This window comes from Emys orbicularis, chromosome 1 (genome assembly GCF_028017835.1).
Source record: "Emys orbicularis isolate rEmyOrb1 chromosome 1, rEmyOrb1.hap1, whole genome shotgun sequence".
NCBI classification, from domain to species: Eukaryota; Metazoa; Chordata; order Testudines; family Emydidae; genus Emys; species Emys orbicularis.
In genome coordinates, this window is record NC_088683.1 from 90,468,803 (window position 1) to 90,540,891 (window position 72,089).

The 72,089-nt window shown below is 44.5% G+C and overlaps 1 protein-coding gene across 1 annotated transcript; it reads left to right on the forward strand.

The window, feature by feature from the left end:
* The first annotated feature begins 2,605 nt into the window (after positions 1-2,605).
* SLC17A8 (solute carrier family 17 member 8) lies at positions 2,606-50,357 on the forward strand. The gene is made up of 12 exons (XM_065414664.1): positions 2,606-2,706; positions 14,558-14,810; positions 20,536-20,654; positions 34,430-34,544; positions 35,106-35,193; positions 40,635-40,721; positions 41,502-41,641; positions 43,988-44,137; positions 45,168-45,300; positions 47,064-47,174; positions 48,632-48,759; positions 50,019-50,357. Exons 1-12 carry the CDS (start codon positions 2,606-2,608, stop codon positions 50,355-50,357), a joined length of 1,764 nt encoding a protein of 587 aa, XP_065270736.1.
* Positions 50,358-72,089: the final 21,732 nt, after the last annotated feature.

The following is a 72,089-nucleotide window of genomic DNA, read 5'->3' on the forward strand; positions in this document are numbered from 1 at the left end:
TGAAAACTGACCATTTATTCCTACTCTTTGTTTCCTATCTTTTAACCAGTTACTGATCCATGAGAGAACCTTCCCTTTTATCCCATGACAGCTTACTTTGCTTAAGAGCCTTTGATGAGGCACCTTGTTAATGGTTTTCTGAAAGTCCAAGTACACTATGTCAACTGGATCACCCTTGTCCATATGTTTGTTGACACTCTCAAAGAATTCTAATAGATTGGTGAAGCATGATTTCCCTTTACAAACAAGGTACAAAGTATGTATACAGCAATGCGGTGTTTCATTATTATTCTCATGCCCAATATTTTTAAGGGGATCCCACCATCCTGAAATCTAATCAATTTTATAAAATGAGTTAAAAGTAATTTCAGTATTAAACCTGATCCTGAATCCCAGTGACAAATTTTGTGGTTTTACAAAGATTCTTGAAAAATGTCTGCAGAAAAAAGTTGAAATTTGGAAGGACCTGCATGGATTTATGCCATGAATTTTAGCTATGGTGGATGTTCATTTGCTGTGTGGTTCTACCTGTAGTTTGTCAATTCAGGGGCTGATTTGCTGCATCCCCTACAGCATAAGAATTTGGAATGTGCTGGGGGCTGGCTGACTACTAGGCCCCTCCTGTATTGCATGTTTGCTGGGGGCTGATTAACTGCATGCTATTCTGAGCCTGGGGTTTCCTGTCATTGCCCTAGAAGCAGGAAAAGAATTATTTAAAGGGCAGAAGGAGACTATAACCAGGAATAGTGAAGCAGTTAGTTCTGCAACAAAAAAGCCTTTCAGCCAACAATCTCTTCTTCCCGAGGCTTTATTTTTTTTAGGTAAAAGATGTCTAATTGATGGCAAAGGAAGCAAATACCTTATATGAATATGAAGGTTAAAAAAGCTCATCTCAAATTACTGACTGGCCTTTTAACAACTGAGTGAGACTCTGTCTTCCAAGAGGCATCTTCTCCACCAACTACGAGAGCAGCTTTTGAGGCATTCCATGACTTGCCTCAGAGATTATGGGTCTTTAGTCATTATTTGGCACCTAGAGGCTTTAACGGAGATCAGGTTCCCATTGTGCTAGTCATTGTACAAAGAGAGAGAGGGGGGGGAGTTCCTGCTCCAAAAAGCTTACCGTCTAAATAGACAAGACAGACGTAGGACAGGAGGGGAAACGGAGGTACAGAGAAGTGAGGTGACTTGCTTAAGGTCATATAGCAGGTCCATGACACAGCTGGGAATTGAAGTTGAACCTGGGTCTCCTGAGTCCCAGCCCATTGCCCTGTCCATTTGACAACACTGCCTTTTGTGCTACTCTTTACACCTGGGCAAGATCTAATCTGGAAGTTGATTCTCTGTCTGCTGATCATCTGATGCGGCATCGACCATCAGTCACAGAGGCTGCTCATTTTACTTTATATCTCAAGGGAGCAGGGGAATCTTGGAAAGTATAAATCCACCTATTTTCCTATTGATTGTGAATTCAAAACCAGGAGTGTTTAGTGTCCCCCCCCTACCCCACCATCACCAGGAAAGCAAAACATGCAGCATCCCAACACCAACTAAAAAGGGGCAACATTCTTGCCTTTGTTTCCACAACCAAAGCTTGACAACTGAGGCATTGCCAAAAGCCAGGCTGTCTCAGGTCACCCCAGCTCAATGCCTGTAGCACGGAGGCATTAGGGGTTTGCCAGGTAGTTGCATTTTTACAAGAGCTTTTGTTTAAAGTCTGAACTCGATGCTAGAAAAGACATGTTGTCATAGCAAAGCCATGCTAAGTGGGACAGGGTCATCTCCCTCACCCTCTTTGTGTTAAAATAAAAACAACAAATTAACCCAATTTACAGCCAATCTTTTATGGCCTGTTCAAAGAGCAGCACTTTAGAACTCTTCTGCATCTGCCTGCCTGAGGCCCTAGTGATATCAATAATAAATGACATGTCTTGGGAAGACATTTCTGAGTCCAGATCAGGCAGGTGCATGTGGGCAGGGGGCTCATATGGACAGGGGGATAAACAGTGACTGGGAACTGTAGCCTGTAATTCCCATCCTGCATCAGAGAGAACTTGTAAATATTTAATAAACTTTGCTTCTTCCCTTTGCTTTGGATGAGATCCTATTAATAAACTTGAGTGGCTTGAGGACAGGTTTTGTGTCCGTTACTATAGCATCACCTTGCATAGGATCTCAGCATGAGAGAGGCAGCGAGAGGAGGGAGGGAGAATGAGACTGAGCAAGTCAGCGTGAGGTGCAGGCAACAGCACCAGGTCCAGGAATACGAACCTCAGCATCTCCAGCTCCTCCAGCTGCAGCCCTTTGGACTAGCCGCCTTCTTGCCAGGTGCCAGCCCCTATAGCACATACACAGTGGAGCTGCAGCAATTGTGCTGCTGAGCCCTTACTTCTTAGATTTCATACTGGAGCTCTGCCTGCCTGACTTTCTTGTTCTGGAGGATCTGCATTGAATTTTCCCTTCTGGGCTACTTTCTAGAGCAACTGGTTGTTGTCCCAGAGATCATCAAGGTGACTAACAGGGACCCCCAAGTCTGAAAACGGCAAATATGACTGCAGCAGTGAATAACTGTTAACCGAAAGGATTTATTTATAAGACCGACAAGATGCCTTTTGAAGGGTTTAGTTCACTGAAAGACAGATTTTTGAAACCAGGGAAGGAAGACGTGAAGACCACTGTTAGTGACTCTCTGGGGAATCTGCAAAGGTAAAATCTGATGGAAATGTCCAAGAAAGATTCATATTTTGTTCTAGTTAAAGAAATTTTAGGGTTATGTTTATTAAAAGGAAAGATGTGAAGAAAAATCTGTTAATAAAAATAGGAGTTAAGGTCGCAGAAAAAAATAGCTGAGCACACATGAGAAGATACAAAAGTTAGCACATAAAATAACGTTACAGCATTGACTCTATATAGACTATAAAGTATGTTATGCTGAACAAGAGTTGAAAGTAAATTATGAAACATTACTCTAGTGTTATGTAGAGCATAAAAAAGGACCACAGTTAAACACAGTTTTAAATATTTAACGGAAGTGATTTCTACTTTTGGCTTGCATGAGAAATGATGATCATTTTGCAAATTACGACATGCAAACTTTATGGATAGATGTTTAAAAAGATTTAGGGTAAAATTTTCAAAAATGCCCAATTGACTTAGAAGCCTAGTGACTTTCAATGAGATTTAGGCTCCTAAATTGCTTAATTACGTCTGAAAATTTTACCCTGGATCAATAACAGAAAAGCCATCCAGTGAAAATCGTGTGTGTGTGTATTTTAGCTAGGGCAAACAGGAGTTTGAAAGAGAGAAAAGAGAATCCGGGGTTTATTAGGGGCAGGAAAAAAAGTTCACCATTTTCACCTTGATTTGGAAGTTTAAAATAAAACAAAAGCTTGAACATTTTTACTTTTGAATAATAATTTTAAAAAAACTATACACACAAAGGAATCAAATTGATAAGTAAAGGAGAAACATGGATATTAGTACAAAATAGTAATATTATCAGTAAAGGCCTCTATCCTGCAAACCTTTATACACATGCTAACTTTAAAGACATGGATAGTTCCATTGACTTCATTATTATGCATAAAATATATAAATAAAAGTGCCAATAACTTCAATGGTGCTACTCACATGCTTAATGTTAATCACATGCTTAAATGTTTGCAAGATCAGGCCACTGTTTGCAATTTAATTTATTTTTAATTTATTTTATTCTATTGGATTTGTATGTGCTTTTACATACAAAGATCAAATGTCTGCTTTTTCTGTTGGGAGTGCTGGTCCAGGTATAATTCTTGGTGCATCTGTGCGTGTCTTCTATTCAGAGAAACGGGGGGGGGGGGGGGAATGAATTCATTTATATATTACACTGTGGTACATATATGCAGAAGAGTGGGAGAGAATGCTTTTTTTTTTTTTTTTAAAGGAGTCACTAATATGAATTCATATATCTCTTGCTATCGTGAGGACTTCTACACCTTGTAAACCCATTGAAGCATACTCAGAGTATTTATTCCCTGCATAGTTTCTCCTTAACTTTTCTCCATTTACAATCTTTTATACAAAGCCAGGCATTTGCTTTTTGACTTGCAAAGTATATAAACAGCGCGCGCACACACACACACACACACACACACACACACACACACACACACACACAGACAGTATGGCTGTACAACTAAATCACAAGTCATTTTGCTGTGAATCCTGCTGGTCCATATGAACAAATGTACTTATGGCTTATAGTCTAACGTTCAGGTGGCATATCCATGTGGCTTGTTGGCAGTACATTTGGTTGCCATGTGGAAAACTCACACAAGCTTTGAATTGTCTTTGTTACCCAAATGTTGCTGAACTCTAACAAGAGATGGCAAACTGGTTCAAATACCCATCAGTAAGAACTGGTCTCAAGCTTTGCCCAAAACCTGTAGTGAGCCAAACCAAGCCATATTTGACAGAGAGAAAAATCTGTTAAACTTTTTCTTTTTAAAGGGTGCCACAGGACCCTCTGTTTCTTGTTAAATGTTCATGTGCTTCTGCCCTTCCCAATTTTAATGCCAAGGGAGAAAGAGGAAATAGAGAAATACAATGCAAGGCTATTCTCACCATGTCTACAACCAGGCCCAAACCAAGAAGCACTGAAAGTTTAATGACAAAGTCTATTCTTGGGATATCTGGAGCCCAAACTAGTTTGTTTATGTTTGAAAAAATTCTGTAAACTATTAAAACATGTAGCTGTTTAGCTTGAAGTTCACCCACTGCTACTTAAAACACAAACTAAAAATATGAACTTTGCTTTTATTATGGTAATTGTGCTGGGCCAAATTCAGCCATGACTTTGTTCCCCATCCAACCACACTGATTTCAACAGTATGTAAATCAGCAGAGAATATTATACATTTTTGAATATTTGGTTGATGACTGATTACAGGTTGCTATTTAGCAACCTGTAAAGAAAATTACGGGCATTGGAAAATATGATGGGTTAAAGGTGTGATATTTTTTTTTAATATAATTGTATAAATGGTATTCTTCTACTTTTCATTCAAATATTTTAAAATGATCCTTGCAATTTAAGATCCATTGACACAAATAATTTCCTCCTGTGTGATCTTATGGAAGCTCAAGTTGCTGTTGGCTTGTTGTCAGATGGACTAACTTTGCTAGAGGTTTTAGAAATTGCTTTAACCCTTCCAAATTAGGATGAGTGTAAAGTGCAATAATAGCACATTCTTGATTAGCCTAATATAATGGGGCACCTGAAATTCATTCAGCTGACTCTGGATTTGGATTAGTGGGGCCAGGAGTCTGCAGGTTTTTCTACATTTCACAGGAAAACAGGCTTTCTCCTGCAAAGCTTCTAAACTCTGCAGATGTATGCGCTTAAGGACTTCAGTGTATTAAATTTTCCATGTAGAAAACTTTATACACTACAGCACAATTTCAGGCCTTATCTACGATGAGGATCTCAGCGATCTTTGACCAGCCACTGGTGTAGCTGCACCCCTAGTTTAGACAACCAAATCTGCTATAGTGCCACTCAGTGTAGTTTACCCCTGCTTGAAATAGGGGTAAGCTGCTGTGGTGCAAATCACAGTTTGCATAGGGTTTGCCTGTCTACACTAAGGTTTTTGCACTGGTGCTGTTATGCCAAGAGTTGGCCATCAATGACTAGAACCTGGGCAAATCCCAAGTGATTGAACAAGACCTCAGAAGTTGTGTTCACCTTTGGATAAATGAGGGTTTTAGTTGATTGATATTTGAATGCTTGAGGTTACACTGAATCTGCTAATTCTTGCTGCCATGATGAAACTGATGAGTGTGTTGAGGATGGTTAATGATGTTAAAGAGGAAGATGTGAGATTTGAATGTTGTGTAATTGTCTCATGTTGCTACAGCCCCCTTGTATTATGTAAAGGTTATTCTGAAATGTATCAATCTGATCTAATTTATTGTAGGTATTTATAATTTTCCCGTCACTATAGCATCTCTGCAATTTTAAATAATTAAAAAATGAAACTGTTTAAATTCTGCTCCCTCCTTTTATGTGATTGCCTATCTTTGCCAAATGTGGTTTAGTTTCTACACCAAAATAAATAAATACAGCGGGGTGAAGGTGCACTTGCTCTAAAAATTATTTTTTTCTTAGTAGTTTTGGGACTTGTTAAAAGTTCATTCAAGCTGTTTAATCAAGTTTTAAGTATGACAAATCTAGAGACTTTGTTCAAGATGAAAGAAAATGACTAGAGAAAGCAGCAAAGGATAAATGAGTACAGTGTCTATGAACACTAAATATTGGAGCTATACTGGCGTTCTGTTTTGAATAGATTTTCAAATATTTAGTGTATGAACTTTAAGATTGGGATACATATATCCTTAAAATTCCCAGGTGGTTTGTGTCCAAAAGTTTAGATGACCATCTACAGGGTAGATGAATGTGTAATAAATCTGAAAGTCTGTGGATAATGCCCCTGAGAAGTACGTACACACACACACACACACACACACACACACACACACACACACACACACACACACTCACTCTACAGGGAACATTTCTGAACATCTGAAAATAATCCTTCATAAATTATGAAAATCAGTCTTTAAGAAGGCTTGTAGGAAAACCCAAGAGACTTTTGTATAGTAAGTCTGACCTATCCTGGCAAATGCATCCCAGCATGCAGCATTAAGCCCTCCTCTGGCTTGGACCCACGTGTAGACCCAGTCGAGAGGAGTGGAAACTTCCCACTGGAAAGGAGATGTGGAGTGTTCTTTGCTTGCTCCTCTCCCCGTATGGGACTACCCACCTATATGGAAGAAGTGAGTGAAGCCTAAGGCCCAAGGCTCTGCATGGGGGGAGGTAGGGCAGAAGACAAAGCAAGATAAGACTGAAGGGGTGAAAGCTTGGCAGTCCCTCAAGAAGAAACATGATCAGATTCAAAGATGAATAATTTACAATGCACAACTGGGAATAGCCTTAAAATCCAGGGGCTGTGGAGAGAGAGAGAGAGAGGTCATGCATGCCAGGTGGCCATAAATGTGTTTTAAACAAAGCCCTATTTTAAATTATTGTTGTAACCACCATTTTGTTTCTGAATTTTAGGAAGTACCAGTGTAAAAAGGGCTAGCAAGTGTGCGAGGCCATGCCTTGTGGAAATATACCCATCCATGCTTGATGTCCAAATGTTCATTCTCATATTTTATTTTTCAGAACTTAATACCAAAAAGAAAAAAAATAATGTGAAGGGCAAAGAAATGGAGTGATATATGGGATGATCATGGACAGTATGAGCACAGGTGGAACAACGTCCTACAGCACACTCTTCAAATTAAACTAAACAAAATAAGGCATTGCATGTATTCTGAAGCATCTTGCAATATGCCTCAGGTGTAAGGCATACACATATTTTTAAATTGGGCTACTGTGCTATAAGGGAGTTCTGAATATTCGACCTATATCATCTAAGGGCCCAGTCGGGCTCTCATTAAAGTCCATAGTAAAAGTGGAAGCAATACTGGGCCCAAGGTCCTAGTTTTCCTGGTTCACTAAGCACTACTTTTAACACCAAGTCTCAGGTCAGAGGAATGTTTTCATGTGCATTGTCAGTCAGCTGAAAATATATAGATGTGAACAGATGTTTCAGCTTTGCACAATAATCTCATCTAGGCCAGCTGCCCAAAATGCTGCTGTTACTTAAAATCTTACCTCTTCCAAGAAAGTAGAGCGAGAGGCAGGCAAAAGAAAATTAAAGAACAGTTCTTTGAAATATTTACTTTATTGATCAATAACTTCTGACTTAGATTGTCAAAGGAAGATAATTACATACTTTGGCTTACTAATTACATATTTTGCTGTGATGTAAAAGTAGTTATTAGTAAGTCAGTCTTAATTTAACCTTTTCGCTTTCTATGGTTGTTTGCTTTTGGCATTTCACTCAGCTTGGACAATGAAACCAGACTAATCAATTTCACTTTTACATACAATTCCCCCAAAGGAAAAAAGTAATTAAAACCAGTTGCTTAAGGGGCAAACCAATCCACACAAACCCTTAAAAGCAAGAAACTGTCCATTGAATGTGTCCTCCTAGAATATATATTAATTTGCACACATTACTTTCACTGACAAACTCTGATCCTTTGTCTAGAAGTCCTAAACAACTCTAACATTTACACAGCCTACATTCTTTGTGATAGCACTATAAAACAAATTTTTAACTCCAACCTTATCAAGATCTCTTAGAAATCCATGCAATGGTGGACATTATGATGTGGGGAAGTCTGAGGCTGGAGTTAAAATTTTGTGTTACAGTGAGAACATGAGACATACAGTGTGTGATGATGCATCATTGCAAAGGGTAGAGACTTCAGAGTTTTTAAATGAAATCTCATGTTTGAAAGGATATGGTAAAATCAATAGGAAACCGCTAAATCTATTATTTTTGGATTATGGATTTGCAGTCTTTTGCGTGGGACACTCCCTGCTGGTTAGGGAGGGATGGTAGCTTAAAGTTACAGTGGTCAGGAGGATGTTATGCTTAAGACTTTACAGCTCTCCCAGGATGCTTCATCTAGCTACAGGTAGATCAGCTGGAGACAGCTCACCTGCATGTGCTCCGGCAAGATTTCTCTGTATCTGATTTCAGTGTGGTAAAGGAATAGAATCAATCAGTACTGTTAAAGCTATGGTGCTGTTAAAGCTTTGGCAGGACTGAAGGCTCAAAAGGGGCCTTGAATTTCTTCCAAGATTTAAATATGTGTTGTCTCTAGAACAGCTTCTCTGCCACACACCCAGCTAAGAGACGCTATGGAGGTTCCACCGACAGACAGCTATATTTGAATGCTGAGTGTTGAAAAAGCAACTTCATATTGTTTACATAAGTGACAAAACCATTTCTTTTACATGAGCCCCAAAAAATCAGGAAACAAACTCATAATTTAAATACAAAATATGTAAGATCTGCTATGGCTTTGTTCAGGAATCTCAACTTTTTAAAACTCTGAATTCTACTCTTGTGTCTATTGAAAGCAGCGTGTGTGTGTGTGGGGGGGGGGGAACGCCTACTTCTGATGAGCAAGTTTAGAAATGAGTATTTAAAAAAATGTAGCAGTTAAGTTGAAGTTGCCTTGTGCCAGCAGGATGGCCCTCAGCACAGTTTTGTGTGTGAAATTATTTCTGTTTTAATTGTATCCCATAATTACAGAGGTTATTTGGACTGTGAGTAAACATTTCTGACAAGCCCCTAAAGGCTACGGAATGGTGTAAATTAGCCATTTCATAAGCAAGCAGACCAACATCACTGTGACATCTTATCTGAGAATTATGTGAATATCAAATACTTTTTTTTACTGTTTTATATGAACGAACATCAGCCAAAGGTGAGTGTGGCTATACAGCAGGAGATGTTAACAAGGGCAAATAGAAGAGTGATGTACTGCAAATATGCTACAGGCTGGTACCTGGAAGAAGGAAATAACTAGCTCTTATCAGAAAGAGTTAAACCATTTCATAACCTTGCAAAGCAGTTCAGTCTTCCTCTGAGTTTATAAGTAATTCTGCTTATCATTTCACAGTGGTAAAATCCTTCAATAGTAACTCCTCAGCAGATGCAAAGAGAGTCATATTCTGAGTCTCATTTCAGAGCCGATTTCCAGGTGACAAAATAACATAAAATGAAAGGCTTTGTAATGCAAGTGCTGTCTAAGGGCTCAAGGCTTCATTGGATTAAGCACATGCTTAAGTGTATGAGTTGGCTATTGACTTCAATGTGGATATTCATATGTTCAAAGTTAATTATGCATTTAAGTGTTTTGATGGATTGAGGCCTAAGGCCCAAATCCACCATTTTAAAGCAACGAATAAAAAGTTAATGTTGGGAAAGGAAAAATTGAGCTTATGTACAGAGAGTGCACTTAAAGTTCATTCTCCTCTTAATGTTACTAGCAGTTCTACCAGCGATATTCTTATAGATTGGGCATGATGAATATGAGATGCATGACTACAGAAAAATGAACTTGCTGTTGAAAAGACAAGTACTAGACTGTTATGCAAGTTGGTTTTGCAATTTTTTAGTTTGGCTAAAAATGAAAATTCTTGCTTAGCTAGATTTTAAGATTCAATTTTGCTATGTATAGTTTTATGTTGGGTGAATAGCAAGAAGTGCGGAGCTCTGATGAATCCCCCAAAGTAAAGATGCTTTTCCAAAACTTATTCACACCTCTTCGGTCTGCAAACTTTGGTTGGAAATCTCACACTAACAGTATTTTTTTTTTTCAATATTTCTAAAAATTCCTGCTTCTGGTTGGATTGGAAAGCAACGTCCTATATAACAGCATTGTCTAAATGTAAGAGATTTGACGCACTTATGCTAGGGTCAGGAGTATTATCTGAAATAGGAGAGTGCTTTGAAAGGAATAATGCTAACAATAGTTAATGTAAATACAATCATGAGCCAAATGAGGTTTGGTTTTAAAGATGTTTCTTTTATCAATAGTTTAAGCTGAACAGAAAATGCTCTCTTGTCTTAATGATTTCTGATAGGTGGGTGGCTTAGGGTAGTGCTTCCCAGCAATGGAGGACAGGCCGCCTTGGGGAAGAGAGGAAGGCTTAGTCATGGGGCTCAGGATGTAGGAGAAGAGCAAAGGAAGTGGAGAAAGCTGAATAACCCCAAATCAGCTCCAACTCTCATTGCAAATGTGCTCACGTGATGATAGTTGAAGCAGCAGTTGGCTCCTTGAAAGTCACTCAGCTTCCTTCCCTACTTCCACAATGACCCCTAAAGCAACCAGCCACAGGAACAGTTTGCATGTAGAGAACTAGTCTCTCACTGGCCCAAGGGAGCACATAGAGTCTGGCCCCATGCAGCCTCCAACCCAGATAGCATGTTGCCTTCTAGTGAATGGGGATCCAGAAGGGAGAGACAAAGCAACCGAGCAGAAGAAGAGTAATTAGAATGCACATGCACACAACACACACACAAATGTAAAAGATGCAAAGGAAAAAGAAAGGACTAAAGGCCAGGACACAGAAAATGAGATTGCAGGAATGGTGCCAGGGCATAGTGTGAGGAAGCACAGCAGAGGGAGGCACATCTGCCAATCATTCCAGCACAATGGGGGCTCCTCCAGGAGAAGGCTGGGAACCACTGGGTTTAAGGAGATTTTTAAGTGGGCTGTAGAAGTGGACCTGTCACCACTCGCAAACTGGGTCAAATCCAACCCAGGACAGTAAATTGTTACTATTTAGTGGTGATTTATTGCCCAATGTAAATTAAATTTCAATCTGGTTGCAGTGGACAGGTGTGTACATCACAAAATTTATCGCCACAACAGGCAATCTCAGCGGAGAGGCTAGGTCCAGGAGATTAAATTATTTTCTTACCCTTCAAAGCACGCTCAAGGCATGATATAGGAACAGTGTGGGGAAGTTTGCACTGTCACTGCAGCCACTGGATCTTTTGTGTGGATAAACAGAGGGCTTGGGATCTCCAGGCTGCCAGTTTGACACTTTTCACCAGCACTGAGTTCACAGGAAGTGGGGAAAAATATCCCCCACAAGTTACTATTCTTTTCTAATACTTACATTCAGAGGTGAAAGTAAGCCGGTACGGGCCAGTATGGCGTACTGGTAAGAAAGTGGCTGCCGGAACGGGCTGGTATACAGCTGATGTTAGCGCTTTAAGCACCATACCAGCAGGGTCGCTGACGGGGGTGGGGTGGTGGTGCAAAAGGGGTAGCTGCCCCAGGGCCTGGTGATTTAAAAGGGCCTGGGGCTCCCGACTGCGGCCAGAGCCCTGGGCCCTTTAAATCGCTGCCGGAGCCCCTGGCAGCACGGGCTGGGCAGCGCTGAAGGGCTGGCTGGGGGAGTCTGGCCCCAACTGAGGCCACGCCCATTCCGGGGGCCCAGAGTCGCGCCCCCACCTTGCCCAGGACTCCGGCTGCCCTGCGTACTGGTAAGTCCTTAAAGTTACTTTAACCCCTGCTTACATTACTGAAGAACCCAGAGCCTCCATCAAGACAGGGGCCTCGTGGTGTTAAGTGGTGTAAGCTGGCGCAGTCATTGCCCAGAAGAACTAATACTTCTGATAGCTATGAATTCATTAAGAAGAGATGATTGCACTAAATAAAGCGCAGTTGCTTTTATCTGAACAAATAGGGGGATAAGAATTTATTAGAGCAGTGTCTCTCAACTGTTTGGTCATGACCCTCAAGGGGTCGGGAGGTGTTGATAATTGATTGCAAAGAAAATCTTGCTTCCCCACTCCCTGCACATCCTTACCCTTCAAGTTCTAGTATTCCATCAACCTCTCAACACACACACACACACACACACACAAATAAATTATATAGGCTTATTGTTAGTATTGATACACTTTTTACTCTTACTTTTATAATACATGCAAGGACGTCATGAACATTTTTGATATTGAATAAGGGGTTGCCCATCTGAAAACGCTGAGAGATACTGTATTAGAGCAATCTGAGAGTGCCCAGAAAGGTGGTTAAGAGATGTTATAACATTTTTGTATTAGACAAATTGTGTTCCACTTGTATTGGGATGTTTTTGTAAATGGTGTCCAGATATTTGTATAATAGTGTAACCTGAATACTCTGCATGCCTTCCTTCAAAAACAATTTTTATTTGAAACTGAAACAGGCCCAGAGATCTGAATACCTCTCTGTCATTCTGTTTGTGAGTGCCAGTCTCAGGGATGACTGTCAGAAAACAGGGCAGACACCCGAAGCGGGTGGTGTGTTCTATAATGAGTAGGGCCCTACCAAATTCACGGCAATGAAAAATGCATCACGGACTGTGAAATCTGGTCTCCCGCCATGAAATCTGGTCTTTTGTGTGCTTTTACCCTATACTATACAGATTTCACAGAGGAGACCAGCGTTTGTCAAATTGGGGGTCCTAACCCAAAAGGGAGTTGCAGGGGGGGTCACAAGGTTATTTTAGGGGGTCAGGTATTGCCACCCTTCTGCACTGCCTTCAGATCTAGGCAGCTGGAGACCAGTGGCTGTTGGCCAGGTGCCAGTCCCTAAAGGCAGTGCCCCGCCAGCAGCAGCAGCACAGAAGTAAGGGTGGCAATACCATACTAGGCCACCCTTACTTCTGCGCTGCTGCCTTCAGAGCTGGGCGGCCGAAGAGTGGCAGTTGCTGACTGAGGGCCCAGCTCTGCAGGCAGCAGCGCAGAAGTAAGGGTGGCAATACCCATGGGCGGCTGGGGTGGCTTTGCCTTTCCAAACAGCCCAGCATGGCCCTGCCCACCCGCCTCCCTGAGTGAGCCACCTCCTGCTTGCCCTTCCCCCTGCCCCAGCCCAGACAGGCTGCTCCTCTACAGGGAAGCCTGCTGAGGCCATTTTGCCCGGTACTCGGGGTTGGAGGGGGGGCTGGAGGCACTGGGGCCGTGAAGGGGGGCCCACATGCCCTGCGCTTTGGGAGCTGGGGGGGCCCACGCGCTACCCACCCTGTGCTCAGCAGGCCAGGGGGTGGGGCCGCACAATGCCTGCCTGCCTGCCCTGCGCTCTGGGGTGGGGGGAGCCATGTGCCACCCGCTGGCCCTGCTCTCAGGGGCCACGCCACTGGCCCACCTGCTTGGGGGCCGGGGGCAGGCCACACATCACCCACCTGCCCTGTGCTCTGGGGCTGGGGCGGGGGGGTCACGCACTACCCACCTGCCCTGTTCTCAGTGGCTGCACTGCTGGCCCGGCGCTCTGGGGCTGGGGGGGTGGGGGTGCTGGTGGCCATGGGAAGGGGGAGGCTCCTGTGGGGGAAGGAGGGCGAGTCCTCGGGTTGGGGGGCGGGGCTGGCTGGGGGCTAGCCTCCCCCACCTGGCAGTTCACCAGCCACCCATGGCAATACCATACCATGCCATCCTTACTTCTCCACTGCTGCTGGCTGCGGCTCTGCCTTCAGAGCTGAGCTCCCAGCCTGCAGCTGCTGCTATCCAACTGCCCAGCTCTGAAGGCAGTGCCACTGCCAGCAGCAGCACAGAAGTAAGGGTAGCAGTACCGCAACCCCCCCTACAATAACCTCGCGACCACCCCCACCACTCCTTTTTGGGTCAGGACCCCTACAATTACACCACCATCTGTATAATGCGACTAATAATACCCTCCTTTTGTATCACACTTTGAGATCTACAGATAAAAAGAGCTTTGTGTGTGCTTCCGGTATAATTTAGAACATTTGGTAGTTATGGTTAGCAATGTGTTTTATTTTCCTTTGTGGAGTTTGTCATTTCTGATAACCTCAACACAGCTTCCATATTTGTGCTTGCTAACAGCATTTGCATGAGCATCTGGCCAGTTAGATGTCCAACTACCTGATGTGGGTCTTTGGACTTGGAAGGTTGCACATGCAAAAATTTCAGGCAGCTTTTGAAGATATAGCCCTTTAAACGTATAACTGATTTTTAATTCACTGCATTATAGCAAGAGTTAAATCTCTTATAAGGACATAGCTGTAGTGGCCGATTAGACTGTGTTGCTGCCATGCACATATGAAAGAGTTTTACTGACAGAATAATATATTTTCCTTTTCTCCATGTCCTTTTAGAAAAATTGATGGATCCAACACAGAAGAAGACCACATTGAATTGACTGAAGAGGGAAGGCCTGTGCTGGCAACCACTCACAAACCTCCCCTATGTGACTGCTATTGCTGTGGACTACCCAAGCGCTACATCATTGCCATAATGAGTGGTCTGGGCTTTTGCATTTCTTTTGGAATTAGGTGCAATCTGGGTGTTGCCATAGTGGAAATGGTTAACAACAGCACCGTCTATGTGAATGGAAAACCAGAGCTTCAGGTAAAGAAGCATCTATTGGTCTTCGTTCTTATCTGGCCCCCATCACCGCACCATCCAAGTATCTCACAAATACTAACCTTCACAACACCACAGTGAGGTAGGGAAGTGCTATTGCAGATGGGAAAATGGAGACACAGAGAGACTAACCCAAGATCACACAGGAAGTCTGTGGCAGAGACATAAATTGAATTTGGCTCTTGCGTGTCTCAGTCCAATATCTTAACCACAAGCTGGGCCTACTTATAGAAACCTACATCTTTTACACAATGCCATGGGCATACACTGGTCCAAAGAAGGTGCTGAGCACCCTCTACTTATAATGGCTTCCCCCAAAACTGCCTTTGAGTCCCACAGGTGGTCCCCTGTGGGTCAGGGTTAGGTCCCTCTGGGTCAGGGTTGAGCGCAGCATATAGACAAGGTTGCCTTGCTGTGGCCTGTACAATGCTTGTTCTGAGTCCAGTGGGCTGTTTCTGAGTTCCAAACTGCTTACTTTAACATTAGATTAAGCCAAGAAATTGACATGCTAAGATTTTTAGCTTTTCCATGCAAGGTACAATTGACATTTTTTGGGTTGTTTTGCCTTTAGCCAGAAGTATTTCATGCCTCATGTTTTATTTAGGCTTGGACATTTTTACTGTTTAATACCCAATTTATTGGTTCTCTTATGGCCCAGGGTATATTGTCAGATAAATGCATGGGGATTCCTGTGCATTGCCATGGGAAGGGGGCTGGTGGAGGTAGAGAAGACAAATCTAATAGCATTGCTTCTAAACTTCTCCCCACCATGCTTTAAAAAAACATTGTTTTTGGAGCAGTCCCTCCCAAAACGAAGGGTGTTCTGCAGCCAGGTCTGGCAAGTGGGAAGCAACAGAGAAGGGAAGTTGAGTGTGCAAAAGCTAGTAACTCTTGGGGGACAGGGAGCTACTTGTATACAAGGAGCAGCAGCCCAGCCCAGCCTATCGATTTTTTTCCTCGTCATTCCTTTTGCAGAAAGATCCCCAAATGATAAGATGCTAAATGGGGAAGAAACATGAGGGTTATCATGATCAGAACAGTATCCTGGCTCTGATAGCAGCCAATATCCGAAATGTCCGAGGAAGGTATAAGAACCTCCATAATAAACAGTTATCAAGAGTATAGCTAAGGGGGAAGGTCTTTCCTAATCCTCAGTCGTAATTAGTTGTTTTATGTTCTGGAGCGAAAGGTTGATATGCCCTGTACATTTATCCTAGCTAGTGTAACTCCGGATGATCCTATTATGCATATAGGGCCAAAGTTTTAAAAAACAGGTGCCTAAAGGATAGGCTCCTAAATCCTAATTTTTGAAAATCAGGTCATTGATGAATTCAGTGCTGAGAACCTAGCAAAGAGGATCGATAGGCAGACATGCCAAACCCTGTGGGGAAAAAAAAATGCAGAAATCGGGCTTGTTTTTGGTTTAATTGGCTTGTGAGTTGCTTGTTGCTTCTTTTTTTGATCGGCTCCTGGCAAGCAGGGTCAAGGGTCAAGCTGGGGCAACAGAGGGAGAGAGTCAGGGGTGCACGGTGGGCCCATAACAGTCCCAGACTGCGTGCCGGCGGGATCAGGGCCGGCTCCAGGCACCAGCCTACCAAGCATGTGCTTGGGGCGGCACCTGGAGGGGGGCGGCGCTCGGGGAGAGCGGGGCCGAGGCCGGGCTCACCGCCCTCCCCCTGGCACTCCGGCCGGCCGCGGAGAGTGGGGTCGCGGCCGGGCTCGCCGCCCTCCTCCCGGCGCTCCGGCCGGTCGGGGAGAGCGGGGCCCCGGCCGGGCTCGCCGCCCTCCCCCCGGCGCTCCGGCCGGTCGGGGAGAGCGGGGCCCCGGCCGGGCTCGGCGCCCTCCCCTGCCGCGCTCCCCGCCGGGGGGCGGCGGGAGGCTTTTTTGCCTGGGGCGGCAAAAAAGGCAGAGCCGGCCTTGGGTGGGATCTAGTCATATAGAGTGTTGGGGCTGTTAGGGATTGGCTTGTTTTGGCCTTGTTTTGAAATGGGATTAGCTTGATTTTTGGTTTATTGTGAAAGTCGAGGTGCTTATTTACCACGTGAAAGTTGGCAACTGTGGCAATAGGGTACTTTTGAGAATCAGGCCACTGCCTCAGTTTGGTTTTAGGGGCCTAACTTTACAAAAATTAATTAAAAAAAAAATTTGGTCAGCAATGTCTGATTTATTTTTTTAAATCCTACAATTATTCTTTACTTTTGATGTCTTCCATCATTCCATCAGTGGCTGGGTCTTTAACTTAACTGCAGTGAGGGAAAAAATAGATTGTTGTCATCAAGTACCCCAGGATCAAAATTGCTGGTCCCACAACCAGAGTGACTGATGTGAGGTCTTAAAGGAGTGTCTTTATTTAAGTAGAGAAATAATCCTTTCTCAGGTTGTTCTGTTGCTTTTATCGGAGAAATAGTGAAGTCCAGTAGTCAGGGTTTGATTCTGCTCCATTAACATCAATGAGAGTTTTTCAAGTCCTTAGAGCAGGGGTCGGCAACGTTCGGCACGCGGCTCGCCAGGGTAAGCACCCTGGCGGGCCGGGCCAGTTTATTTACCTGCTGACGCGGCAGGTTCGGCCGATCACGGCCCCCACTCGCCGTAGTTCGCCGTCCCGGGCCAATGGGGGCAGTGGGAAGCGGCGCGGGCCAAGGGATGTGCTGGCCGCGGCTTCCCGCCGCCCCCATTGGCCCGGGACGGCGAACCGCGGCCAGTGGGGGCCACGATCGGCCAAACCTGCCACGTCAGCAGGTAAATAAACTGGCCCGGCCCGCCAGGGTGCTTACCCTGGCGAGCCGCGTGCCGAACGTTGCCGACCCCTGCCTTAGAGCATGTGACTGGTACCTTAGGGCCAGATTTTTAAAGGTGCAGATAGATGCCTAGTGGGATTTGTCGGGGGGAGGGATAGCTCAGTGGTTTGAGCATTGGCCTGTTAAACCCAGGGTTGTGAGTTCAATCCTTGAGGGGGCCACTTAGGGATCGGGGGCAAAAATCAGTACTTGGTCCTGCTAGTGAAGGCAGGGGGCTGGACTCGGTGACCTTTCAAGGTCCCTTCCAGTTCTAGGAGACAGGATATCTCCATAAATTTTTTTTTTTTTTTTAATTTTCAAAACTACGTAGCCGCCCAACTTCCATTCATTTCAATTTGAATTAAGCATCTAGATGCTTTGAAAAATCTCACTAGGCACCTAAATTCCCGTAAAAAAATTGCCATAAGACTTTTGGGTCCCATGCCTGGCTCTGCTACTGGCTCCCAGTGTGAACTTGACTGTGTTACTTATCTTTTCTGTGTCTTTTGACTGATTTCTAAAATGGGGATAATAACCTATTTCACAGGAGTATTAAGCTTTAACTTACATTTTTAATGTGCTTTTTGCTCCTTGTACAAAGGCCATTTACTATGGAAGTGCAAAGCATCATATTACTCCCAGACATAGCAGGGCAACATAGTCTTACCTGCCTGCCTATGGATAGCCTTTGTTTTGCCATTGTACACACTTTTCCAAGTCATCAGCTCAGGTCTAATGGGACTTTCTTGCTGCTACCAAACAGTTTGTTATTAGAGTTGCTTGAAAAAAGTCAAAATCTTCATGAATTTTTTTTTCAAAAATTTCACCAGTTTTTAGAAATTTAAAAAGGGCCCAGAGTATTTTTCAAGACTAAAAAATGCTGATCAGTTCTACTTGTGATCACAGGGACTTTCCCACCCCTATGGCTCTAAAGACAAGACGTTTCTTTCTTATGGTTCTAAGTGGAAGATGGTAGCTGGATAAACCCTTCCCATCATGCTGTGGCTCCACAAACTTTCCTGTTCTTCTCCCTCCTTCTCCTCCCATCTGCTAAACAAACTGATCAGACTCTGCAAGCACCAAATGAGCCCCGCAAAAGTGGATGGAAAGCCTACTACTTCTTCCCCACTGGTAGTCACCATTGGCCAGTCCCTGAGCCTGGGGCTGCCTGCTGGCCCTGTGCTTATTCTGTCTAATTCCTGATTTCTAGGATCCATCCAGCCTATGCTGCTTCTCCCAATGAGGCAGGACTTGGTAAGAAGCAGAATATATCTTCTACACAGGCCAGGGGAGAGCAGGAGTGCCCAGATGAGAAGAGGCTGGTTGAGATGGGACTGCCCGTGCCCACAAGTCTTGATTTACTCCTTACTCTGCTCTGGGCATAAATCCTTCCATCTTCTCGACAAGGTGCCCCTTATAGGTCTTTCAAACACCAAGACACTGGTTAGTCCTTTTTGCTCTCAGGACTGACCATTATTTTAAGCTTTAAACTAGAAATCATTAATAGAAAATGGGGACATTCTGCAAAGTTAATTAATGCACTTGAAAAAATAACCATAAAAAATACCCCAGCCCACTAGCATGATCTCATCTGAGTTTTGTATTGATGGGTGAGAGCAATGTTTTCAGCTCTTTGTTAGAGTGACTGGCTAATTAAAGTGTCTGATCAAAATGAGAAACTGTTTTGCATTTTGTTTGTTTGAAAAAAATCTAACCGGGCGAACTGAGTCTGCCTTGTAGCATGTAGAAAGGCACAAACATAAACCAAAATGTCACTGCTAAGGACTTTCTTTAGTTTCCATTTTTTGGGTAGTGTTTTAGTGAGGCTTCCTGATTCCCAATATAAATGACGGTGCTGTCTTCGAAAGATTCATTTGAAGGCTAATTACCCCTCCTCTCTGTTTCCATACTATCAGGATGACCGTGAAACAGAATGGCACACTTCTCCTATGCCCAGCAATAGAAGGTTGATCCAAACAAAGGTTGTCACACAGGCTCATTTAAGCATGCTTACAAAGAACGGTAACAGCCTCTTGCAGGGAGAGCTTTGAGAGGCAGACTGAAAATATCTCCTAATTCAATTACATTAAATAGGGACAGATGCACATAGTCCAGGCATGTGTCTGTTCATCAGACATTTGTAGGCTATGGATCATCTGTGAGCGTCTGTGGTGATTGCACTAGTACCCTAATTTAAAACTAATATAATTCTTATCACATTTAATCTAATATAAAATACCTAGCTAGCTAATTTTATCCAGGTTTGTTTTAAGGAGCCATCTCTCCCCACTAGCCAGCAGAGTGTCTCCTCTTTGGGTGTTTCATCCCCATCTTCCCCCTTCCCTCCCTCCCTACACACACACACACCACTGAACACAGGTGGTTCATGCTAGGAATCTAAGGGCTCAACAATAAAAACACTGCAATCAAATTAAAAAGAACCAAAGGGTCCAAATATGCATCCCACCCAAAACAAAGGATGTGGCACAGGGCAAACGTGATAACTGCCAGGGACCTAACTCACCAGATGAAAGAGATCAGTTCCCTGTTAATGCAAAGAAAAGGAATAAAAGGGGATTGCTATTAGGGCCTCAAAAATCGTTAAGGCAGATCAGTACCGGGAGGTAGTTGCACAAAGACTTGACTGAGGAAGGCCCGTCCTTGGCTTTATCCTGGTTGAACCCCAGAATCAAAACTTGACTGCTAAAGGGATTATCTCAAATGTGTTTTGAGGTGCTATTTAATGAGCTAATTGTCATACCCCTGCTGTAACGGGTTGAGAAGAAGTCTGTACACGTCCAGTGTATGGTATCCATAGTACTATGGGAAGTGTGGCTCAAATGGTGACTTTTAAACAACTTCCAAACAGGATTTATCCTGCAATCAAGATGTTAAATATTCACCTTATCGTTAAAATGCTGTTTCATTTGCAGAAAGCTCAGTTCAGCTGGGATCCAGAGACAGTAGGACTTATACATGGCTCATTTTTCTGGGGTTACATTGTGACACAAATTCCAGGAGGGTTTATCTCAAACAAACTAGCTGCTAACAGGTAAGATAAAATGATCACTGTTACATCATTTAACATAACATTTTATTGTGATAAATGTATTTCAGGGATATTATGGGTGGAAATCAATATGTGGTATTTATGTCTATTACCGAGTGGTGCTACTCCCTCTGTAGCTAAAATTGGAGCTAGCTTCCCAGTCTAAGCTTGATTTCCAACTCTGTTCTAATAGGTTACTACATTGCACTCATCACCATAGTACCTGAGTGCATTCCAATAGCAAATTACGTGAGGTGACTAACATCTATCACATGTTGTTTGTTCTCTCGTCCTCTCCCCAGGGGACAGAAATATGTGCAATGGAGTGTCTTGTTTTGGTAGGGTTTTTTGTTGGGGGTGGGTGGGTTTGCAGGTGTTTAATATACATATCACTTTGTATTTGTGTTAGAGTAGGAAAGGTCAAAGAAATGCACTCCTAATATAACCCAAACCACTTAGTCTATCTGAAATTTTTGTGTATCATGTCATCCCAGAAAATGTTTTCTGAAAAGTTTTGGGCAAATCACACAAGGGGATTTAAACATGTCCCTGTCATTTGCTTTTCAAAGATTTTCCTAATGCTATTTTGGCTCAACTTATCCCTGAAATAGATTCACACAGAAACTTCAGCTTTTTCTCTTCAAGGGTCCCTAATGTATAGAGATGCCGTTCACAGGTTTTGAAGAGGTGCATATTGGAATTGTGGAGCTATTTAAAGATGCTATCCTGAAAGCGCGCACACACACAAAAATACAGATAGACCTTCACTTACATACCTGTATTATGGGCTGAGCTAGTAGTAACATCTATGGCTAAGGCTGCCTAGCACTTTGCATTAAAACCTCTGTTTTCAGTTTCTTGTAACTTCATCAGACTTTACGAATTTGTGCAGCCATTTTTCAAGCTTGCTGATTTTTAATAAAATTTAAGTTAAAAAACCCCACTCAGTTGTTTTCAGAATGAACTTAATGAAAAATAGCTAGTTTTGTTAAAGTAAAAAGTATCTTCAAACATTTCTTTGAAGTGTTTCCAGGATTTGAAGCATGAACATAGGTGATGGATGGATAAGGTTGTCTCAAATTGTCTGGTGGTTTTCAGGGTGGCACTATCTCTAATATTGTTAACCAGGTTTTTTAAACTATATATATATATATATATATATATATATATATATATATAAGAAAAGGGGTGGGGGGAGGGGCGGGAATGGTGCAGGGCTCCAACCCCTCTCCAAAGATTGCCTCTTCCAAAATGTACTCTGAGCTTAGTTTGCATCATTCCTTCTACAAAGTTAGCATCCTCTACTCTTGATTCCTCCACCAGACAAAATTGCCTGAGCTCAGTGTTTATCTTATCTACCCAGTCCACAAACCAGCTAGCCTGACCATAGTTGTATCACCAGTCTTTTGATCTCTCTGAGCTACCCACAGAATGGACCAACTCAAACTTCCACAAACCTACCAATATTTTACTGAGTAAAGCTGAAGAAATCTTTTTTTTTTTTTTTTTAAGTCTGAGAAATAGCACTCTTGGTGGGAAGATGAATCTGTGAGACCTTACAGCTGATTTAAAATACATGTATCCATTTCTACAATCCAAATATGCTGCAAATTACACACAATCTAATGGAAATGTGAATTCAATACAGTGCATTCTTTCTATAGTGAAATTTATAGTGTATCAAATGTCCCTATTTTAAATAACAAAGTTATTGCTTGTAATATTAAAAAACAACAACAACAAACACCATCAAAAACACTTTTGTGACATTTTGGTAGCGGTTTCCATGTACTTGTATTGAAAAAGTACAGAATATGTCCATATCAGCTGGTATATGTAATTCTGTGACTCATAATTTATGGTCTCAATATGCCTGTTTGAACTCTAATAACCAAACTCAACCAATTCAGCAGAGAAATTGGTGCTGGGATGGGAACCTTAAATGGGTGTATTACTTTCCGTACCTCACAGGCAAGAAGTCAGTTAGGTTTTATACAGTAAGTGGCAAGCTACTGTTACAGTTTCTAGCATTAATTATACTACTTGTTTACCATGTTCACTTTGCATCAGAGCCTCCATATCCTGTTTCTAAGTCGCAGAATAGATTCTCAGAGAAACAGATACAGATGTAACAATTTTCTCCAGCTTTTATTGACTTTTTAAAAATTGCAATACGTTGTACTTTGCTCTTTGGTCAAATAAATTTTTGGTTCTGTTTCCTCTATTTTCTTGTAAACAACAAAATCATAGGTGATTGTGACCTAACTGCATTTATTATATCCATCCCTAGACACATATCATGCTATTGATGCACACAGTGTAATACTTCTGTGGCCACATGACTTTCATAGTTGTCATCTCTGCAGTATACTGTGGCCTTAAGGACTTGACTTTGATAAGTATGTTTAGAACTCAGGTTCTTGAGACAGACTAGGTCCCTGAAAATTCCCTAAAAGAGAATTTCTATTTGCAGTTGTAGTATTAAGGTTTATTTCTAGAGGTACTCCAAACTCCCTTGTTTTCACTTGTGTTCATGGAACCATTTTCTCCAGATTCAGTCCCGGTGGGTTCACCACCATCCCAAGTTTCTCTTTAAGGGTACATCTACACTTACCGGAGGGTCCGGCGGCAGGCAATCGATGTTCTGGGATCGATCCCGGAAGTGCTCGCCATCGACGCCGGTACTCCAGCTCGGCGAGAGGAGTACGCAGCATCGACGGGGGAGTTATTAATATAGCTGAATTTGCGTACCTTAGTCCGAAGTGGGGGGTTAGTGGGGACCAGGCCTTAGAAGAGGAAGGATGGCCTTGTTGAGGGATAGCTCAGTGGTTTGAGCATTGGCTTGCTAAACCCAGGGTTGTGAGTTCAATCCTTGAGGGGGCCATTTAGGGATCTGGGGCAAAAAATTGGTCCTGCTAGTGAAGGCAGGGGACTGGACTTGACCTTTCAAGGTCCCTTCCAGTTCTATGAGATAGGTATATCTCCATATATTATTATTATTATTAAGGACCTGGACAGTACGTAGGAGGTCTGGGCTCAATTCCTGACTCTGCTACAGACTCTCTTTGTGAACTTGGGGAGGTTGTTTGATCTCCCTGTGCCCCTTCTATAAATGGTGGTAGTATTTATTTCTTTTCCCCTTTCCTTTGTTGATCCTGTCTGCTTACACTCCAAGCTCTTTGGGACAAGGACTGTCTCACCACATGTTTGTACTGAGTGTAGCACCATGGAACCTCAAACTCAGCTGAACTCTCTAAGCCCTACTATAATACAAATAATTTATAATAATAATTTCAATTCTCAGTGCAAAGCTCAGCTGAAAACACACTGGGTAACCTGGTTTTGCTCTGGAAGTGATTCAAAACCACCCAAACCCACAAATTTCCCTTCAATTTGATGTGAAATCATAAATTACCCAACGTTTCCACAGATCCACATTGACTTGAAAAGTTCATCAACCATTTAATGACAGTGTCCCCTTAACTTACTGCTCACCATTAAAAAATATGTCTGACTACTGTAAAGTACCATTTTAACTTGTCCATTGTTATTTGCTAATAAAGAGACACTGAACCTGAGGCGCATCCTGATATTGGCTTTCAGGAATAAAACACCATTGGTCAGCAGAGTCCATCATTTAAGAACTCTGTTCTGATTTCACAGTGGCAGCTTGCCAGGGACCTGAATGGTGAGGAGAAAAGAATACATGAATGAATTAGAAACACTGGGCTATTTTTAGCCAAGGAAGAGACCAGTTTATCTTAGATACAACGTACTGCACTGCTGGCAAGATGATGGCTGTTTTTGCAAACATTCCTCACCCTCATAAATAGTAGCAAAACCCTAGCTAATTCTAGCTCAGCCACTCTTATTTATATCTTTGGCATACAAAGAAATTATATGTAATGAAACAATACAGAATGTGAATTCAGTTATTAGAACTGTGCAAGTGGAAAATAAATCCTACTCTTTCCCTGTGGATCATTCTTTCCCTCGCTTTTTTACCTACATTCCTATGGAATGCACTCAGGGGTGAAAGTAACTTAAAGGACTTACCAGTACTCCAGAGTCCTTAGGAGGGGGTGGGGCCTCAACCAGAAGAGGCATGGCCTCCACCGGAAGAGGCAGGGCCTTTAAATCCCCCGGCACTTTAAATCAGGATTTAAAGGGCCCGGGGCTGTGGCGGTGGTAGCAGCAGCTGGGAGCCCCGGGCCCTCTAAATCACCCCCGGAGCTCCCAGCTGCAGAGGCGGCTGGGAGCCCCGGGGGTGATTTAAAGGGCCCCGGGGCTCCAGCTGCCGCTACCGTAGTGGAGCCCCGGGCCCTTTAAATCACCATCGGAGGAGGCCCCAGCCTCTGGCAGAGCTTTAAAGGGCCAGGGGCTCTGCTGCAGTAGCGGTAGCCGGGAGCCCCCGGCCTTTTAAATCACTGCCAGAGCTCCGCCGCCGCTACCCCAGGGCTCCAGCAGCGGGGCTCGGGTGGTGATTTAAAGGGCCCCGGAGGGTAGCGGCAGTGGGAGCCCTGAGCCCTTTAAATCGCCACCCGAGCCGTGCTGCTGGAGCCCCGGGGTAGCAGCGGCAGCCGTGGGCTCTGGCGGTGATTTAAAGGGCCCGGGGCACCGGCTGCTGCTACCACTCTGGGTCCTTTAAACCATCCCTGGAGCCCTGCTGCCGGAGCCCTGGGGAGGCTGCAGCAGGGCTCCGGCAGCTATTTTAAGGGGTGGGGCGGTAGCGGCTGCTGCAGCCCAGGACCCTTTAAATCACTGATGGAGCCCCGCTGCTGCTACCCCAGGGCTCTGGCAGCAGGGCACTGGCGGCAATTGCCGCCAAGGGAAGCCGATCCGTCCCGTTCAGTATGCTGTACTGGGGCATACCGGCTTACTTTCACCTCTGAATGCACTGTAATTCCCTGAAGTGTGAGGACTCCTACAGCATTATAATAAAGAATACATTTCTCTTGATGGCAACGCGTGGCCAGTGTAGCCAACCCCTCACCTCCTTTGGTGATAACGGATGTAGCACAACTAAATATTCACTCAGCTTTGAAAATGGCCCTTTAAATGTCCCTGGGTGACCATTTGCTTCCACTGCCATTTTTTGGCATTGTGATTCTTGGAACACTTTTCATATTGACTCTGTTCATTTTATTGTCACTGTGCCCTCCCACCCCATTTGTCTGTTGTGTCCCTCAGCTGAGTCCTGCTTGTCACAGGAGCTGTCAAAGGCCGAGACTGTCTTCTTTGCTGATGTATAACACTCAGCACCCAAAGGGACCTTGGGTTTGTAGGCACTACTGTGATTGTGGAGAATGAGGGAGCGATGTGTTTTTTAGTTTTATGAATACCAGGTGCACTGCAATTTACCTGTTATCAGGCCAGACTACAAGGAGCTAAATCAAAGGAGTCTGTTTGGAGACAAACAGGAAACAAAACAATGGCAAAGATAAGGTACAGTCCAGGTAATAACAAAGATCCTTGAGGAAACAATGGGGAAGTTAATTGGGCAATACCCCCTGTGTAGTTACAGCTAGGCTGGCAAGGTTTATTTGCCCAGACTTGAACCTAGGACCAGAGGGGATGCTAAAACCTTAATGATGCTGGTCTGGCAAAGAAGAAGGGGGGGGAGGGAGTTGAGTGCCCTGGGACAGCAACTGACAGAGACACAGAGAGGGAGAAATGGCAGCAAGCGGGTTGCCTTTCTTGGACAGAGGGGGCAGAGGGGTCGGGGCTGGGCTGAGGGGAACTTACAAAAGCTGGCAAGGAAACAATAGAGTGTAGGTAAGACCCCAGTCAGATAAGCCAGCCTTTTTTTTTTTTTTTTTTAATCCTTTTGCTTTGTGTGCTCTGTTCATTTGGGTGAATACATAAAGCTTTGTTTTGAAGAAGTTGTTTTTGAGCCACTTTAATCAGCTGCTGTCACAGGGTGAAAAGAGCTGACAGATGCCAAAGACAGTTAGACCTGTCAGATTAACATGGTTGGTAAAGGGGGGGGGGGGTTGCTCCCCAGAGATCCAGTCTGAGAGTGGTAGAACTTGTGGTTCTACCCAGAGAGGGGTGAAGGCATGCTCGGTATAAATCTAGCTCTGGCATGAGGGGGAGGGACTAGAGGACCTCTTGAGATCCCTTCCAGCCCCACATTTCTGTGATTCTAAGCTAGCAGCCTGGGGGACTGCTTTAATGTCTGCCAACTGGCTATGGTCCCTGTGCATCAGGGCCAAATATGTGCATGAGTGGATGGTGTCACAGGGACCTGATGCTTCAACTTTGCACCAGGTGAGAGCTCCCCCAGACTAGGATAATTCTCAGTGAGCTGGATCTGGTTGATTTGAGACTCTGGCAGTGCAATGGGGACAGAACCCAGCCAAGAATCTGGCTCATTAAATTTAAAAAGGTGGTTTGCAAATGTCCTCTTACTACTGTAGACGTCTTATCAGGGATCACTACTGTGACATGATCATTAAGCTGGGTCTTGGTGATATGAAGTTTAATAATTTTCAGAGACATTGGATTAGTGAACCTAGGAGATGCATAGCATATGTAATGCAATCCACAGAACTGATTTGTTGTATAGAAATGAAATTCATAGATTTTTGTCAACAAGGTATGAAAATATAAGAAATACAGTAAGTTTTACTTAATTCTTCTATTAATAATACTAACTAAATAAAGATTCCCATTTTTTGTCAGGCACCTTCTTTCCACCTTATTATTCCCACTGTCTATTTTTTCTATTTTCTTCCCTGTGGCACTGTAGGTCCAGTTTTTAAATGAATTCTTTAAGAGGGCATCCAAATGCCATATATGAGGACTCAGACAGGCAAGTAGGTGCTTCATCTATGTGTAAGGGGACTGTTGCCCCCTTACTAACATTCAGTGGGGGTGTTTTGATTGGCTTGCTCCCAGTACTAAAAGGGGAAGGGTCGATGGCAAATTAGGAGCCTGAGACTGACAGTCCCCAGGAACAATGGGGAGAGGCCAATGCTCCAGATCAGCCTGATTGACAGGGCGGGCAGGCTAATCAGAGGGTCAGGAGGCGAGGGAGGTCCCGTCCTCCATGTGAGCTGGAATTGCCTGGGTCAGACAGAGTGGGGCCGAGCAAAGGAGAAAGCAGGGGCCCAAGCTGAGCTGGAGAGCAGAACCGTGCCAGATCCAGAGGGGCCAGAGGCGCAGCCACAGAGCCAGAGACAAAGCCCAGGGAGAGCAGATCCTGAGCTGGGAGCAGAGCTGCAGCCCCAAAGCCAGAGCACAGCCAGGAGAGAGCAGGGGCCTGAGCTAAGTTGCTGGGAGCAGAGCTGCAGCCCCAAAGCAGAGTTACAGAAGCAGCCTGCAGAGCAGATCTGCCCTGGGAGGAGAGCTGCAGCAACCAGAGCCAGAGAGGCCAGAGAAGCAGCCCAGGGAGCTGGAGGCAGAGCAGCAGCAGCAGCCGTGCTGAGGCAGAGTGGAGCTGGAGCTGGGGCTGGAGCAGTCCGGAGCTGGGTGCGGTGAGCAGCTGGGGAGAGTGAGGGGGACCCTGGCAGTGGGCCCAGCGCAGGGAGATACCTCAGCCAAGAGGCCTTGCAGGCCAGACTTGGAGGGGGATCGTAACCCTGACAGGGCGGGGGCGACGCTGGGAAGAAGGGTCCTGCCACCTAGAGCCTGAGAGCGTGTGGCCACCGCCAGAGCAAGTGTCCAACCCACAGCGTCCCTGCAGCACAGCCAGGGCCTGAGAAGGAGGCCCGGGACCTACAAGGAACAGACTGTGAACTGCCCTGACGTTCCAGAGACACTGCTTGTAATATTCCCTGCCTCAGAGCAGGGTGATGTGTTTCCTTTAACCTTTTCCATTTTTCCTTATTCTTTTTTAAAAGTAATTGTTAATTAAATAACTTGTATTTGCTTTAAATTGTATAAAATGATCAGTGGGTCAGGGAGGTGCCCAGTGCAAAGAGAGTACCCCGGAGTGGGGACACCCTAGCCCCTGTCCTAGGTGACCACAGCAGGGTTGGGGGTCAAGCCCCCCAGGAATCCTGGGCCCAGCCTTGTCGGGGTTTACGAGGACTCTGCCAGACAGGAGAGTGGAAGGGGAGTCCTCAAGGGCAGGGAGGCCTCTGGGTAAAGGAAGTGGGAGCGAGGACTCAGATCCTTTCGCTACCCCACTTCACCGGGGTAGTGCAGAAGCCAGGAAAGTTCCCCACAATAGCGGGACCATTCCCCCGCTTACATAATTGGCGTCACGAACAGGATCCTATCCACAGGGTCCATCCCATTGGTTTTCTGGTTAAGTTCTAGTAGCACGGTCCGGGCCTGGTTGAGCACCCTACCATGGCTGGAATTGAAGAACTACGAACCCAGTTTGCTGAACTTCAGCGCAGATTATCAGACCAAGCGGAGGCATTACAGCAAGCTAGAACTGAACAGAGAGAAGCCTTATCGCTGGCCAAGGCAGTAATAGACCAACAGACAGCAGAAGCTAAGAAACCCCCTACTATTTATGTCCACGGGAGCGGAAGGTCACGGAGTTTGGTGGCTTCCCGACTAGACCAGGAGACATTACAGTAGAGGAGTGGGTCAAGTCTGTGAAGGCGGCTCTGCGTGTGCTAAGAGTACCTGAAGAAGATCATGTGGACTTCATAGAGGAGCACCTCAAGGGCCAGGCCAAGGCCACAGTAAAGTTCATGGCAGTGGCAGACAAGAAAGATGTGAAAAAGGTATTTGAACTCCTCCTAGAAGTGTATGGAGACAAGGTACCTATTGGAACCCGACTAAAGGAGTTTTTTGAGAGAAAGCAGGAGCCTGGTGAAACTGTCCGGGCCTACGCATATGACCTCCAGGAGAGAATGAGCAAAGTGGAGCGGCGAGACCCTCAGCGAGTTCCAGACCCAGATACGGTTCTGAAAGAGCAGTTGGTGCTGGGGCTCCGTGATGACTCCCTCCGACGTGAAATGAAAAGGAGGTTTAAAGAAGAGCCCAGTAAGAAGTTCCATGAACTCATGCAGGCTGCCATTATGTGGTCAGAAGAAGAGGAAGTTCCTGTGGCAGAGGCGGCCAAGCCTAACCCCCATACACGAAGTGGGGGCCTAGTGAATGCAGCTGCTGGGAAAAAGGCCCTGCCCCAAACAGAGCTAACATTGGAAAGCTTAAGTGAAGCTGTCCAAAAACTGGCGGTCCAACAGGGGGAGATGCTGAAAGTGATGACCGAGTTGATGAAAGAAAAAAATCCCATTAGTATGCCAAAGTATCCAAGGGCACCGGGATCCCGAAGAGCCCCACTGAAGGACGAGCTGGGAAGATACATTTGTTATACTTGCGAAAGGCCAGGACATACTAGCCGAGATTGTACACTGAGAAGGAGACTGGAGTCCCAGGCGCCTGAAATTCAAGAGGCACCGGGAGCAAGCAGCCAACCATCAGAAGGCCAAGTGGGGACTGAAGGGTTTCTACGGCTGTCCCTAGGAAAAGGGCAGTGTGTCAGCAGCGAGGAAAAGGACCCTGATGATGTTAGTATATTCAGTGACTTCTGTGGCCGAGCTTTCGGGGACTGCTTGACAGTGGATATAACCATAGCAGGGGTGAAGACCAGATGTTTGTTAGATACTGGCTCAGAAGTCACCACCATTACTGAGTCGCATTTTCAAAAATATCTGAAGGACAAGGACCTGACCATGCACAGCACACGGTTTGTACGTCTAACAGCTGTTAATGGACTGGCAATCCCAGTGGTGGGGTGCCTTGAAGCAGACATAGAGTATATGGGCCAGACACTGCCAGGAAAATGCATCTTCATCCTGAAAGACAAAGCCTCAAAAGGGAGCCATATAGGAGAAGGAGTCCCAGGGATTCTAGGGATGAACATCATTAGTGAGCTGAAGGAGCTACTCTTACCAGGAAAAGGGACCAGGAGGATGAACTGTCACGAGCACGCTACGAAGAATGCTGTGCTGAGTAAAGTACTGGCTCGAGCGGAGAGGCAGAGTCTTTCTCTGGGCCCCACAAGGCATATGGGAAATGTTAAAGTGGGCAGAAAACGGAAGACCATTATTCCTCCTTGGAGAGGGAAGATCCTTGACGAACACAGCTGTGTACCAGGAAATGAGCTGCAGGTGACGAGGGAGAAGGGAGGACGAGTTACCTTTCTTCAAGAAAGATGTGATGGGAGACTGCCAGTTCCAGTTCAAGCGGCACGCCAAGGGCTGATTCCTGCACATGTGGCTAACATAAGGGCGTTGCCAGAGAAGCATCAAGAAGTCTTTTCTAAGGATGAGGTGACCAATTATGATGACCAGGTCAAAGGTCACCATGACAGGCTGAAGACAGCCTGGAAAGTTGCTCTCAGTACAACTAAAGACACAGCCCAAAGTAGGAAAAGGACTTATGATAGCAAGTCCAGTGGGGCTCTCATCAGATCTAGTGACTGTGTACCAGTTCGTAGCCATAGAGGCCGGAGATGTAATAAAATACAGGACAAATGGAAGCCAAATCCCCACACTGTGGTCACCCACAACAATCCCGAACTGCCAGTGTACGCTAACCAGCCTGAACGAGGAGGTCCTGAGAGAGTAGTACATAGGGACCAGTTGAAACATTGCACTCTTAGTCCAGACAGGGACCATAGGAGGCGTAGATCAGTACACCCCGAGGAGGCTGAAACCAATTGGGAAATGGTTCTAGTCCCACAAACCGAATACAGAGGGGGACAGAGTGGGGCAAACCCAAACCCTAACGAGAATGGCCAGATCCTTCAAACTGACCCAGTATTACCTGAGGATAGGGAAATAGAAAATATGGGTAACGAACCACCAGTCTTAAGAAGGTCGCAGAGGGCTAATAAGGGTGTACTTCCTGTTAGACTTAGAGATAATTATGTTATTGGTTCTATGTAGTGTTTTAATGAATATTGTTATGTATGGTATTAAGAAGTAGATGTGGAATGTTAAATATGTTAAATGTTCTTTTGATAATTGTTAATGGGTTGTTGATATAAAATGATGTGGGTATATGTTGTTACTATGGGGCCCGGATGTACCGGTGTGAATATTGTGGATGTGGCAGTATTTTAGCAAGGGGGAATGTGAGGGGACTGTTGCCCCCTTACTAACATTCAGTGGGGGTGTTTTGATTGGCTTGCTCCCAGTACTAAAAGGGGAAGGGTCGATGGCAAATTAGGAGCCTGAGACTGACAGTCCCCAGGAACAATGGGGAGAGGCCAATGCTCCAGATCAGCCTGATTGACAGGGCGGGCAGGCTAATCAGAGGGTCAGGAGGCGAGGGAGGTCCCGTCCTCCATGTGAGCTGGAATTGCCTGGGTCAGACAGAGTGGGGCCGAGCAAAGGAGAAAGCAGGGGCCCAAGCTGAGCTGGAGAGCAGAACCGTGCCAGATCCAGAGGGGCCAGAGGCGCAGCCACAGAGCCAGAGACAAAGCCCAGGGAGAGCAGATCCTGAGCTGGGAGCAGAGCTGCAGCCCCAAAGCCAGAGCACAGCCAGGAGAGAGCAGGGGCCTGAGCTAAGTTGCTGGGAGCAGAGCTGCAGCCCCAAAGCCAGAGCATAGCCAGGAAAGAGCAGGGGCCTGAGCTAAGTTGCTGGGAGCAGAGCTGCAGCCCCAAAGCAGAGTTACAGAAGCAGCCTGCAGAGCAGACCTGTCCTGGGGGCAGAGCTGCAGCAACCAGAGCCAGAGGGGCCAGAGAAGCAGCCCAGGGAGCTGGAGGCAGAGCAGCAGCAGCAGCCGTGCTGAGGCAGAGTGGAGCTGGAGCTGGGGCTGGAGCAGTCCGGAGCTGGGTGCGGTGAGCAGCTGGGGAGAGTGAGGGGGACCCTGGCAGTGGGCCCAGCGCAGGGAGATACCTCAGCCAAGAGGCCTTGCAGGCCAGACTTGGAGGGGGATCGTAACCCTGACAGGGCGGGGGCGACGCTGGGAAGAAGGGTCCTGCCACCTAGAGCCTGAGAGCGTGTGGCCACCGCCAGAGCAAGTGTCCAACCCACAGCATCTCTGCAGCACAGCCAGGGCCTGAGAAGGAGGCCCGGGACCTACAAGGAACAGACTGTGAACTGCCCTGACGTTCCAGAGACACTGCTTGTGATATTCCCTGCCTCAGAGCAGGGTGATGTGTTTCCTTTAACCTTTTCCATTTTTCCTTATTCTTTTTTAAAAGTAATTGTTAATTAAATAACTTGTATTTGCTTTAAATTGTATAAAATGATCAGTGGGTCAGGGAGGTGCCCAGTGCAAAGAGAGTACCCCGGAGTGGGGACACCCTAGCCCCTGTCCTAGGTGACCACAGCAGGGTTGGGGGTCAAGCCCCCCAGGAATCCTGGGCCCAGCCTTGTCGGGGTTTACGAGGACTCTGCCAGACAGGAGAGTGGAAGGGGAGTCCTCAAGGGCAGGGAGGCCTCTGGGTAAAGGAAGTGGGAGCGAGGACTCTGATCCTTTCGCTACCCCACTTCACCGGGGTAGTGCAGAAGCCAGGAAAGTTCCCCACAATAGCGGGACCATTCCCCCGCTTACATATGCCATGGCCCTGGAGTGGCAAGAAGTGCTTAATTTGTGCCAGGGCTCAGCCCCGGCACCTCTGGGCTTGGCAGTTCAGAGCCCCGGCACCTCTGGGCTCGGCAGTTCAGAGCCCTGGCACCTCTAGGCTTGCTGCATCAGTTCTAAAAGTAAAACAATTGCTTGAGCATTGGCATCTAATTGATTCAACCACGGCACCTCTTTCATTATAAGTTAAGCATTGCTGGCAAGCATCCAGTTTATGCCAAGTAGAAAATGATTGTCATATGATTTAGTTTCAGACACTTTTTCTGTCACTTCTATTGTTACTGTTTTTATGGTGCAGTAAGTGTTGCACTGCTCTCTATTTACACTCACAAAACTCCAGGCTCCCCTGCCTGAAAGGATTCACAGTCAGACTCAGGTGTACTAGGTAAACCTGAATTGGAAAGTTGGGTTGTCCTGTCCTTCAACTCCAACTATGTTGGGCACCCAAGAATGTTGCCTCTATCTGTAGTCATGCCACAGACCTTTCTGCTACTCTTTTCTTTGCATCTGAAATCGAATATAGAGGTTGGGTGACTGCAGCCAACATAAATCATTTTCCGAACTCAACTAGCCCTATGTGAATTCAGATTCTTGAAAAATTTGAACATAGCAGTGCCCTGCCTTATTAAGAATTCAAGAGTAGGGATTCTTAATTTTTTTTGTAGGGTGCATCATATCTTACTGAAGATACTGCCTTTTAGACACCTCCCCTCCCAGTTACATAAAACCTTTATGGCAATTGCTGATATGGAAAAGTAATATTAGGAAAGTAGTATCTTTTAAACTGTTTTCTAATGCAGATTAGCTGCTGGAAACTAGCAGAACCAGCAACATGGCTCAGGAAAGCACTTGAGCCAGTGCTTCACATTAAGCAGCAGGTGCTTAGATTCCCTTGAATTCAATAGGATTTAAGCATGGGCTTAAGCACTTTCCTAAACAGAGATGCTTTCCTGAATCAGGACTCATGGAGCCAATCAGTTCACCATGAACCTCCAGAAAGTGCTCCAAGGACCCCAGTTTGAGAAGAAGAAGAAAAAACCAGTAGACTTTTCTGTACCAATTTTTGAGCAAACACTTGTTTTAGGGAGAGGACTCATCCCAGGGATAGATTCAGCTCTGGTGTCTGTAGCTGCAACTCTGTTGACTTCATATTCAGGATTGACTTTGGCTCATTGTGCAAGTCCTTTGCAGGTGAAATGGCACAAAGTATGGGCCAGTGTCTTTTCTGCCCAGTGAACAGTAATTATATCCACTTTTATGCTGTTTCTTTCCACAGGGTATTTGGAGCAGCTATTTTCCTAACATCTACACTGAATATGTTCATCCCGTCTGCTGCAAGAGTACATTATGGCTGTGTTATGTTTGTAAGAATTTTGCAAGGTCTCGTAGAGGTAGGAGCACTCAGCATTTTGGCCTGATTATATTTCACTCATTTTGGGGGGTTCAGTTTTATAATGTCAGAAAATGATTCGCTCAAGTTTTCTAAATAATCCACATTGCTTCTTATTGTTCATTTTTATCCAGTGATGTTAGTTTGTTTTACTCCTGCCGAGTATTACTACTGGGAAAAGCCCCATCTTTATAACATTTATTTATGCTTTTTTAAGATGATTACATTTTAATTATACCCATTTACATATTTCAATTAGTCTAAACTATAAAGTCAAAAGACCAGGATTACGGAATGGAAAGTAGATCTACCACATTTGAATACTATAATTCACTGCATGCACTATATATGTAAACATTTCCACCAGAGCATTTTACCACTTAAATTCTTGTTCAAAGCCATTCACAATCTTCATAAGCAACCAGCGAAGTTCTTCATAGCTCTCCTCAACCTCTCCCGTATCCTCTTAATATTGAAGAGCAATTATACCAGTTGAAAATAACAGCAACTGTATACAGTAAAAGCAAAATTATGTGATGTGTGTGTATGAAATATTTGCTAGGGCGTGACCTATCCAGCGTGCCATGGGATGTGGAGCAAATGGGCTCCCCCACTGGAGAGAAGCAGGCTGGCAACCACATCTTTCTGTGGTAAGTTTAGTGATTTCTAGATTTTCTGTGTTTCTGATTTATTGGTGTTTCCATTTAGAAATGCTTTATTGTATTTATTCATATTGGTTTGCAAGTGAAATATGATCCCCCTCATTAGAAGGGGTGAGGATAGTGATGGAGAGGAGAGAGGACCAAGATGATGTAGAACTGGTGGGTCGGTGGGTGGGGAGAGAATGCTGCAGAGACGCTGGGACAGAGAGGTGAAGAGGAGAGTGAAAGCAATGAAGGTAAAAGTGGACAGTGGGGGGGAAAAAACAAGGAAGAAAATGGAGACATGATAAAGAGAGAAAGTTCAACAAAAAATTTGAAAGGATAGAAAAATCAGAGAAAAAAATAGTCTGCTAGCAAATGCAGGCATTGAGGGACTAGGGGACCGTAGTATTAAATACAGGATGAAAAGAGGGAGACTAGGAAAAGCAAAGAAGCGCAAAAAAAGGGAGATTTTTTAAAAAAGAATGTACAGGAATTTTGCTGTATACATGTTTAATCTACAATTTAATGGATGGGAAAACCCTGGCAAACTCCCTCAGACCCCCAACCACTTTGGATGCTATGGATCACCCCCATTTTATTTTTGAAAAGGGAACTGGTAAACATCACATATCCACAGGATTGGTGCTATGGTCCCAGCTTTGGAACAGTCTCTGGGAGGATCCCTTCAATATGTTAGGCCCCCCTAGGAGTCTCACTTTTCCTCTAGGGTAAGCCACACGGCTTCACTGCCTCCTTAGACTGGACCTCTGGGCCTTCAGCTCTGCTGCTTCACACTGTGAGCTCTATTCGACCAGTGCCAATGAGACAGACCCCTGAGGGAGACTTGTACAATCTTAGGGAGCAATGCACCTCTGCAAGCATCTGCAGTGACACTCAGCCAGCGTTGTCAAACAGTAGGGTCTATTAGTCAATTGGAACGCAGCATAGAAAGTCCTTGGATAGCACAGGGAAATGAAGTTTAAAGCACAGTCCATTCTGGGTAGCCAGAGCCCAGCCAAGCTGCAGTGAACCCTATTGTTCAAGCTCTGTCACCCCGTCCATCTGATCTCCTTTGTCAGACTCCCAGGTGTGTGCTCCCAACTGCTTCCCCCAGCCATCTCTTCCCTCCCTCCCCCCCACATAGTCCCTTGTTCCCAAGCTGGGGAGATGAGAGGCAAGGGACGTCCATATCTCTCTGCGTCATTGGTTGCTTGGTGTCCATGTTCAGGCAAGTGGATTTGCCACTTTCTTTTCAAGAGCTCCATTGACATAGGACCTAAGAGCTCAGACAGCTAGGCACCATTTGCACCAGTGTCTTAGCCTGCCATGAGAGCACACAGTCTCTTTGCACCCACTCTGTAACAATGCTGCATGTAGGAGAAACTGAGGCACACATGGGCTTCCTAAAAATGTTTAAAAATTCCCCACTTTGTCACATCAAATCTTTGCATTCAGTTTAGTTAATCCTGCAGGAGTAACTGTGACATAGACTAGATATGAAACTCCAGTCTGAATAGTCACCAGTGAAAAGTATTTGCTAATGAGTTATTCCAAGAAACTAGTAGAGTGAGGTGTTCTCTGCATGTCTGACAATAGTTTGTACTTAGGTCAAAAGTGTTCATTAACAAAGTATGAACTAATGTCAAACAAACAGTGAAGACCTGAGTCTGCTCCTTCCTCAGAATAATTCATTAGCAACACTTCTCACCTATGGCAGAGTTAATCCAGGAAGACCTCAGAGCCAACTGGCAGCCAGCCCACCGTACGATAACTCATATCAGGCCGGACACTCATTCCCCCCAACACACTGTTGTCATAATATGTATCTAAAAGGTGTCATGTAACGCATCATATGTAAGGTTACGATTTTGTCATGGAGATTGCGGAAGTCATGGAAACCATGACTTTCAAAGACCTCCGTGACTTCAGCCCATGGTGGCTGGGAGATGCAGGGTCCCGCTGCAACCCACGGCAGCCGGTGGGGTCCCCACTCAGCTCCCAGCTGCTGTGGGTGGTGGGGTGACCCTGGAGTTCCCAGCCACCGTGGGGGACTCCAAGCCACCATGATGGGGACACCACAACTCCTATCTGTGGGGGGACCCTGGAGCTCTGGGCTACCGCAGGCACCATGGGGCTCTGAGCCACCACCAGGGAACCCCGCAGCTCCTGGCCAGCCCCCACAGCTGCCCAGCAGCTCCCCCTTTTGTCATGGATATTTTTAGTAAAACTCAGGGGATAGGTCACGGGCTTCAGTGAATTTTTCTTTATTGCCCATGACCTGCCTGTGACTTTTACTAAAAATATCTGTGACAAAATCTTAGCCTTAATCATACATAAACTGGTGACACACTGGTCCCGAATATCATCTGTGATGTGTGTACAGGTTGTGTACAAAGAATGGTGTGTGTGTGCTGGAAATACGTTCTTAAAATGTATTTGGGAGGCAGAGCAAAAACCCAGCTTGCCCTAGACAAGCTTGGTTACAGGCAGAGGACCATGAAAGTAAATGTACATATAGGGTAAACAAAGCTGTCAAGCAGCAACTTTGAGAGCACACTGGGGGACAGAGTCTGCACCCCAGGAATCCGTCCTGGCTCTTGAGGCAGAGACAATGGCCTTTGGGTAATACAAGGGGAGCAACCAGGCTTTTAGTGATCTACCATTTAGGGAGCAGCACCTTTTGATTCTCTCAGCACTGGGTGCCTTGGCCTGGAGTTGCTGGTAACCTGATGTGAGTAACAAAACTGCTTAGGTGAAGATTATAACTTGCGAGGATTATGTTTTTTAGTCACTAGAAATCCAGTTTTGTTTTGTTTGTAACCATACCTGTCTCTTCTGTTCTTGCTTAGTGTCACTTAAATCTCTGGTCTTTGTTAATAAACTTATTCTTGTTTTATTACAAAACAATCTCAGTGCTTTGTATTACAGTGAAGTGCAAGATTCCAGCGAATCTACCAGGCAGGTGTGTGCTCTGTGTCTTTGGAGGCAGCGACCCTAATAATTTCTGTGAGGGTCCAGTAAGAGGGACTGGACACTGAAAGGAGACATCTCTGGGGAACCAGGTTTTGCTGATTGCAAGGCAAGATTTAGACTGGCAGAGATTTGAAGACTTTGCTGGTGAGGCAGACAGGCTGGTGTGTCAGGGAGCTGACCCACATTTTAGCAGCAGCAGCAAAGCTCTCACTCTCGCTAAGGCAGAGGGGTAACCCAGTGGTTCACAGTTCTAGGTATCCTGACCAGAACATATCAGATACCCACTTATCAGTGCTAAGTGTGACAAAGTTCCTCCTCTATCTTGGTGGGTCCTGCGCTTATTGGCAGATTTTCTTGCCTCAGAGATCCACCATGTGGGTTGGGGAACAGCCCAGAGACCTTCCCCTCTGGAAGAACCCACAGTCCAGGTCAATTGGGAGGTTTAGGGGGAACCCGGGCCCGCCCTCTACTCCGGGTTCCAGCCCAGGGCCCTGTGGACTGCAGCTGTCTATAGTGCCTCCTGTAACAGCTGCATGACAGCTACAACTCCCTGGGCTACTTCCCCATGGCCTCCTCCAAACACCTTCCTTATTCTCACCACAGGACCTTCCTCCTGGTGTCTGATAACGCTTGTGCTCCTCAGTCCTCCAGCAGCACACCCTCTCACTCTCAGCTCCTTGCGCCTCTTGCTCCCAGCTCCTCACACTCGCACCACAAACTGAAGTGAGCTCCTTTTTAAAAACCCACGTGCCCTGATTAGCCTGCCTTAATTGATTCTAGCAGCTTCTTCTTAATTGGCTCCAGGTGTCCTAATTAGCCTGCCTGAACTGGTTCTAGCAGGTTCCTGATTACTCTAGTGCAGCCCCTGCTCTGGTCACTCAGGGAACAGAAAACTACTCATCCAGTGACCAGTATATTTGCCCTCTACCAGACTCCTGTACCCCACTGGTCTGGGTCTGTCACATAAGCTAGAGTTTCATCATTAGTCTCTCTGAATGTCTGACAATAAGTTCTCATTGGAAATTCCTTTTTCAGACACTTAAATGCTCATGTTCTTTTCCACATCCCTAACCAATACATCACACACCTCTTCTGGTCTGGAACTCAGACTTCTTAACCTGTTGCCAGGTTGAAAATTGACTTTATTTCTACTGTTTCTTCATACTATTGGTATAGTCCAGTGGTTCTCAAACTTTAGCAACCTGAGGACCCCCATTTTGATTTACAATTTTTCAGGGATCCCCAAGTCCCGCGCTCAGCCCTTGCCCTGCCCTCTTCCCTGAGGCCCCGTCCCTGCTCACTCCATCCCCGCTCCCTTCATCGCTTTGTCTCCCCCACCCTCACTCACTTTCACCAGGCTGGGCAGGGAGTTTGGGTGCGGGAGGGGTGAGGGCTCTGGGAGGGAGTTTGGGTGCAGGGTGCAGACTCTGGGCTCTGACAGGGAGATTGGGTGCAGGAGGGGGTAAGGAGTGTGGGAGGGGGTGCAGCTTTGGGATGGAGTTTGGGTGCGGGAGGGGGTGAGGGAGGGGTGCGGCTCTGGGAGGGAGTTTGGGTGCGGGAGGGGGTGAGGGGTGCAGGATATGGGAGGGAGGGAGTTTGGGTGCACATCTCTCTGGCAGCGGCTCCTAGGTGGAGGGCCAGGGGGATCTCTGCACGCTGCCCCTGCCTACAGGCACTGCCCCTGCATGCAGGCACCACCCCTGCAGCTCCCATTGGCTGCAATTCCCAGCCAATGGGAGCTGCAGAGTCGGCACTTGGGGTGGGGACAGTGCGCGGAGACAGTGTGCGGAGATCCCCTGCCCCCCCCCGGTCATCAGGGCCGCTTCTGGGAGCGGCACGGGGCCAGGAGAGGTAGGAAGCCTGCCTTAGCCCCACTGCGCCGCCGGACTTTTAGCATGCAGAAGGTGCTGGGAGGGAGGAGATGGGGAGGAGTTGATCAGCGGGGCTCGCGGACCCCCTGGGGGTTCCTTGGGGACCTCCAGGGGTCCATGGACCCCAGTTTGAGAAACGCAGCTATAGTCAACATATTGTTGAACATACTGATGGCAGGTCTAGATGAACAATCCACTGTTGCTAGCATTGGTGGAGTTTCACAGGTGCTAGCATAACGATGGGAGAATATATTTAAATTCTCAGTCTAGAATTGTGGCTGCTCAGTGCTTCTGAAAATCAGGCTATTAACTTCTCTGTAGTGCAATTCATCCATATGCATAATGCAGATAATACAGCTTACCTATCTCAACATATGCTGCTGCATGATAAAGGTACCACTTGGACTTTGTGATGTTGGTCTTAAGTGCACACTGTAGTTGCTGGGTGCTGACTTGAAGTGGTTTCCATCATATACAGGGTTTACAGTTTGGTACACAATTTATTCCAGCCTCCCTGTGTAGTTGTTCTAATACCTATAGGAAATGAGTTGGAGGAATTAGGTAACATAGCTGACATGTTTTCTCAATCCTTTTGATCTTCAGGTTCTTACGCTGGGGCAGTGGTTGCCATGCCCTTGGCAGGGATATTGGTACAGTATATAGGATGGCCATCAGTCTTTTATATTTATGGTGAGTTGTTTAATGTAAAATGGCACACAGTTGGATCAGCATTGTTAGACAGTGTACTGATCAAAATTTTAAAAGTAGTACTGATCAAAATTGTTCAGTCTTATTGTCAGCTTTCTATGAAGTATTAAAAGATACTATGGTAACATATTGTAAAATGCTTTTAAACTGTAATGATTTCAACATATAGTGCAGGGCTACATACTGGCGAGTCCTTGTGAAAGCCCACTTAACTACCCAACGATGCCCCAAGCATGCTGATACATCCCTGAAGTTGCCTCTTATTTGTGCCTAAACACTTACCCATTCCCTAAACAGTAGGGCTCCAAAAGCCACACACAGCGGGGACGCTCACCCATGCATGTTTATTTGTCTGTTTCAGAGGTGGGATAATTCACTTTGATCCTTTTGCACGGTGTGTGCTGCAAGGTTTGCCAATCAGGATCTGCTTACTATGTCTTTACATAGCCCGTAACAATTTTTTTTTTGGATTAACCATGATTCCCTCCCTCCCCCACATCGCATGCAGATATGTGCTTCTGCCTTCCCCCCACCTCCCCAAGCACATAAGTGCAGTGTGCTGAATAGGTGCTCAGATACCACTGTGACGGGCACAGTATAAATACACAGCTATAATTTTTCCATGTGAATTTGTGCAGACTTCCTGACGGACTTTGATTTGATTTGGTCCTCAGATAAATAATTGAAACATTAGGCATTACGGATACTTTACCATTACCCAATGGCATTTGAAACCAATCTGTTTTCCTTCCACCTCTCCAGGAATGTTTGGAATTTTTTGGTACATGTTCTGGCTGTTTCATGCCTATGAGAGCCCTGCTGCACATCCAACAATAACCAGTGAAGAAAGGACATACATAGAAACAAGTATAGGAGAAGGAGCCAGCCTAGTTAGTGCAAGTGCAAGTGTAAGTATAATTTCATGATCATAGACAGAAAATACCTAGGTTTTGGTGGCCATTGTCATTTATGGCAAACAAACATATTAAGACTTTGCATTATATCAGTGTGTGGATAGCGATACAGTGTAGAACTTCAGCGTACATAAGGGCAGCTTTTCTTTTCTTAAAGACTACAGAATCCAGCCCATGCATAAAAATATAAAAATCTAATCAATATACACAACTCATTGTCCTTTCAGCTCCAGGTTTCTACTCCTGTCTAAACTTAAGGGGCCAGATTCTGATCTCGCTTATGAGTAATCCAACTGAGTTCAGAAAAAATGAAGTCAATTTTGCTACCTAGATCAGAAGCTGCCTACAACTCGTGTCAGTGGAAGTTCTGTATGCACAGTCAGGGTTCTCTGACACTCTTGGTCTTAAAACAGCCTAAGTTTTTTGTTTCCCCCCCCCCCTCCAACTCCCCAGACCTTTTCTTAGCTTTGTTACCAGTAACATACTGGAAACCTAATCCCAAGATATATTTTCCAATCAAATTTGTCTTCCTCCATTTATATAACTTGGTTTTGCTATTGTTTGTAAAAACAAAAGCTGTTTCTTGATAACCTATTCCTTCCTGGCTTGCATTCTTCAACATTCTGTAACAAAATAACCCAAATCCTCTTTTGATTATGGATGATTTGGCTAACAATCGTGGTGATTGGATAATGTGTCAAATTCTACCCTTGGATGCACACCTGATGCATTCATTGAAATCAATCAGACCTTGGCTGGAGACACACATGCACATCCAAGGTCACCATTGCACCCTTAATATTAATTGGATCAACATAAATACATCCATGTGGAGTTCATACCACACTGTGTACATAATAGATCCATTTTAAAGAGAAGGAAAAAAATATATCCACATTACCATCATTACAAATAGTTTCTTTTAGGAGTTCTATTGTAAATAAGTGTGGTTCTGAAGTAATTTTCTTCCTTCCGTACAGATTACTGAAGCATAAATGGAAACTCAAAGTGAGAAGAGTGAATTGCATAAATTCCATTTGATCCCAAGGACTTTAGTTCAAGTCCCAATTTAGACTAAAACTGATATCTGCCTGGTCACTTAGTTACTGCATATTTACAATATGGAATTTATCAGATTGAATCACACCACAAGACAGTGAGGAACATATTAAGGCTTTCCCGCAATTTACTTTATAATTCTTCTTACCCACTGTACCACTGTTGCTCTACACCAGTGGTTTTCAAACTTTTTTTTCTGGCGACCCAGCTGAAGAAAATTGTTGATGCCCATGACCCAGCGGAGCTGGGGATGAGGGGTTTGGGGTGTGGGAGGGGCTCAGGGCTGGTGCAGAGGGTTGGGGTGTGGAGGAGAGGGCTGTGGCTGGTAATGCGGGGTTCAGGGTGTGGGAAGGGGCTCTGGGCTGGGGCAGGGGGTTGGGGTGTGGGAAGGGGTCAGGACTCTGGGTCCAGGCTCTGGGATGGGCCTGGGGATGAGAGGGTTGGGGTGCAGGAGGCGGCTCTGGGTTTGGGGGGGGTTCAGGGCTGGGGCAGGGGCTTGGAGTGTGCGAGAGGGTCAGAACTCTTGGCGGGAGGTGCAGGCTCTGGGGTAGGGCTGGGGATGAGGGGTTTGGGGTGCAGGAAAGGGCTCGGTTTGGGAGGGCTCAGGGCTGGGGCAGGGGATTGGGGCACAGGGTTGGGGTGTGGGGTTAACTCGGGCGTCTGCCGGTCAGCGGCGCAGTGGGGGTGCTAAAGCAGGCTTTCTGCCTGTCCTGGCACCGTGGACCGTGCTGGGCCCCGGAAGTGGCCAGCAACAGGTCCAGCTCCTAGGCGGAGGCATGCATGTGGCTCTCAACTGCAGGCCCCCCCCCCCCCAGCTCCCATTGGCCAGGAACTGGCCCCCCCACCTAGGAGCCGGACCTGCTGCTGGCCGCTTCTGGGGCACAGCACAGTGTCAGAAAAGGTAGGGACTAGCCTGCCATAGCCGGGCAACACCGCCGATAGGACTTTTAATGGCCCGGTCGGCGGTACTGACCAGAGCCAGCACGCCCCAGTGCCTTACATTCCGTGACCCAGTACTGGGTCGCGACCTGCAGTTTGAAAACCACTGTTCTACACAGTATCTCAAAAGTCCTAACCCTTCAAAGAAAGAAGCTCTTTCTTGCTCCCAGCCACAAACCTAGGAGCTGATTCTCCACTAGCTTAGACCATTGTAAGTCAGGAGAAGCTGTTCTGAAATCAGTAAAGTTGCACTGGGGGATACAACCAATATGAAAGGAAAATTTGTCTCTGCCTTGCTTTTACCTATACAAAAAGTCTTCAATTTGTCTGTTCTAGAAATTTAGTACCCCGTGGAAGAAGTTTTTCACTTCAATGCCAGTGTATGCAATCATCGTGGCAAACTTTTGTAGAAGCTGGACCTTCTATTTGCTGCTTATAAGTCAGCCTGCTTACTTTGAAGAGGTCTTTGGCTTTGCAATAAGTAAGGTACGTTTCTTAATTCCAGCTCTTGCACTTTGGACCTGGTCCTGCAAGGTGCTGAGCGGCCTCAACTCCCTCCAAAGCCAGTTACAACTGATAATATCAATGTTTATTTTTAAGCTTTTTTTTCTTATTTTTATCTTTTTAAATTTTCACAGTTGTGGGAAATTATGGGTGGGGGGTCAGACAATAATTATTGAATGACAGCAGACATTGAGATTGAAAAAGTTAAAGCGTTTATAACCATTAAAACACCAATTGTCAACCTCACATGTCAAAATATACAAAGTAAATATCCTTAAATCAAACCCTAATAAGTTCTCAAGTAGCATTTTTCTTTCTCTGCCTAGCCGTAAATTTCAATTATTATAGATGGAATTATTTTTGTTGGTTGCTGTGTATATGGTGAAAACAACGTTTACTGACATTTACCAGTAAAAATCTAATCCTTCTAAGCCTATTTATAACAAGTGCAGGGGTAAGTGGAATTTTAAATTTCTTCTAATTAACTCCTTGGCAAGAGTAACTATAAGAACCAGAAAAATTTATGAAAATTCTAGGGTGAGATTCACAAACTTTCTCTGGCTCCTCTAAGCTGACAGAGAGGGACAGAGTGGCATAAAAGGGCCCTAAAAGCCCCATTTCAGGCTGAGGGAGAGTTCCCCTGGTGCAGAAGCTATGGAGAAAGCCATAAAGCTGCCACTCAAGGACCCCCTCACAAGCCCTGGTGTAGGGGACCCCCAAGGGCAGGATGGAGGCAATAGATTTCTGGCAGTGCTGTGGCCTATGGGCCAGCCAAAGGAGGCTGCCATAACTTAGGCCTCCAGGGCTGTCTAAATTATGCCAAGGCCTCTCCAGCTCCTAGAACAGCACAAAACTGGGATGTCACAAAAGTGGCTTAAAGATTCCATAACCCCCTTCTCCCTGGGCTGAAAATTCTGTAAGAGGTGCAGCCCAGAATCCTCTGCCTTAGTGTCTGTTTAAACAAATAGAACAAGAGAATACATTGGCTTACATATACTTTGTTTAATTTCAGGTTGGCCTTTTGTCTGCAGTTCCACATATGGTCATGACAATAATTGTTCCCATTGGTGGGCAATTAGCTGATTTTTTACGAAGCAGAAAGATTTTAACCACTACCACTGTAAGAAAAATCATGAATTGTGGAGGTACTGTTGGATTTTACAGATAAAACATATAGTCATGTGTTGCAATTTCTGCACAAATCACAACTTCTCTCTCCATGGGTTTCCTATTTTTCCCTCTCTAAGCCCAGAGAGTGACTGCCAACTTCCACACTGCAGCTCCTTTCTGCTGCAAACTTCATGGCTTTATATCTTAGCCATGCTCTCCCCACCCTGCCAGAGTTACCCGCAGGGGGCTCTGTCCTTCTCCCGCTGCGTCTACCCCATGGCACGTTTGGTCGCTCTCCCTGGCAGCTGGGCCTGGGTGGGGAGCGGCATGGAACCACTTCTCACACCGGCTGAAGCTGGCTCCTCTGTGCAGTGCAGCAATTCCTGAGAGAGAGCCTGGCTGGGGAGGCAGTGGTGGCCCACCCCCTCTGCTCCCTGCTCAGACCCGGCTACTGAGGACAGGGGCTAGGCAAGCTGGAAATATGCTGGGATGGAGGGTGGTGGCGGTTCTGGCAGGGGCCGAACATACCAGGGGGAGGCACAATGGAGAAGGACAGAGCCTCTCTCTCTCCCTTCCTCCCCCCCCTGCAGGCCAAGCAGAAATCTGTGGGGGGGAGGGGCACTTGACACTGCATGCCCCCCTATGTGTCACCTATGGTATGGGATGAACATCCCATCACAGAGATGTTATTGCTACGGATACGATTTTGTCATAGTAAAATTAGGCAAAATTCACAGAACAGTCAAAAAATGTACAAAATCAGGGTACAGTCAAGGCAACAAAAATGGGTAACAATTTAACAATAAAGTATTACAGTGTAACTCAGAGGCATTGACACTGACCCACAGGCTGGGTGGCCCACTGGGGTGAGTCAGGGGATGGAGGTGGTACTCCCTTCCCGAGCCCCACCACCCAGGGCTGAAACCCGAACTTGCAGGCATCTCTTACAGTCACAGAATCCGTAATCTCCGTGACAGAATTGTAGCCTTAGTTATTGCGTAATTGCTCAGCTGGGGGTTTACACCTTCATCTGAAACATCTGGTACTAACCACAGTCAGAGAAAAGTTACTAAGCTAGATGGACCCTGGAACTACTCTAGTTTGTCAGTTCCTTTGTTCTTATGTCCCTATATACGGCACAGTAGGAATGAAGTAAATCAAGAGTTGCACCTGCTTGGAGCAGGTCTGAATTTGACCCTAAATCAAGGAACATTCTCAAATTAACTGACCAGGCGATTGCCATCATGTCACCCATACTTGATGCACCTGGAAGAATGGTCACTACTTCTTAACAAAGACAGAGTTAGTTTCCGGAAGTTCCTTGTCGTACTTGATGATTTATAATATTGATGTCTCACTGCTGTTTGAGAAAATCTCCATTTACTATTGTTACAAAGGCCATCTCAGATCACTAAAGTTGAAATGAATTAGAGGAGAGAAATATTTCTCTTTTTTCCAAGTTTGTTTACTTTAGGCATTTGACAGCACCTTGCATATACAATAATTACTTTCACTGTTTCCCCTGCATAGTCAGTATGTCAGTTTCCCTGGTTGTTTTGTCTGGGTGTCTCACACAGCAACAGGGAAAAGAAGAACTATTTAAATAAATAAACATACAAACAGTAAAATGTTATTGTGAACCCACAAAAAAATTGGCAACTGGGTTCAGTGGCAACTGTAATGCCCCAAAGTGCATTAACTCATATTTTAAAACTCACTAGATTGATTAGTCCTTATTGGTGTCTTTTTAACCAGTATATTTTATAGAACTTAATCTAGTCTCGTGCTTCATTTGCAGGTTTTGGCATGGAAGCAACTTTGCTTTTGGTGGTTGGTTACTCTCATACAAGAGGTGTGGCTATTTCCTTCTTGGTGCTGGCAGTAGGATTTAGTGGATTTGCTATTTCAGGTAAAGCTTCATCTTATTAATCATCATATTATCTACTTGCATGGCTGCTTATGGGAAAGCCCTGTTTCCTGCTGCAACAGAATGATTACTGCTATACCTGCATTTTATTTATATATATATAATATGAATGAGGTGGAGTTTGTGAGAATCTGAGTCTTTACCACTCTAGGTTTACAATACCTCCATGCTCTTTGAATTGCAACACACATTTACCTCAGATTAGGCTGTTATCATTCAAAACATTAAACTTAATAGGATACAGAGCTAACTATTCTGAAACTCAAATGTAAGATGAGAAGGTTTGAAATGTGGTTTAAACAGTCAGTATAATTCTCAGACTGTAATCATGCTGGTTCTGTCTGTTTGCTCCTCTAACAGCCCCCTTCAGTCCTTCTATAACTCTGATACTTTCAGAAAGTGTATGAATTACCTCTCCACTGCCTGTATCCTAGTTGTCAGTTTGCTTTTCCACTGCCAGCTACACCTGCTGGGTCATCATGCTGTGTGTCCTATAACTATTTCTGCCCTGTGCAGGTAGTTCCTTTCAACTCCATGGGCTTATCCAGCAACATGCTGGGCTCTGCAGCTCCTTGGACACCATTGTTTTTCAAATGGTGACTTCTGTTCATCAGGAATTCCTGTTAATGAGCATGGAAGGCTGACCACAGAGATATCCGGATAAAGAGGAAGCTTGTGTTCCACTGCAGATATATCAGGATTTTTCTCATCGAAGAGGAGTTTTTATTTCTAATTTCAATTTTACCAATACTCAGCCTTTCTAGTGCTTCCAGTCCCCTTGAACTCCTGAGAAAATACAGTTTGGAATTTACATGGCTTTTCCTTGCAGGTATCCGCAGCTGATACGCACAGCTTTTGTTACCTACAGTATAACACTGCTTGACACTCACTTAAATTGCTTTTTATCTTGGGGTTTCTTTTCTAATAAAATATTTATCCACTAGAAATCTACAGGAAATGTAATTAAACTTTCCACTACATATTCTGGCTGTCTGGTATTTTGGCAAATTGTCACTAAAACTACAGGGAAAAAATGTTTCTGAAAACGCTCCTTAAATTAAAGCATGAAACTGAGTTGAAGAATTAAAGAGACCCAAACTTATGAGTTGTTAATTCTTTAATTAAAAATTCAATGTTGAGTGCATCACTTCAGATGCTAGGTGACTTAAAGGATCAAGTAGTCAAAATAAGCACTATCTCCTATACTCTTATGCCCCAGAAGTGGAGATGCAGGGGTTAAAAGAAAGGGGAAGCAGGATAAAGGGGTGCAGCTCCCCTTCCTTTGCTAAAAGCAGAGGGATAGCTCCCCATTCTCCCTGGTTAATGCAGTGTGGCTTCCCCCTCCTTTTTCAATCTCCTTTAACCACTGTTAAGCAAATCATATTAGCCCCGTGGCGTGAAATTGACTGTGCAATTGATTGCTGCTGCTGTTGTTACAGGATTTAATGTCAACCATTTGGATATTGCACCCCGGTACGCCAGCATTCTGATGGGGATCTCCAATGGTGTGGGGACACTGTCGGGAATGGTGTGCCCACTCATTGTTGGTGCGATGACTAAACACAAGGTAATGTTTCCTTACCTGGTTCTAGAATGAGGATTAAATTACATGCAAGATTAAGATAATTTCAAAGGTTATTGGATCTCTAATTTTTTTCAGCTGTGTGTGGTATTTTTAGCTTAGCAAAATACTAGGTGCTGTATCCTCAGCTGGTATCAATGGAAGAGGGATACCAGTTTACACCTGCTAAGCATCTTGCCCTGAAATTTCACTAGGGTTCTGTCTTAGGGTGTGTGACAAAGTTCCTCCTCTATCTTGGTGGGTCCTGCGCTTATTGGCAGATTTTCTTGCCTCAGAGATTCACCATGTGCGTTGGGGAACAGCCCAGAGACCTTCCCCTCTGGAAGAACCCACAGTCCAGGTCAATTGGGAGGTTTGGGGGGAACCCGGGCCCTCCCTCTACTCCAGGTTCCAGCCCAGGGCCCTGTGGACTGCAGCTGTCTATAGTGCCTCCTGTAACAGCTGCATGACAGCTACAACTCCCTGGGCTACTTCCCCATGGCCTCCTCCAAACACCTTCCTTATTCTCACCACAGGACCTTCCTCCTGGTGTCTGATAACACTTGTGCACCTCAGTCCTCCAGCAGCACACCCTCTCACTCTCAGCTCCTTGCACCTCTTGCTCCCAGCTCCTCACACTCCCACCACAAACTGAAGTGAGCTCCTTTTTAAAACCCAGGTGCCCTGATTAGCCTGCCTTAATTGATTCTAGCAGCTTCTTCTTAATTGGCTCCAGGTGTCCTAATTAGCCTGCCTGAACTGGTTCTAGCAGGTTCCTGATTACTCTAGTGCAGCCCCTGCTCTGGTCACTCAGGGAACAGAAAACTACTCATCCAGTGACCAGTATATTTGCCCTCTACCAGACTCCTGTACCCCACTGCTCTGGGTCTGTCACAGGTGGTATCATGCTCTCCTGCAGAAAAACCCGCAAGAGTTACTTAGAAAACTGCAGTGTAAGACTGCTGAGGTTCCTGAGCAATCATTGCTTTGAAATGGGGTTTGCCTCCTCGCATTTAGTAAGGGCCATAGCCTTCTAACTTCATGAGTGTCCTACAGCCCACAGGGAAATCCCATTAGTATTTTATTAGCTATCATAATGGAGGAAAAAGAAATATTCTTTACAATTATTTTCTTCAAATGTTTTATTTATAAAATTAGGAATCAGACAATCAATCAATGTACAATGTGTGCTAACTCCTGGTCTAATCCAGCTGTTAGTATTTCCATTTACTGCAAACCTAATGAGTCCTATATCATTCTTTCAGACCCGGGAAGAGTGGCAAAATGTCTTTCTGATAGCAGCTCTCGTGCACTACAGTGGAGTGATATTCTATGCTATCTTTGCTTCTGGTGAGAAGCAAGAATGGGCTGACCCTGAAAGCCTCAATGAAGAGAAATGTGGCATAATCGACCAAGATGAACTGGCTGAAGAAACGGAACTGAACAGTGATACTTTTGTTAGTCCAAAGAAAACGTATGGCGCTACCAGTCAAAACAATGATGTGCGGAAAAAGGCATGGAGAAAGCAAAAGGGAGTAACGCAGGACATAGAAGAACAGACTTCCTACCATTATGAAAATGGAAATTTTCAAGATAGGTCATAATATCTGAAAATGTGTGATTTGTGTGGCAAGTGCCCCCATCCCCTCCTGCCCAACCGCCTCCTAGTCAGACAGTATCCATATGTACTTGCTTATTCCTTCATGGAAAATCCTGCCAAATGGCTAGATGTAAGATGTAGTAATTCTCTCCTTGTAGCACAGAAAAAGAGCTAATAGAAATATAACTGGCAAACCTAAGTCTGGCTTTCAATCAGATCTGTGTAGGATGGACTGAGGGCTCCCTATACAGCCCTATTGACTTTAGCAGAGTTCCACATTGGTGTAGTGGGTCTGTCTGCTTGGCTCTGATTGTGAGAGCAGGGCCCTTCAAGTAAGGAAAAGGCCATAATAGGTTGTGGGATTCATGGTAATTTAATGACATTCCCTCTACCACAATGTGTGTTTACTAGGAAGCCCATAGACACACAAGTCTGGCCATGGTTGTCCATGTAGGACAGGGGTTCTCAAACTGGGGGTCGTGACCTCTCAGGTGGTTGCGAGGTTATTACATGGGGGTTGCGAGCTGTCAGCCTCCCCCCCCCCCCCACAAGCCCCACTTTGCCTTCAGCATTTATAATAGTGTTAAATTAACAACACATTTTTTACATTTATAAGGGGGGGTCGCACTCAGAGGCTTGCTGTGTGAAAGGGGGGTCACCAGTACAAAAGTTAGGTCAAGTTTTAGGTTCCTGCTAAGAGATGAGAGTGAAGGAAATTTAAAATTATTAAATTAAAATATGGTCACCGAACAGCAGGAGGGGAATGTGTAACCAAGATTGCTGAAACTATTATTCCAACAATGCTTTCATTCAAGGAGAGAAACTTTTTTCTTTATACATGATGCACCCAGGTTGGATAAAGCAATATAATGGCTACTGTAGAGATTATTTCCCTCAACCTCCCCCACCCCCGATTTTGTGTTGGCATGAAAAAATAATTTTGAAACAAAAATCATCTTCCCATTCATCATAGTCCCATAAAGATAAGATTTTCACTCAGTTCATTATTGTAAAGCGCTTTAAATATATTTTTCTAGGATAAAATTTGGGTAAAATTATAGGCCTCAGCCTAGCAGCCCTTGTTTATGTGAATGAGATCACTTATGTGAGTAAAGTCTATAGTTTTGGGCCTATAACTCTTTCCTTTTAGATATTGCTGCAGTCTCTCCATTGCTGTGAATGAGATACAGTATATTTTTGGGGGGAAAAGGGTTTCTATTTAAAGAAATGACCTGATTCTCAGATATTCTAATTTTACTGTCTCTCTGCCATCAGTATATGTTCGATATCATAAAATGGCTTTAGATTTTTTCTACCATCTTTGGAAGCTACCAAGATTACAATGGAGCGTGCTATATCATCTTAAACCTTTAGCTGCACTCAAAAGCTCATTGTGGCAATAATAATATTTTCTTAATGAAGAATTTCAGTAAACTGTTTGATTTACATTATGATAAATGTCTCAGTAAAATCAAGTAAAATGACCCTGTTTACTTTGTGATGTTTTATGTCATATCTCAGTCTTGTTATGTGGGGTTATGATGCATCATTTATAGCCAATGTAAAGTGCATGATAAGATTAGAAATGTAAAACATGTTATAGACACTAATCTGGCTGTGTTACTGAAGTGCAATTGAGTGCATGGGTGGAACTATCCTTAGGGTATGCGTACGCTGAAGGTGGGAGGTCTGAATTTCAGCTAAAGTAGACATATCCAGGCTAAAAATCACAGTGTCGTGGCAGAAGCAGGACAGGATAGCTGCCCAAGGGTCTCAGATTGGCTAGCCCACCCTGCCGCTCATGCTGCTGCAGCTGCACTTCTATCTTTAGTGCACTAGCTGGATCAGAGATAGTGCAGGTATGTCTCAGTAGAGTGATCAGGTGTCCTGATTTTATAGGGACGGTCCCAATATTTGGGGCTTTGTCTTTTATAGGCGGTTATTGCCCTCCACCCTCTGTCCTGATTTTTCACACTTGCTATCCGGTCAGCCTATGTCTCAGCAAGCTGAAATTACACCTGCCAGCTGCAGTGTAGATGCACCCTGAGACATAATCATTTTAATCCATAGATGGCTTATCTTCCACACGCATAATTAAACAAGAGAGACAAGAAAGTCAGCCAATCCTCTTTCCCTGATTACAATCGCTTTCATGTACAGCAAAATCCAGCCTAGAATATATAGATAAAACCAAATAGAATGGACCAAATTCTCTGCTGATGTAAATAAATGCAGAGAATGTGATCCAGTATCTTTACTGCTACAGCAAAAATATAGGCCTCCTTTTAAACAATATGGTCCATTAAAAAGCAATGGTCATATATGAATTTTGTAATAATTTTATTATCCAAATCATACAAAAAATCCTATACATTTAAAAATGCCACAAGTAATTCCTGTTCTATTGGAACAGAACACTTTTTGCTCTTTTAGAGTCCTTTCCAGGGCCAGCGCTTCCATTTAGGCGACCTAGGCGGTTGCTTAGGGCGCCAGGATTTGGGGGGGTGGCATTTTGCCGCCCTTGGCGGCAATTCGGTGGTGGGGGGTCCTTCCGTGCTCCGGGTCTTCGGCGGCAATTCTGCGGCGGGTCCTTCACTCGCTCCGGGACCCGCTGCCGAAGTGCCCCGAAGACCGGGAGTGCGGAAGGACCCCCCCCGCCACAGAATTGCCGATGACGACCGGGAGCGCGGAAGGACCCCCGCCTAGGGCGCCAAAAACGCTGGCACCGCTCCTGGTCCTTTCAGCTAAATTCTAAAAGGGTTAGTTGGCTACTTCTTTGATTAAATTTGGAATAGCTACAAAAAAAGGCTTTTTCTTATGGTGTATAGTCAACCTTTTGGGATTTAGCGTCACAGGAGGTAGAGTCAAATATTGCGATTAGATTACAAAAAGGGTTGCATCAACCATTCTCAAATTATTCTTTTGCGTCCACCATATCTTACTTGAGAGAGAGAGAGAGAGAGAGAGAGAGAGAGAGAGCATTATCTCCCTTCATATTCACAACTGCACAGACAACCTCCCCTTCCATTTACAATCACACAATGTCTGTGGCAGCTACAGCAAATGTTTACATGGAACAGTTCTATATATGCATCTGTCTTTTTAATGTAACTTGGTAGGGAGGAACAAGGAAGACAGCCAGCCAGCATTCCACAGTTTGAAAATCACTGGGATAAACTACTTTATGAACAGTAATAGTTACACTTCTGCATGCTAAGGGTAATCCTTATCTACAGGTCACATACATTAAGTGCAAATTATTATTAATAAAGAGAAACACAAACACCTCAGTTGGGAGCCAACGTATCTGAACTTCATAGCTCAGGACCATCTCTAATGATAATAATTATTATTTTTATTGTTATAGACTGATCATTCTAGAAGTCCTTATGAGTGATTTCCTTCTCCTTGTACACTATTACACATTTGGCTAGGAGCTCCGTCCTAACTGTGAAATAGATTGCACTGACTCCATGGAAGATCCATTCAAGATGACTTCAGTGGGAGCTGAGCCTTTGTCAGCACCTCAAACACAGTGGGTCAGACCCTTTCAGGTTTAGCTGTTAGGTGCAACCTTCCTCTGAAAGTTCTTATGGTTATCACAGGCAGAATACATGGCTCAATGATCTAATGTGTTATGGCCACTCCTCTGTTCCTCAAATAAGGCTCGTTAGCCAAAAAGAGTAGAACTGAGCTTCTTAAAGACCATTCAATTATAGGGGTGTGGGTGGGGAGGTGGGGCAGCGAGAGAAAGGCGGAGACAGATACAGGGCAGGGAACAGTGTTTATACCTGAAGGTTCGCTTGACTCAAACTTCTCTGGTATAAAACCCAAACTAACCACTATGTTATTGCTAACTTTGTTTAATGTTGTGCAATTGTTGGAGGGGGCAGGGGATGGCATGATAATCCTTACAAGCTCAGAACGGTGGCACTTCATGTAAGTCCCCATACTCAGTTTAATCATATCAAAATCGTATATTGCAGCTGAAAGGCAAAATTTCCCAAGAAGGCAAATAACTTTTAGCATCTGCTGAAGTTTCTGCCTTGAGCAATACCATCAGATAGTAGTGGAGAGGGAGTGAAAGAAATCCCAAGCATTAAAATGTTTTTGCCAGTAAGAGCACTGCCATGGACATCTGACCTCTATCTATCACTACGAGGAGATCATTGACCAGCACAGCCAGTGAGTTTCTGTATTATTGTATGCCCAAGCCTAAAGCCAAACTCACTGGGATCAGGCAGTCTTGAGGACTCCAGAGCTATTTGGACACAACCTTTTCAACTGTCTTATCACAAGACTCAAGACAGAGAAATAATTGCAGAGAGTGTCAGTGTAAAGAGCGTTTCTTCTAATAATTTCTTCTTTAATAGTCAGCCTTTGGTGCACTTACAACCAACTCCAGCAACAGCCCCATCAGATCCCCAGTAGCTAAGAGAGGCATGGCTCTAACTCACAGGTCACAGTCCATTGCTCTCTTAATACCATTGACAAGAGGACTATGCATTTGTTTCTACAAGACATGATTCTGTCATATTGGCTATAGATATCTTGAGTTGGATCTGAGCACAATTATTCAGAAGCTCCTCATGATGAGAAACAGCCCGACTCAGTCACTAGATGCAAATATCTTGAATTAGCCATGTGGTTCATGACCCTAGAACTGCCTTTTATGAAATCAATTTTCTTAGAACAGCGAGTTTAGGCAGCCATGTTCACAAAATAAAAACCTGACACTATATGTCCTGTGAATGTACATTTTATTGCAAACTCACTGCATTCAGGGTTTTTCATACATACATGTTCTGAAGTGATTCAGCTGGTTTTTGTTCCCTTTAGAACAGCAAACATTAAATCGAGCCCAGCTGAGGCAGAGTATAAATGTGAAACATTATTGCCTAGCCCAGTGAATTTTAGATGATAATTAACAGATTTAATTAGCTGTAGAAGCCATATACCTATTCACTGAATCTTGGCAATAAGATCATCACTTCAGGTGGGTTTGCGATCCAATTGCTTATCAGTAGAAAAGGCAGGCTGACCTTTAGTCTCTGTCCACACTATAACTTATAAGTAAATTTGTGTAATTAGTTACTAAGATGATTGGATCTCAACACAGATCACATACCACATGGTTAAAATCATTTAGTTATTGTGGCAGCTAGCAGTATTTCATGCCTGCTAGGGGCTTAGGCTGGTACATACTTTCTGCAACCAGCTCAGCACCTGGGCAGGAAATGAGAAATTTTCCTTCTATCCACCTGTATGCTGCCAAATTAAACAAAGAGACAAAACTTCCAATGTGGGGCAGATATTTATTTCCAGGATCTTATTTCAGTCTCAGCACCAAGAAATGCCTGCAGGAGACTCTTCCTCCACTGTGCTACTAACAAGGACTTCATTTCTCTAGGGAAGCTACTTTGGCTCAGGTTCTCATGAAGGGACAGCAACGGTTTCTCCCTGGGATACTGCTGGCACAGTCTAAGAAACTAAACATAACTATCTGCCAAATGAACCATACCCGATTTCTAGTAAATATCTTGTCAGATGTGCCTTTCCTCATCTCAGAACTGGTTCTGTGAATTTTGCTGTTCCATTGGAGACTTGGGCTAGCTATGTGAGCTCTGATCCAGGGGGTTGGGTGGCCTTGAGATCCTGAGCTGAAAAGTCCACACTGCTATTTTTAGCACACTAGCCCAAGGCCTGCTAGGATGAATGTATCCACCTGGGCCAGGAGGCTCGCTCCTAGCTGCTGGTTAGACATAATGAGGCTTTTTGAATAAACTCCTGGGAAGCTTCTAGTACAAGTTGGTTTTGAGCTAAAATGTGAGGCAACAAACAACCATAAAAAGAATTTTCAAGATGCGATCAAAACACAAGCTGGTTGTAAAACCCATTTATGTTTCCCTGAATAAAAACAGATTTTTATGAAGGGAAATTTTGAAACAAACTGTAACAATTTACTTTTAGTTTTGATTCAAATTAAAATTTTCATTTTGAGTCCAACTGAATTTTTCATTTTGATTCTAAATTAGCTTTGTTTCAATTTTTGAAAACTAAAAAGAAATGCAAATTTCAATTCAAAGTGAAATGACATGAAAATGTTAATTTCACTTCAAAACTTCCCATTGAAAATTTGAATCAAACAACTTTTTCCAGTGAAAATTTTTATTTTTGATGAACCCTCATTTTCCAGCATTTTTTTGTCCCCTATCTCAATGTCTTCGCATTTGGCAAAGTAGTGACTGTCAGCCACACATGCAGAATTTGAACAGGAAATGATTTTGTTGTTGAAGATTTTAGAAGAAGAAATGGGAACCTAAATTGGGTTATAATGGAAAGCAATTCTTAAACTTAGCTATGGATGGCTATCATCTCTCCATAGTGAAAATTGGGAAGGATAATTATCCATTATCTCATCCATGCACAGCTTAACGAATAACGGGGGTGATGAGGGAAAGAGAGGGTTAGCCCTGTTTAACAATTCATTGATTATTTCTTTACTAAACTGGTTATTTTTGGTGTAGCTGATATTGCTTCCCTATGCAACTGATGTTTTCTAGCTATTATGTGGTAGAAGTTTAATGCAATCAAATACTCCCTCTTCTTATGCTTGGAAACAACTAAAAGTGGTAGTTAAATGAAATTTCACTCGCACTGAGAGGAAAACCATGGATTAAAGATAGAAAGAATGGAAACATCAGCTGAGTAGGAATGGAACCCATGGAAATAACCTCCTTGTCCAACGAGATACACCGAATTTTGGTCAAAAAATAGCAAGAACAACCAGATGTTAAATGAGCTGCCCGGAGGGGTCTCATACGGTTCCATGAACGTAACATAACTTGAATTGAAATTAGCAAGGTAAAACTAATTAAGGGTCATGCAGAGTGTGTCCTTCAACTCAGATGCTGGTCTGCATGCATGAATTCTTAGCTGTCTACCCTGGGGGTTAGGCTGGCTTATCTGTGTTACTCAGGGGTGTGGATTTTTCTGACCCCTCAGCGACGTAGCTGGGTTGACCTAACTTTTTACTGTAGACCAGGCTTTACTCTGATCTTACTGTCAACTGGTTACAGAGATGCTGGGAGGTTAGTTATCAGTTCAAAAACAAGTTGTAACAGGGAGTATTGGCAAAACAGATTCATTGGTCTGTAATTCTTTCCAGTTTTCTTTCAAACAGTTAAACAATGGACCTGAGGTTGCAATTTATTTTATTTTTCCTTTAGAGGTCCTTGCAGGAAGATAAGGTTCTTCTTGAGGTTGGAAGGGAGGGGAGGAAGAGAGCAAGAATAAAGGGGAGGGGTAAGGGGCTGGACAGAGTTGGGGGCAGGGAATAGCCAAATTTCTACTTCCAAATCCTGGAAAACTGAGATTAATCTTTTCCAGATTTTCGATCTAAAATCCATAAAATGGAGCTAATTTAGGTATTCTGTACACTCCCAAAGTTCAGGAGAGTTTGAACCTGGAGACCCACTTTGGTTGCATTTCTAAATGTAACAGCTAACAGTGGCTTGGAAAACAAAAATGGAAAAATTTAAACCTCTCCCAAAGATAGCATTACCACACAAAGTATGCCGTGGCTATCTAAAACCATGAGGTCATTCTATGACTAAGGGTATGTCTACACTATGAAATTAGGTCGATTTTATAGAAGTTGATTTTTAGAAACTGATTTTATACAGTTGATTGTGTATGTCCATACTAAGTGCATTAAGTCAGTGGAGTGTGTCCTCACTACCGTGGCTATCATCGACTTACAGAACAGTGCACTGTGGGTAACTATCCCACAGTTCCTGCAGTCTCTGCTGCCCATTGAAATTCTGGGTTAAGCCCCCACTGCCTGACATTGTCACGGGTGGTTTTGGGTACATGTCGTCAGGCCCCCCTCCCTCCCTCCGTGAAAGCAACAGCAGACAATCGTTTCTCTCCTGGGTTACCCGTGCAGACACCATACCACGGCAAGCATGGAGCCCGCTCAGCTCACCGTGACCGTACATCTGCTGGATGCTGCTGGCAGACGCGGTACTGCATTGCTACACAGCAGCAGCTCCTTGCCTTTGTGGCAGACGGTGCAGTAGGACTGATAGCTGTCATATGTCTCCTGGGTGCTCCTGGCAGACCTCGGTGAGGTCGAACAGGGGCTCCTGGACAGACATGGCTATCCTCCTCTTAGAGCACCAAATGGGAACCAGAGATTCCAGGTCATTCTTTTCTTTAAGTTTCATCTCATGGAGATTCAATCCTGCCTGGAATATCATGTGAGCTGGAGGCTTCTGCCTCAGGCTGCTCTCCCAGCCGGCAGCACCATGCAGTTGCACCTACCCCAGTCTACCCCTTGCTCCCATGGCTCATGAAACCATACACAGGCAGCCTGGACAGTAGTAAGGAGCAGTTCAACTATAGGCTGAGCAAGTGCAGAATGGTGGTAGACTGTGCCTTTGGATGTTTAAAAGCTCGTTGGCGCTGTTTGCTGACTAGGTCAGACCTCAGTGCAACCAACATTCCCATTGTTATTGCTGCTTGCTGTGTGCTCCATAATATCTGTGAGAATAAGGGGGAGACGTTTATGGTGGGGTGGGAGGTTGAGGCAAATCGCCTGGCATCCGATTTTGAGCAGCCAGATACCAGGGTGATTAGAAGAGCATAGCAAGTCGTGCTATGTATCAGAGAGGCTTTGAAAACCAGTTTCATGACTCGCCAGGCTTCGGTGTGGCAGTTGTGTGTGTTTCTCCTTGATGCAAACCCGTCCCCTTTGTTGATTCTAATTCCTTGTAAGCCAACCACCCTCCCCCCTTCGAAATAAAGTAACTATTGTTTTGAAACCATGCATGCTGTCTTTATTAATTAAAAAAATGAGATAACAGACAAGGTAGCCTGGATGGGGTGGGGGAGGAGGGAAGGACAAGGCCACATTGCTTATTGTAGCCACACTAAAAATCAAACTGTTTCAATGACAGCCTCCTGTTGCTTGGGCCATCCTCTGGAATGGAGTGGCTGGGTGCCCGGAGCCTCCTCCCCACGTTCTTGGGCGTCTGGGTGAGGAGGCTATGGAACATGGGGAGGAGGGTAGGTGGTTATACAGTGGATGCAGTGGGGGGTCTATGCTCTTGTTGGCTTTCCTGCAGCTGCAACAGACGCTTCATCATGTCCGTTTGCTCCCCCATTAGCCTCAGCATCACATCCTGCCTCTGTTCTTCGCGCTAACTTAATTCTTTCCTGGCCTCTGCCACTGAATGCCTCCATGCATTAAGCTGTGCCCTATCAGTGCGGGAGGCCTGCATGAGCTCGTAAAACATGTCATCGCGCGTGTGTTTTTTTTGCCTTCTAATCTGCAATAACCTCAGGGACAGAGATGATGGGGGAGCGTAGAAACATTCTACGTTCTATGATTCTGGGGGGAATGCATGGTCACCAGTGCTGCTGAGTTTGCCACGCTGACCAAACAGGAAATGAAATTCAAAAGTTCCCAGGGCTTTTCCTGTGTACCTGGCTAGTGCAGCGGAGTTCAAAGTGCTGTCCAGAGTGGTCACAATGGAGCACTCTGATAGCTCCCGGAGGCCAATACCGTCGATTTGCGTCCACGCTACCCCAAATTCGACCCAGCAAGGTCGATTTTACCATTACTTCCCTCACCGGGGAGGAGTACAGAAGTCGATTTTAAGAGCCCTTTAAGTCAACGGAACAGGGTTGGTTGTGTGGATGCATTCATTTTAAAATTGACCTAATACGGCTAAATTCGACCTAACCCCATAGTATAGACCAGGGTTAAGTAGTAGAAATTCCAGCTAACCTTTTCCTTTTTAAAGCGGTCTAGAATTACTGACATACTGAAACTAATTATTTCTTAACTTTTCTCTGATAATGATGCTTAGACAGGGCAAGAAATTCATTCTGGGTTTTATTAATCACAACATGTTCTCGGGAGTGTTTATGTTATTTAGCATATGGTGTTTTTAAAGCTTCTGTATCTGCTAGATTACATAACTAAAGAAATAGCTTCACATGTTACTGTTAGAAATGCAGTAATATTTGATTGACTAGTTTATCAGTACAAAGTTGCCTTTGAAACAGTGTAGTTAAAGAGTCAATTTTGAACATGCTTTCTCCCAAGAACTTATAATGCAGGCATTTTAATTTTCCAACATGATACAATCTGGCATACGAACTGTTAGCTCAGCTGAATTGTTTGCAAATGGCTTTCATTCGTGTATGGAATATCTGGAACAGTCAATAGACTACATTTTGTTAGTGTATAATTATGGGTATTTTTTAACCCACTGAGTTTAAAAAAAAGCGTACAGATTCTTACAACACAACATACCCAGCTAGTGCTGACAGCAGTTCTGCTATACATGTTTGATTTGGTTTTGACCATCTGCACTATAGACTACAAGCTCCTTGGAGGAGATCAATGTGCTGTTCAATATGTTTGGATAGTGCTGAGCAAACCGTGGAACTCAATTTTGGGAACAAAAATATTGCTAGAAATTTTTTTCTCCCTCTGTTCTTCAGAGTTTATGTAGGAGGGGGTAAGGATGGAAAATATTTAATGATTATATAAAGTTTCTGGTAATTTGGCCATTTACAAAATTCTTGTATGTCTGCAATTCTATATACAGGGTTTCCATGATTAAGTGAAAATTGGTCTGGAATTTAGTACATGATGTATCTATAATTCAATATACAACACTATGGAAAAAAGGCCAATGAACCAACTGAAACTATCTAGGGTTTAGAATGTTCAATAGCTTCATCTGAGCTGAAAGGGCCAAATGCTTAAGGACCTGCTCCTATAATCAAGGCCACTTCTGTCAGCAAAATAATCTAAAGAACTGACACTTTTTTATCACAACATATAACTTTATTTTTATATGACCGTTAATAAAACCAGACTGTCAACATGAGACTTGCCATGATCAATAACTTTTAGGACTTATGATGACTGACTAAATGCCCACCTGTATTTTTGCAAGGCACCTAGACTATCGCTGATGAATAAATAGGTGCCTAAGGAATATGTTTATGGACAAGTTTTTCTAAAGTGACTAGTGATTTTGGGTTCTCAACTTAAGGCAACTCAGAGAGACCTGATTGTCAGAGAGTGCTGAGCATCCACCCTCTGAAAAGGCAGCTCTTAAGATGTTTCAAGTTGAAACCCCCAAAATTGAGGCACCCCAAATCACTAGTCACTTCTGAAAATCTTGGCCATGATGAATATTGCTAAATGCAGTCAATTTGTTACATCAGGAAGGCGACTAGATGGATCTGGGGATTGGTAAGGGAGTGTAGAGCTTATCACAACTCCATTGCTGGCTTCAAGTAACCTAAGATCAGTTCTGTGAACCAATGTAGATGGCTGTTTGGTTGGCTAAGCAACCAAATTTCTTTTAGTGCCTTTTTGACAGGCACCCATTTTACAACCATCATTCCTCCAGTGTGGACTTTTACTGGTAATCTCAGCAGAGAAGCCTTGGGAACACACTCCATCCCCCTTTCAAAATGAAAACCAGAAATAGAGCTGACCCACCACATCATTAAGTTTTGTCACTTGAAGAACTGGAGAGTGGTATTATTTACATCATAAACATATAAAACAGCCAAGAGGCTTAAAGTGTTGGGTTAATTACTGTTAAATTCCTGGAATAAATTGACAGAATTCCAAACAAGACGTTATCAGCTTCTTTGGAATACAGTACATTTTACTGGCATGCTGTTCAAAGGTTTCTGTTGCAACTCATTTTTAGGACAGTTACGTAAAACCTGATGTAGCAGTGAGTGACAAAGGTTTTATTTATTTCACGTTATCTGTTGACTTTTAAAGGCCTAAGTACTAGAGACAGATTAAGCAACAGCTAGTCAATTATTAAACTGATACAATAAGTATGAACAGTACTCATTTAAAGAGCTTTTATACTACAACTATAAAAAAATATAAATCTCTGTTGCAAAGAGGCTGAGCCAGTAAAATTTACTATTGCAATAAATGTTTTTCAGTTCCTAATACTTATTTACAGACTCCGGTGTTTCTAAACTACTATTTTCTTCAGGCAACTATTGTTTGTATAAACGAATTCTAGATTTTAATGAAGTAGAAACATATGTTCCATAAATTTCATTTTAGATAATCTTTACAGCAGAGGTGGGTAGCTCTTTGGCACTTTCCTAAAATGATCGAGGTGTTGTGTTTTAAACAATTTATATATATCTTCCGAGTGCATGGTAGTGTATTAGTGGTATTAAGGTTCAGCACAGATCAAAGTTACATTACTTAAGTATCTAATTAATCAACACTCTAGTCAGGCTTTTCTGAATTTGAGTTATCTTCTTTCCTTGATTCAACTGAAAGTGCTAAGAACTAGTTAGTCTTTTCTTTAACCCCCTGCTAAATGAATCTGATGTGTAGAAAACAGAATGCAATTACGTGGTTTACATGTAATTCCAAATCAATATTCTATATTCAATAGCGGATGGATTCTGTTTTCAAATAACTGTTTTCTGAATTCTTTTTTTCACCATCAATCTTTTATTTGACAGAATGTATATTTGTTGGCTTCACATCATTCAGTAGATAGACTATCTGAAGTACAAAGCCATGTGCTAATGTCTCTACGGGGTTATTTCAGTGCAGGCATGAGAAAAGGAATCCCCCTTTCTTGTGTTTGGGGTTATGTCTATGCTGCAATTAAAAACCCACAGTTGGCCCATGCCAGCTTACTTGGGGTTGTGGGGCTCGGACTAAGGAGCTGTTTAATTGCTTTGTAGATTTTCAGGCTTGGGCTGGAGCCTGGGCTCTAGGAACCTACAAGGTGGGAGGGTCCCAGAGCTTGGGCTGCAATCTGAGCCCGAATGTGTATACCACAATTAAACAGCCCCTTAGCCCAAGCCCTGCGTGCCCAAGTTAACTGGCACAGGCCAGTCGCGGGTGTCTAATTGCAGTGTAGACAGGAGCGCCGCCAGCTTTTCTGCCGCCCTAGGCAGCGGAAGGTCCCGCCCTGAAATGCCGCCCCTTACAGAGGCAGCGGAAGGTCCCGCCGCTGAAATACCGCCACGGTCGCCGCCCCCCAAATTGTAGCACCCTAGGTGACCGCCTAGGTTGCCTAATGGGTTGCGCAGGCCCTGAGTGTAGACATAGACTCATAGACTTTAAGGTCAGAAGGGACCATTATGATCATCTAGTCTGACCTCCCGCATGATGCAGGCCACAAAAGCTGACCCACCCACTCCTGGAATAATTCTCTCCCTTGACTCAGCTGTTGAAGTCCCCAAATCATGATTTAAAGACTTCAAGTCACAGAGAATCCTCCAGCAAGCGACCCCTGCCCCATGCTGCGGAGGAAGGCGAAAAACCTCCAGGGCCTTTGCCAATCTACCCTGGAGGAAAATTCCTTCCTGACCCCAAATATGGCGATCAGCAGAACCCCGAGCATGTGGGCAAGATTCTCCAGCCAGACCCGCATTGACCATTGATACTAATTACCTGTGATGGCACGTTATTGACCTATTGACTAAAATCACATTATCCCATCAAACCATCCCCTCCATAAACTTATCAAGCTTAATCTTAAAGCCAGGGAGGTCTTTCGCCCCCACTGTTTCTCTCGGAAGGCTGTTCCAGAACTTCACCCCTCTGACGGTTAGAAACCGTCGTCTAATTTCAAGCCTAAACTTCCCGACGGCCACTTTATATCCATTTGTTCTCGTGTCCACATTAGTACTGAGCTGAAATAATTCCTCTCCCTCCCTGGTATTTATCCCTCTGATATATTTAAAGAGAGCAATCATATCCCCTCTCAGCCTCCTTTTGGTTAGGGTAAACAAACTGAGCTCGAGTCTCCTTTCATACGACAGGTTTTCCATTCCTCGGATCATCCTAGTGGCCCTTCTTTGTACCCGTTCCAGTTTGAGTTCATCCTTTTTAAACATGGGAGACCAGAACTGCACACAGTACTCCAAATGAGGTCTCACCAGTGCCTTGTATAACGGAAGCAGCACCTCCTTATCCCTACTAGAAATACCTTGCCTAACGCATCCCAAGACCGCATTAGCTTTTTTCACGGCCACGTCACATTGCCGACTCATAGTCATCCTGCGATCAACCAGGACTCCGAGGTCCTTCTCCTCCTCCGTTACTGCCAACCGATGCGTCCCCAGCTTATAACTAAAATTCTTGTTAGTCATCCCTAAATGCATCACCTTACACTTCTCACTATTAAATTTCATCCTATTACTCCAGTTTACAAGGTCATCCAACTCTCCCTGCAGGATATCCCGATCCTTCTCCGAATTGGCAATACCTCCCAACTTTGTGTCATCCGCAAACTTTATCAGCCCACTTCTACATTCGGTTCCGAGGTCAGTAATAAATAGATTAAATAAAATCGGACCCAAAACCGAACCTTGCCATATCCCATGTGACAAACTCTCCTTGCAATCTGCTGTACACACAGGAATTCCTTAGTTTAATAAACGTAGAGCAGTCTCAGTTGCATCCAATAATCATGCTACTACTCCTGTGTTTTCGGCTTTTGATGCGGTATAAGACATTTGCTTTCACATTTCTGCCATCAGTTGATGTTGCTGGGAAAAGCCGAATGCAAAGGGTGCAATTTTCTGCTGACCACTAGCAGATATTGTGATTTTGCAGTGTGTCAGTTTCCCACTTTGAGAAATTAATGACAGGTTCAGGGAGTTTTCAGGGTAATTAATTTCTTCCTGAAATTTACACAAAGGTCCTGTTTACCATGAACAGACATTGAAAAAACAAGAGCAAAACCACACACACAGGTATTCCACTTACACCAACCGCTGGAGCCGATGCTGGAACCAGAAAGAAACTCCCTGTTTTCTGACCCTTTGTCTCTCTGTCCTGCTTCCAGTACCCTGTCTGCTCCTGTTAAGCCTTCCTTATGAGATCTCAAACTGGACCTCCCCCCCCCCCCCGCCTAAGTCACATGGGCCTCAGCATTCTCAGCACAAAGCCTGAGCTAGTTCGTGTGGACCTAGGTGCCCCTTTTGTCCAGCAAATTTACAAAACAAAGGAATGTCAAACATGTTTGTCTATATCCAATGTTCTTTGGAGCTGGCTAGTCACCATCTGGGCAGGAACTCCCCTATGCCTAGATCTTTCTATGGAGAATTTCAATATTTATCAATAATTTATAACATGCCTTTTGTTACCTCCTTTGTCCTAAAATAATCAGTTTCTGTGCCCAGGAGATGGCATGAGAGGTGCAATAGATCACTAAACACAAGACAAAAAAAAATACAGAGATTGCTCAAAGGAGGTGATATTAGAAAGAAACAAGTCAATATGTTTTCTTCCGTTGGTGTTCTCTTTATTGAAACTACCATTATCCCCTCAAGAAGTTGCCACTGAAGGATAAATTTCTGAATAATTCACTATTTGTAGACCTAAAGACCAAGATGACTTCAGAGTTTGCATAAAAGGAGGAAGACATGATGACTTTAGATCTCCTGGCTTTCCAGATGATTGTGGGATGAGATCTCATTTCTTTTCCTGGAAAGAGCACAGTGTCTGAACAGGTGGAGAGCACAGATGTTTCTCAATAATCACTGAATGGATATTGCCTGGTGAAAGGGACATGCAATGTGTGATAGCCAAAGTTAGCCCCCCACCCTTCTTCTGTTTAAATATTATTGCCTCCATGTAAACCTAGATGAACTCTAATTGGACACTCCCACACCAATTCCTGTATCCAGTCACTCACCCATCTACAATAACGATCAACTCAGAAGAAAGTGCACAAAACTGAGCACTCATATTTTAAAACAACTTGTGAAAAAATGTAAATAGTGGGCCTGTAGCAGGGTGCTGGTGCAAAAGCATCTAATTAGCCCCTGCCCTGTCAGCTCCAATCAGGAAAACAGATTGGGGCTGATGGAAGAGGCCTGATGCTGGCCTGAGGATTGGCAACACCTGCTGGCCTGACAAGCCAAGGGCTATAAAGGCTGGGAGGGAGCTAGAAGGTTGGGGGGGCAGCCAGGGAGAAGTCAACCAACCGACTGGAGGCCTCCTTGCTGAAGGCTGACTCTGCCTGTAAAAAGGTTGAATGATCCTATAAAGCTTGTAACTAGATAGACACTGGTGGTGGGATAACTGTAAGTAAATAAAGACACAGGTGTTGCACAACCCTGAAGCCTCTCTGAGCCTTATTGGGGGCAGCAAGCAGACCCCAGGAAGAGGGGTAGGTTGTGGACCCTGTTACAAGTGGGGGCTTGTCTGGGATCTTTTGCCAGAGACACAGTTTGGTGACCTGGAGATGGAGGGCACTCTGCAGTGGCTCACAGAGCAACATGGGGAGATATAGAAGACACTGCAGGCCTTTCAGCAGTCCCACCAGCTGGAGAGGCAAGCTTTGCTGGCTTGGCAGGCCGAGCAATAACAGACTTTGCAGGACTTTAAACGAGGGATTTGCCAAAGGAGGCATATTTTAGGCCATGACCCAATTTTGAACAATAAGATTTTCAGATAAGAAGGTTCTTCATTAATAATACTATGTGTGGCAGAGCTCTGACCTTGTCCCCGTGGGTCCTGCGCTTCTAGGCGGTATATGCTAGCCTCAGTGGTTCTCTGTGACCCTCCACGTAGCCCTTCTCTCTCTAGGGCCAGGGTTACAGTCTACTGAGCCCTTTTCATCATAAGCCAGCAAGGAGGTTGGTGAGAGAATTCCCACAGTCTCTGTTGTCCCTAGGGCTTGTTTTAGAACAGTTTAGCCTCCTGTCTTGACAGGGGCCTGACTTCCCCTCCCAGGAGGTGTTCCTGTAGTGGTGGGTTGGGGGGGAACCCAGGCCCGCCCTCTACTCCGGATTCCAGCCCAGGGACCCTAATGGTAGCAGCTGTTGGCAGCCAACCTTTCACTGCCAGAGTTGCTACATTTCCCTGGGCCACTTCCCCACAGCTCTCTTGCTTCTCCCTTACCTTAGGGCTCACTTATCAATAACTTGAGGGTGTCTTCATTAACCAGTCCTTCAGCCACACTTCCTCTCCTCTGCCTGACTGGAGTGAGCCCTTTTTATAGTATCAGCGGGGCCTTAATTAGAGTCAGGTGGTCACATTAGCTTAATGGCCTCACCTGACTCTTTGCAGGTTAATTGGAGTCAGGTGTTCTCATTAGCCTGGAGCAGCCCCTGCTCTGGTCAGTCAGGGAACAGAAAACTGTTAATCCAGTGGCCAGTATATCTGCCTTCTGCTATTCTGCTGTACCCAACTGGCCTGGGTCTATCACATATGAGGTACTTAATGTCTGCATTTCTGGACTTGTTTAGCTTAAATTTAATAAGCTTGATATTGCATTTAATGTCTCTCTTTTTTAAAGGGAACTAATTTGTTCTTTAAAAGGAAAGCTGTAAAAGGAGGCTAAGGGGAGAAAGAAAAAGGTAAAGAAAGAAGAAATTGAATCTTCTCAGTCCCCTCATTCATTCTGCCCTAACTCTCCTCACCTCCCCAACTCCCATTCTTTCTATCCAGGGCCTTCAAACCTTTCTCTCAACCCAGCAGGAGCTATAGGTCAACACTGTCAGTGGGGCACCATAAACCTCTTAGGTACACATGCACTCATTACATAGAGCATTTTTAAAATGCCCTTCCATTCTCAGCTGTGGTTGCTGGTCTGTTCTAGAAGACTGCTGCAGCTTTGGAGCTCTTTGCTGGAATGTCCACATGTTCAATACCCCATGTTGGCCCGGGGAGCAGTTACCCTAACAAGCTCTCCTGAAGAAGATGGAAGGACAATACAGCAGGTGTGCTGGTGCATAGAATTAGGATGAAGGTATTTTAAAAAAAATCTGATTTTTTTCCCCCTTATTTTTCTGAGTGTGGCAGTGCCCCAGCTGTCGTGAAGCAAGAATCATCACTGTCTCATTGCCAGCCCTGTTCTGTGTCCTCTCAGCCCTGGTCTAATTCATAGACTGTCTTCATTTGACTCACTGCATCCATTTTCCGCACAAGCTGATTAGAGACTCACCCCAATGCAGTCGCCAACGGAAGTCTGTGTGAGCCCTAAGTAGGAGGTTCGGGTTCTAATCCTGCTGCTGCGGCGACTCTGCTCAGCTGAAACAGGGACCAGAAATAACATTCACTCCCTGATGGTAGCCTGAAAAGGAACAGAGACAGAGCCACTAGGTGTTTATGGAAGCACAACTGGAGCCGTACATTTGTGCTTTGAAGAAGGAAAAGCCCAACACAACCCATATCCACCAAATGAAACCTCAGGGCTGTGGAATGATGCTCTTTACAGTTAAATCTCCCACCCTTTCTTTGGTGGCCTAGGGTGACCAGATGAGGGGAAGAAAACATCGGGACACATGGGGGGGGGGAGGGTGCCCGGCAGAGGAGGGTGGGGGGAAGGAAAAGAAAAGCCGAGTCCTGCTGGCTGAGCGCAAAAAAAAAAAAAAAAAAAAAAAAAATAGTGAGTCCTGCCGTCTGAGCAAAGATCGGGATGTGGGACAGACACCGAAATATCGGGGTGGTCCCGATTTTATTGGGACGTCTGGTCACCCTAGCCAGGCCCAGGCCTCCTGGTCATACCAGGCAAGGGTGGGCAGTGCTTAATTTGTAATGAAAGATGTGCCGGGGCTCAAGAAATTTTTTTACATTCATAACTGATGCAGCAAGCCCAGAGGTGCCGGGGCTATGAACTGCCGAGCCTAGAGGTGCCGGGGCTATGAACTGCCGAGCCTAGAGGTGCTGGGGCTATGAATTGCCGAGCCTAGAGGTGCTGGGGCTCAGCCCTGGCAAAAATTAAGCCCTGGGGGTGAGCATAGTTTCCCACCAACCCTGAGTGATGCTACAGTCACAGTTGTCAGATGAACTGCACCTCTCACCTCTCCTCTCTTTGAGTGCCAACCCCCTTCAAGTCTCAGGCAATCACTTCGCTCAGGATGGAATCTCAGGATTCTCCCACTCTCAGACCAGACCTTGGATTGCAGTCCCTTGTGTATCAACCGTGATTACCTCAACAGGTCTGACATGCCCAGCACCTGCAAGTCTGTTCCTCCTGGGAGCAATGGCAGTGGTAAGCAATGACCACTCCGCCTCCTTAAAGCAAAGTATTATTTATTTAAAACAAAAGCATTTCAGAAAAAAACTGGTCTGAAACCAATAAAACAGACTATAAACATGTCTATCTTACCAGGAGTCTAACCATCTTCCACCTGGGGATCCTGTAGGTCTAAACTTCCTACAGAGATCTCAAGCGTCTGTCTGGTGTAGTCTGTTCCCTTAACTCACAACTATTTTTTCTCTCCCAGCCTCAGGGAAAGAGAAAAAAGGCTGCTTAGTGATTTGGATCACTCCACTTTCCCCTAAGGCCAAGTCACTTTTTAACAGTTTTATAGCCCTGTGATTTGCACGTTTCCAGCATAGGCCAAACAAGGTTTGCCAATTGTTGGAGACCAAATGTAAGGTCCTCGAAGCTGGCAGCTTTGCCAGTAGCCTTTCCAAGTGTGTGCTGGGGTGACCTTTTCTGGGGCCATTGTCTTCTTCCTGTTTGTTCATCCAACAGCCCACTATTAAGTGAGATCAATACATTCTCATAGGAAAGCCTTATCACCCAATATACAATAACTTCTCCTCACTGACCAAGTCTCATACAGTGTTCATAAAATTACCTCTCTGTATTCGTAGGTTATTACATAGCAATTCCATGATGGTCACAGCTACCGCACCAGACAGGAGCAGGGAGAATGAGTTTTAGAAGCTCAAAAATCTCTGGCTATTTCTCAATGTGAATTGTTAAACTCTCATCATTTTAATTGTTTTTTTAATCCACCTTGGACAGTGGCTGGTCATTACTGTGGACTCATCTCCTAGCAAGTCTGAGGGGCACATTGCTTCAGATGTTCTGGAGCAAAAAAAAAAAGTCTCTATTTTCAACAGGAAAATGTTTATCTTTCTACTCCTCTCACTAATAACCCACAGTGGTCTCCCTCTCACTGATCCCACTTCCAGAGGAAGAATGCAGCTGACTGGCAACTAGTAGAGCTAGTCTGAAATTTTCTGACAAGAATAATTTATTCCAGGAAATGCTGATTGACTGAAACAGAAAACTTTTGTGGAAACATGTGGCTTTTCAACCGATCGTCCCACAGAACAGGGGCGGCATTTTGTTGGAACCCTGCCTGTCAGGCAGTTTCTAAACTTGCCTGAGAGGTCATCAATGGAAATCTGCCTGATTTCCTGCCAGCTTGCTCCCCGGCTCTTCAGCAGCCTGCAGAGTCAGCCAAAATGGGAGCCTGCAAGCCATGTGAGCTCTGGTTCCCAGGCTTTGAGCTCAGCTGTGACTGCCAGGGATTCTAGACTCCCAGCTCCCTATAAGCCCGAGCTTCAGCGATTGGACTCTCAGGAGGAATAGTGTTTTGAAATTTTTGAGACAAACCATTTTGATTATTTCAGAATGAACTTTTTTGGAATTTTCCCTTACTTGGGAGATTTTGAAATTTCTACTTTTCATTCCATTCCAAAATGGAATTATTTCTTTTAAACATTTCAGAACTTCTAGGGGAACAGGAATTCCTGTTTTCCACCAGCTCCAGCAATAAGTGCTCTATCAAGTTCCATGATCATGTATGTACATCCTGCAGTCCTCATTGCCTGAATAAGGACTGCAGGATGTGGCTTACAATTTTTCACCACCACCATGCTACCATTTGCCTTGTCTTGCATGCTCAAACACATTGGCAGACTTCTGCACTCACACACAGACCCCATTTAAATAATTGGGGCTTAAGTACATGATTAAAGTTAAGCATATGCATAAGTGCTTTGCTCAAATGAACTCCTAAGTTTGGAAATTTTAGCCATAGATTCAAAATCTAAAAATATCCTATGATTTATTTACAGTAGAACCTCAGAGTTCTGAACATCTCGGGCATGGAGGTTGTTTGTAACTCTGTACAAAATGTTATGGTTCTTTCAAAAGTTTACAACTGAATATTGACTTAATTCAGCTTTGAAACTTACTATGTAGAAGAAAAATGCTGCTTTTAACCATCTTAATTTCAATGAAACAAGCACAAAAACAGTTTCCTTACCTTGTAAAATCTTTTTTTAAACTTTCCCTTTATTTTTTTTAGTAGTTTACATTTAACACAGTACTGAACTGTATTTGCTTTATTTGTGTGTGTCTCTGTTGCTGCCTGATTGTGTGCTTCCGGTTCCAGATGACATGTGTGTGGTTGACCAGTCAGTTCGTAACTGTGGTGTTCGTAACTCTGAGGTTCTACTGTATAATACTTCATGGATCACTTTTGACATTTAGTTTCAAACAGCTATTTATTAAATAAAAGGACAGCAAATTAATTTACTGGAATAACATCATTTCACAATATTTGTAGCTCTCCAAATATTTACATAAACTAAGGATAACCTTTATTGAAATCATTCACTACCAAGCTGTCTAACATCAAAATGTCAGTAGGGAAAATGTGAAAGAGTTAAATATATATTTACATTGAGGACTCTGGTATAACTGTTTATCAGTAATATAGTGATAACATATTTAGCTCAAAGCAACTATTCCTCCAATAGCTTGTAAACTTGTAACCTTTTAGAAACAAAATAATTTCCTGAGCAATAATGCCAGAGAATTGCTATCTAAAAGAACAATACTTAAAATAAATGGGACATAGTATAATAATATTGAAATATCCAAAAATTACTTATATATAAAGCTCCAGTTGAAATCAATGGGAGCTGGCTCAAGTTCTAAATGCT

Bases quoted from the DNA above. Each gene is read 5' to 3' on its own strand.
- SLC17A8 (XM_065414664.1), top strand. From the start codon at position 2,606: ATGCCTTTTGAAGGGTTTAGTTCACTGAAAGACAGATTTTTGAAACCA. The intron at 2,707-14,557 runs GTAAAATCTGAT...ATGTCCTTTTAG, and splicing joins TCTCTGGGGAATCTGCAAAG to AAAAATTGATGGATCCAACA. The intron at 44,138-45,167 runs GTACGTTTCTTA...GTTTAATTTCAG, and splicing joins TTGGCTTTGCAATAAGTAAG to GTTGGCCTTTTGTCTGCAGT.